We start from the raw sequence: 72,089 nt of genomic DNA, 5'->3' as shown, positions 1-72,089 counted from the left end.
CTTGTCTTCTTTCAGTCCAATTCTTTGAAGATCCCGACCTTCAAAATTCTTCATTCCAATGCTAGCTCGTTTACCGAGACTTGCTATCTTGAGGCTAATCTTGTACAATCGGTTATTGGTCCTTGTCACCTTCATCAAAAGCTTACATGTATAATCTTTAATGGTTAACAAATCATGTTTCATATGAATCTCGCATCCACCTTCCGTTGCTTGACCAAGACTTATGATATTGCGGTAGGCTCTGGATGTAGTAGACATCGGTCAACAGGCGTTGTTCCCACGTTTTCCCTTCAATTAAGACCGACCCTTTTTCCCGAATATCAATGCAAGAATCATCTCCGAACTTCACCGTTCGGGTTTCTTGTTCATTCAATTCATAAAAGTACGCTTTATTACCCTTCATGTGATTCGATGCTCCGTTGTCGAGATACCAAACATCTTTCTCCATCGGCTCGGTTTCGAAACGCTTTGGAATCAAACCGTCTTCATTCAGAAAAACCGTTTTTTGATAACCTTTAATCATAAATAAAGATGGATCAAAATCATCAATTTGTGTAAATTAGATTCTTCCTTTTTCTTCATACACTCCGGGCACATAGATGCAAAGTGACCAAACTCATTACAACGGTAACACTGAACTTGTGATCTATCTTTTATTCCTCTTTGACGATCATTGGTTCTTCTTTGACCCATATATCTTGACCCACGATGTTGATCATCTCGGTTGTCACAACCATCTTGATCCTCATCCTCTCGGTCTTGACCTCCGATTTCACGGCCTCTTCCACGCCCTTGTGAACTCGACCAACCTTTACCTCGGCTACCGGACTGATCGTACAACTTGCCTTTATAACCACTTTCCTATCGATTGAAAAGTAACTGACCTTGTGAATTTGAAGCGCTCTCTCTCCCTCGTATACGTTCCTCAAATGCCTTAAGTCTTCCAATAACATCTTCAGACATCAAACTATTGAGATCAACACTTTGCTCGATTGAGGCTACGAGTTGGAAATATTTATCTGGAAACCGCATCCAATAACTTTTTCACCAAGACATTTTGCTCGAACAGGTGACCTAAACTCGTTGCCTTTGAAACCATACTTGTTATTTTCCCAGCAAACTCGTCAACAATCTCGTTTTCTGCTATCTTGAGTTTCTCAAATTCACTTTTCAGAGTTAGCAGTCGAGCCTTTTGAACTCGCTCGGCCCCAACATACCGTGCTTTCAAAGCCGTCCATATATCCTAGGCATTCTTGTATTGAGAAATCTGAAGAAGAATATCACCATCCACCACTTGAAACAAAAACGATCTTGCCGTTTTATTCTTCTTCGCATCAATAACCGCACCCTCTTCTGGTTGAACAATTTCCCATAGGTCTTGATCATCCAATATCGCTTCCACTACAATCGCCCATGTGATATAACTAGTTCCATCCAACTTTGGAACCCGTAGTGATATCCCCCCACTCGCTTTGGGTTGGATTACCGGTCTTTCTTCGTCACTTGCCATTGACGTCGAACCCCCTTGCTCCACTTCTTTGAAACAAATACAAGCCAATCAATTCCGAACAACTTTTCAGAACTGAACCAACTTGCTCACAAAATAAATTAAACCTTGGTTAAAACCTTACTCGTTTAACCCAACAAAATACGAACTCTGAATTGAACCTGACTCGTTTGTATTATCTTGAAATCTTCGTAACCAAATAAAATTTCCCGATGAAAAGAAACTATACTTAAATAAAAAAACACTTATCGGAATAAACCAAAATTTGCGAACCCAACTTTTTCTTTAGGTAACCTGTGCATGCTTTGGAATTATCCACGAAAATTAATTGCCGTGAAAGATTTGTAACACATGTTGACTTTTATCACCTTTTATAGCTCTTTAATCACAAAAGCCAAAATCCACAAAATTACGAACACGGAGAACGGGAACCGTAATAGTCGATCTACTTACTGAGTTACTGCTGACAGAACCCTATATCGTTGGCTGCTGATTGATCCTACTATCGTAACAGAACTCCTCCGATCGCTATCGTAACAGATCCTGACTAACCTGCTTGTGAAAAGAAAACTCCGATTCGAAACCCTGTGTAACACCCCGACTAAAGCGGAAACGCCTGAGTGTGACGTACAGATTGCTCAAACACACATGACACTATTAGGTTACCATAATAACATTATTTCATTTAAATCATCATGTAACATAAGTTTATCAAATAATACAAGTTGCAACAAATAAATAAACAAAATGATATGTTTTCTTTGAATATCCTATAAGCATGCTATGTGTCTTCTAAATTTCATCCTCGCATCTTTACACCTGTAACATTTGTATAAAATAAAGTCAGCTATGAACATAGCTGGTGAAATTTCCACAGTTTGACATAATACGTAAGAATTATACAATTCATTGACAAGTGATAAACGAGCAAGTAAAGTCATTTCCAGTTGATATCAACCAACGTACTCGGGTAATCGCGCAAGTAAGGTGCTTTCCAGTTGGTAACAACCAACGTACTCGGATAATGTGGACCTTTTCCACTTGATACAAATGGGCCTGAGTGCAAAGGGGGGTGTATGATCATACTTATTGAGGCTACTACGTGCAAGTAAATTCGAGCAAGTAATCAAGTAACACGCAAATCCATATAGTGAATTGTAGTTTGTAAGTGAAATCGTAATACATTGAATTTGTAATAAGATACATATGCTACCCCAAAATATGAACACGTTTAAAAAGGGGTTGTGAAAAACTCATATTGAATGCGAAGATAATATTGTAATAAAAGCCAATAGTACAATAATGAGACCGAAGCAAGCTAAAATGCGTTTAAAGAATCCGAAACGTTTGAACTTCTCGAAGTATAATTGAGAAAAAATACAAAAATTTAAAGACTAACTAACGGGATTGAAAAGGTTATATATATACGGTTAACGGGACAATGCATTAGTTTAGTAGTATTTTGTTGTTTTATAATATTATATTATCTTTAAGTTTTAACGGATTTTAACTCGGAATTTATCTCAAACAATTATAACTAATTTTACGAAGTAAAGTTAAAGGATTAAGATTTAACGAATTATAAATCTAATGTATTGAATGTAAAGTTCACGAACAAATTAATATTTAATGGTCTGACGATTTATTATTATCTTAATGACAAGATTAATACTAACTTTGAAAGTTATAATGTTTACGGAATTTTTTTGGCGCTAAGGATTTACTTTATTTTGAAAGCTAAAGTGTTAACGAATTATAAAGTTTAACAAACAATAAATAAATATTTTTACGAGTTTTAACGAATTAAGTTAACGAGCTAATAAATTAAAGTAACGAAACATAAATTAGTTTTTAATGAGTGTGAAAGTTCGGTTTTTAAGTGAAAATGGATGAAATATATTTTATATATAATTTATATAATTTTTATTTAATTTAAATTATCTTTATGATTTTATTATGATTTAAAAGATTTAAATAATAAATTATATTAAAAAGGTTATATGAAAATAAAGAGTTGACCCGGGTTTGAGTGTTATCAAACCATAGAGTTAACCAGTTGGACTAGATATATTCGTTTAAAGTACGGTTTTTATTAAATATATTAGCTCATTCAAATCATTATCAATATATGAATAATAAAAAACGCAAACCCTGGGTTTTGAACCCGGGTCTGACCACACGTGTGAGCATTAACCATTGGAGCAATATAACATCCAGTGTACACCACGAAAACGATTAATTATAAAGAGACATCCCAGTTCATCTTCAAGGTTAAAACCCTAGGTTTTTGATTCTTTGATTTGGCTCCATGTTCGATTAAATTATGTTAGGGGTTTGATTAATCTTTAATCGCGAATTATAAGCATACAATAATTACCTTGAGGGTTGCCGGAAAGAAGGAGAACAGGGGCGGCCGGAAGTTTTGATCGGATTTTCTTGAATTCGGACAATATTGTGTTAATTGATGTTTGGGGTGAGCGTAATCTTGTTAGAACGTCCTATTTATACTAGAAACTGGGTCAAAAACGAGTTAATTCCGTTGATTAGATCGCGGCATAATATCCGGCGATAGTTACGGATTTTACGATGATTACGGGACATTATAAAGCAATTAACCTTTTTATTATCGTTGAATTAAGTCGTTACAACAACTAATCGAGTTAAAATTGGCGTTTAAATGATGTTTTGGGTCTCGTCGGAAACATATCGTCGCCGGACGGCGACCTCGTCGGAAATACGGGACAAGAAGAAAATGGTGGCTGGGTTTAATATCTTATTTCATATTTTAATCAAGTTACATATAACACCCTTCATGTTTCAAGTTTATTAAATCAGAAAATTAAATTATAATTACAAGTTAGACCTTGAACTTTTTGGAATGTATTAAAGATAAAGTAAAACTTAAAATTCTTGGATCGAATTGTTATATTATAATCGTATCGTTTGAAGATCGTTTAATTAGGAATTAAATCCCGGAGTTTCGTGAATTGGACAAACTAATAGAAAATGAACTATCAATAAACGTAAATCACCGAGATTTGAAATATTAATGATGTACAATAAACATGAATTCAATGAAACGACTAAACGGTTCGGTTTAAAGAATACCAACGCGTATACAATAAAATGACGGTTGTCACATAAAATTACTTCATAAAAATATATATATATATATATATATATATATATATATATATATATATATATAAACAAAAATCGAAAATTCAAAATGGGTCGGGTTTTCGGGTTTAAAAAGTAACGAATTTTACACCCTGCTCGGTTTCGATATGCGCCAATGATAGCTTCTCCTCAAGCCACCTCTCGCCGCCTAACGATTATCGATTTCTTGAACTTGGCTCTGATACCAATTCAAGTCCTAGATCGATAATCAAACACGAATAAACGAATAACTTTCGTTTATATTAATCAGAAAATCTAACTCAAAAAACTGATTACAAACCCTCAAACCCTAACTCAGTTTGACTCTTGATGAACCTTAACTCGGTTACACCAACTTCTTATTCTAATGTCTAACCATAACTCGGCTTATGTAGACTAACTTAACTTGCTAGCCAAGACATTACCAAATATACCCTAATAATTCTTGGGTTAGGCCTTACGTTTGAGCCAAACAACAATTAAGCCAACATCATCTAATAACTTATGGATCTCATACAATTACACACAACACCCATCACAAATATTTCAAAATTTCTCATCTTATAGTCGTCTCTAACCAAAATGGGTCAAGCCAATTTACAGCCTATCTCTAGTGTGGTTTACAAACAAGATGGGCCCAATATTTTAAATTTTGAAATTGATCTTATGCTTTACTTTTAGTTACGTAAAAAAAACAAGTATTAGCTGTTTAGTTTATTAATCCAAAATGATTAACATGTACCAAAGTCCAAGCTCCCAATTCCCAAATGATAAACCAAAATTTCTAAAACAATCATGGCACGGTACGGACAGGCTAATGTAGAGGTGAAAGAAAAAACCGAATTCAAAACCGGACTCGAAAAAAAAACCATAACCAGGTTTTTTATACCCGGGTTTTTAATACCCAAACCGATACTCGATCCTACACGTAGGGTATAGATAGTCAGAGGGTATGCATTTCAGTATCAAAACCTGTACCCGAAACCAGACCCGATTTGTACTCGGTAATACCCGAAAACTGGAACCGATTCCATAATCCATACCTAGAACCAGGTTTTTCCAAGACACGAAACCGGGGTTTTTCCAATACCCGATATATACTCGAAACTACCTGAAAAAAATAACCCTAAAATGTGGAACCCCTTAAAAAACCCAATTTAATTATATACCAGGAACCACCCCCCCCCCCCCCCCCCACAAATAGGGTTTTTTCAATACCTGGAAATAGGGTATTCATATATCCGATTTTAGAATACCAAGTTCTATACCTGACCCGAACCCGATGCATAGGGTATGGTTTTTAGAAACAATACCCGGACCCTAACCCGACTCGGGTATTGTTAATACCCGATTTTCTAATGCCTGGTACCGTAACTCAGTTCCATACTCGGAACCGGGTATTTGGAAAACCTATAGGCTGATGGCCTGATCCTGCTTAAATTTATCAGTTTTGGACCTAAAATTTATGGGCCAACAACTCTCAGCCCAAATGAAACTGGATTTAAAACAGCTTTCTTTTGTCAAAACAAGAAAATAATAATATATATTATATAAAAATTAGACTAAAACTTGAAAGTTGAAACTGACCAAATCACAAGTCGTTCCAAAACCAAAAATATGAGTTTGGTTGGCTTTTTCAAACAATGACGGAAGGTTAAAATATCCATATTTTTATGAAAGGCTCACCAAAAAAAAAGTGTAACGAATATTATATATAATGTGTTTGCTTAATTTAACTATTATTTTTTTTTTGAAAAATAATAATAATTATTTAAATTAAGCTTAAATTTTAATTACATCGAAATAGAAGGCAAGCGGGCAACAAACTGCACCGCTACCCCTTTTTGCATCGCAAAACCCAATCTTTTAAAAACTATATTTGCTGATCTTAAAGTCATAACATTACTATGCATGACCCGCTGAACACGGGTAAGTAGCTCTACAGCTTCAGACGTGAGGAAACCAAAAGTGTCAAAAACAAAAGGAATAAATACATGTTGGTTATCAAGATATGCCTTTTCATGTTTTGCCACATTACCTATTATTTAATCAAGTAGTTACGCTTTGATTTCGTCTAGCTTTATATTTTGGTGAGTGTGGGTAGTTGATAGTTAGGCAATCCGGTTGCATTATGTTTATTCAACAAATATGTTTGGCTTGAATAATTCTTTATATTAGTTTGATAAGAAGAAATAAAGGAGAACAATGGTGGAACTGGAACTATTGATAGAAAGTTTCACCTAATCTTAACTCGTGTGCTTTAAAAAAAACTTGAAAGAGTTTATAAAAAAAAAAAACGAGTTCAGATGACCGAGGATTAGTGAACCATTAGAGTAATAAAAAGTTATTTTATCATTAAGGTACTTTATTTGTTCACGTAGACCTCACCAGGGCGGCTTGGTGTTCCACGCGTGGCTTTTAGTCACACAATCTCCATGCCCACGCTTAATTCCCTCGCAGTATGGTATTGAAGTGGTCCAAAGAGAAAGGAATGAAAACATAAACATGCATTTGTTAGAAATAGGTATTAACACTAACTTGAAAATAAATGAACAAGGCAAATAAAATATAAAAATTCTATGCATATGAAATTAAACGGGTCGTCTTAAAACACAACACGGACACAACTTAATGTTAAGTTTGTTCATCATAAGACTAATCTCTTTAACATGAATAAAAATGAATCATATACGTGTTCATTATTTAATTATATCCGACATAATAAAGACGCCTATAATGTGAATATAGCTTCAAACAAATAAACACTCAATCGTCAAAATTTCATTTATAAACAAATGTTGTATGGCACTTTATAGGTAAGGTATTTTAAGTTTGTCAAAAGAATTTGGTTTATTTATTTAAATGAATACTTTGGAACCAATTGATTGGTTTCCATGTGAGATGATCTTTAATGATATATAAGATGCAAATTATTATGCCCACAACAATCCAAACTAAACCACAAGTCCACAAATGACAGTGAAAATGATAAGAGAAAAGAGAATCAAATCCTTTTAAATTTCCAAATATAATTTAAAATATAAAGATTTTAATAATTAGATATTGATCAACAATATAATAAATTTAAAAAGGAAAATTCACCAATGTAGCATTTTTAAAGCGTGTGATACAGTTTTATATTATAAAAGGGGGCAATTTTAAACAATCATGTATGTATAGTTCACACTGACCGAAATCAGACAATACAACAGAGAAATAATCCCAAAAAATTCGATATAAACTCAAGGTCTAAAGTCTAAACCATTACAAAAAAAAATGCCATTTTATATGGATTTATGATAGGTTTGTAAAATTTTTGAAACTATAATCTTATTAATAACTTTTGAATTTAGACCATACATATACATGTAAATATGTAGATTATGTTAATAAATTATTTATGCGGTTGGACTATATAAGGGAAGTAACAAGCAGTTGACCTTCTGGTCCAACGATATGTGGTAATGACTAAAGCTCGGGATCTTATGGCCTCAGATTTGAAGTCGTCCATAAAATTGTGAGTGTTTTAAAAGTTTTGTCTTTGTCAGTGAAATTACTTTATTTTTATTAGGATGTTTTGCATAGTTAATCAGTAATCAGTTATTATATTAATCGATAATCATATGAAATGCTTACTTCTTTTTGTTCCCGGTTATACTTTACTACTTTAGTATACTTTCACCTTAGGTTATGTGTAATGGTTATTTGGAAAGGTTTGACTACACTATCACGTAGGTAAGCACTTCTATAACTTATAACTCACTTGAATATGTGTAGCCATCGTTTGACAATCGTTATTTTGTATTTAACTATTTTTAGTTTTATGTTTTTATATATTATTTTTTTAACGTACTTTAATTATTTCCATTTCAAATAAAATTAACTAAAGGCAAATTTATAAGTTAAATAAAAAAAACTAATACATTCAAATAAATAAAAATTAATATGGGTTGTTTGAATTCATGAACGGGAGATTTTTAAGAAAGAATTTGTATAGTATGAAGAAAAGGCTACGTAGAGTATTTTGAAAGTTTTAAGTGGGTAAAAGTTTATAAATAAGTTGATAGTTATTAAGTGTTTTTTCCCCTAATCAGTAAATACCTCCAATTAAGTTGCAACAATACACATTTTTTTTAAATTGAGAACGGCTTCAATTTAGTTTGCAACGGTTCCCTTCAATCAATTCAATTTTGAACCTAATGCCCCAAAAGCTATGTGACCACGATCATGATAGAAGGACTTGATAGTGGCGTGACCAAGTGCCATCTTGAATGGTCACATGATGGTCATGCCTAATTACACATGTCTTGTTAACCCAAATTTACACTGTTTTTTTAATTTTAAGTGTCAGTTTTCTTTTGAAAGATAATATGACAGTGAGAAACTCTTATTAAGATGGATGCTAGATTAAAATTTGCAGATTTAAGAGAATAAAGAACATATTTCTTTTAGAAAGGAGAATCTTACATGTGATACCCAACTTGGACATCTTATTGATGTTTACTAACTTGAGAGGAACTTTAGTAATTATAGCTCCAAGATTAAACTAACTTCAACTTATCACTAGATAACTTACAAGATTAAAATCAAACAATTAACACCGGTTTATATTTAGAGATTTGATTGATTCTTTACCCGTTAAAAACTAAACAAATTGATTTCTTCGGGCCTTTCCTTTTTCTTTTTATTTTTCAAATATCAAAACGTTTCTTGTTTTCTAAATGCACCGCACATAATCAAAATGTTTACTTGTGATGATTTCCTTGTGACATCATTTACTCAATTACTATCAAAGATTGAATATACAAAGCAACGAACATTATATTCAGATTTGTATTGGATATATGCAAGGTCTTTCGGTCTTTCCCAAATGCAAGATCCAATACATAACTTAGACTAGTGAAATTTGTGAGTCTTTATTAGTAGCAAAATCAGGGTGTGGTTTTTTCAAGCAATACGAATCCAACATGAAACTTGCAAGTTTCAGTTTAGTTATTTGAGTTTGGGTTTGTTTCGGGTTAGGCATATGAACACATCTAGCTAAGTGAGTTCTCACCGGTGAATTCGTCAGTTGACCTTTTTAAGTTTATAGTAATTATTTTATTATAAAAATGTTTTGCATCATAAGTTAAGTTTATTGGCCATTTTATATTTAAAATTTGAAAGATGTAAAAGAAAAGATAAGCTTCAAAATTTATACTTTTAAGTAATTATTTTATATACATTTGTACTTTTACTTGTAAATGTGTAACATTAAAGTATTAACATGTAAAACAATAAAAAAAAATCAAAATTGCAAATGTAACTAGCTGTGTTCATGTTAACATGCAAAAACTCCTGTTAGATTTAGGTTCATGTGTCTAACACGATTTAAACTTATATATTTTGTATTATATTTTGGAAATTGGGTAGCACCAATCTTTTAGGGTGAGCAAAAAACCAAATTAATCAAACTGAAACTAAAAAAACCGAACCGAAGCATTAACCGACGGTTATTTTTTTCTTTTTCTGAGAAACCAAATTTTTGGTTTCGGTTCAATTTTCCATTTAAAAAAAACGATCCGATTGATGGTGATGAAGATGATGACGAATGAGACTAAACTTTAAAGATGAACAAAATGATGAATAAATATTATGACTAACCTTTTAGTGTTTTAATTATGAACTTTTTTGAATGTAGCACACACCTATTTTTTTTTTTTGTATTCAATATATCTGTGGTACTCTAGTACGCTCTTACAAGCTTAAAATCATAATCTTCATTTTTAAAATTTTTTTTGCAACTACACATAATTGAAAAAAAAAACTCGACTATAACCGAACCGAAACCGAAAATAACCAAAAACCCAAATGATTAGTGTATCAGAAACCAAAACTTTGATTTTGATTTTGGTCCGAAGCATGCTCAACCCTGCCAATCTCACAAGCACATTCCATTAAAGAGTGAACGACCGTTAGTTTAGATAAGTCTCACAATTTTATTGTACTTTTTAGTAAACTCCATTTGTATATGCTTTATTTTCTTTGATATTTAATTCACGCCGTCTCCCATAAGTTGAATTCCAAACATACGTTTATCATAACTATACCACAAATATTAAAAAAAAAAATCATTATAGCAATCATGGATACACGGAATTATTTGATTAAGAGAATGTGTAAACAAATGAACAAAATAGCAAAAACGGAAAACCATCTCTCTTTGCATTTGTTTTATTTCCTTTAATACTTTAATAATTAACGCCGTTTCCTATCATTTGGTACATTGAATTCCAAATATACGTTAAAGTATCTCCTTTCATAATTATACTTCAAATTAATATTCAAATTAATTATAATAATTACACTTCAAGTTAAAGTTAAGCCCATGTGTTGTAGTTAAAACTCATCACTAGATTCGTCATATCATATTGCGTCGCATTACACTGACTGAACTTAACCCTTCATCATTACCTACTCGCGCCCATGTTCACTTGAGTTTGTTGTGGTAAGTTATCTTGAGTGCCCCCTATCCATTCACTTTATATCCATTCGCGACTGCTAGCCCACTCACGCTTGCTTGTTAGCCTCCCTCCACCCCCAACAATATCTGGACCCCTGTTGTGGTGTTAGTGCAACCAGAAGGGGCTATCGCCCACGTTGAAGTGATCATAACGTATAGTTTAATGATGAGATAAATTTTTTTTTGGTAAGCTTAGAAGTAATCCATCCTTTTTACTTCTCTTACGGAACCTTTATTAAAATCACATCAAAACTTGTCATATTTCAGCATTTGAAAAATTACCTTTTATAAAATGGTCTCTTTTTAGAATAAATGAAAGTTTCAAAAACACTTTATAACTAAATAGAATAAAAATGTTTTAAATAAAAAAGCTTAAAAAGAACTTTAACACCAAAATAAACAAAATACTTGAATCATATCAGCATAAAATTTGAGTTAGAATATACGTCTAATAAAAATAAAAGGAGAGAAACCACATTAAGCAACACTTAAAACAATTTTCTTTAAAATCATAAACCTTTTTTTTCTTTTCAAATAAAGCTATATTTTATTAAAAAGTAGTAATTACGTCACAACAAGTTACATTCTCTCAAAAATCAAAATAAAATCTAACAAAAAAACAAAAACAACTATCATAATCATGAATAAACGGAATTCTTTTAACAAACAAACTTATAAAAACAAATAAAAAGAGCAAAAAAGGAAAAAGAAAAAAAAAGACCCCATTAACGGCATCTTTTTGAATTCTATTTGAACTGCTATGAGAATAATAATAATAATAATAATAATAACCCACCTGTTAAAGCTTCCTTTCATAACCCCACCACACGCACACACTTTGTTTCTCTCTCAACATCTCAACCATCAAACCGCGTCCGTGGGGTTCATACAGTTTCCCAATATTCATTCCACTTCGTTTTTCAAACTGCCTTCAACTCTTTTCTTTTTCATGATCAAAGCTAATTATATTACCGTTAGCGTCTCCTAAATAAATCCACCCTATTTCTTTTATTCATTTTCATTCTCCAAAAAACCAAACATGAAGCGAACCAAGCTAGACTGGTTCATCTCGTTAAGGCAAAAACGGTCCATTCAGTTCCTATTCATTTCACTTGTTCTGTATCTACTCATTGTCGGCTTAGAACTCCCATTCGTCTCAAATATAGCTACCGACAAAGTCTTGTTCGCTGACAACATTAATACAAGACCTTATGCTTTGGTTTTAGATAGTGAAGAAGAGTTGCAACAGAAAGAAGCCCCGGTTCGGCCAATCGAAGACCCCGTTGCGAAAACGCCATCGAATTCAGTCCGAAAGTTTAATACTTTATCGACCGTTAGTTTTTATTTGAATAATTTAAGTGGTGAGTCTTTCGGGTTCGGGTTCGGGTTTGGGGATATTCAGAAATCAGCTAGTGAGGCTTTTGTAATTGGGAAGAAGGTTTGGGAAGAACTCGAATCGGGTCGATTTAAAGGGTTTCAAATTAAGTTACCCGAGAATCGGACATTAAACGAGAGTTGTCCGAATTCGATTGCGTTATCGGGGTCCGTGTTTAGGGCAAAAGGGAGTATTATTGTGCTTCCTTGTGGGATGACATTGGGATCACATGTGACGCTTGTGGGCAGGCCGCGGGAGGCTCATGCGGTGCAGGACCCGAAGATTTCGTTGTTGAAATCGGGGCAGTATTTGATGGTGTCACAGTTTATGATGGAGTTGCAAGGTTTGAAGACGGTTGATGGCGAGGACCCTCCGAGGATTTTGCATTTTAACCCGAGGTTGAAGGGGGATTGGAGTGATTGAACAGAATACGTGTTATCGGATGCAGTGGGGATCCGCTCATCGGTGTGAAGGGTGGAAATCTCGGCCCGATGAAGAGACCGGTAAGTAGTTATTATTATTATTATTATTATTATTAGGATTAGTATGCATAATTTGACGATGGTTAGTTAAGTATTAGTGTTTTTGTAGTTGATGGTGAGGTGAAATGTGAAAAATGGATCCGTGATGATGATGACCACAAGGAGGAGAAAAAATCGAGCTGGTGGTTAAACCGGCTCATAGGTAGAACGAATAAGACGGTGACGGTTGACTGGCCTTACCCTTTTGCAGAAGGGAAGCTGTTTGTTTTAACGCTTAGTGCCGGATTAGAGGGTTATCATGTTAATGTCGATGGAAGGCATATTACTTCGTTTCCTTATCGAACGGTTAGTAAGCATTTTGAATAACTTTACTTATGTTTTAAAAAACATTATTAATTGAAAACAATTGAGTTTGTTTTAGGGTTTTGCGTTAGAGGATGCTACGGGTTTGGCTTTGAACGGGGACATTGATGTGAATGCCGTTTTTGCTGCTTCGTTACCGTCGACACATCCTAGTTTTGCTCCTCAACGACACCTGGAAATGTCGGATAAATGGCGGGCCCCGCCTATTCCAGACGGGCCTGTTGATATGTTTATTGGTGTGCTATCAGCTGGGAATCATTTTGCTGAACGGATGGCGGTTAGGAAGTCTTGGATGCAGCATAGTCTTATTAAATCTTCACGTGTTATTGCTCATTTTTTTGTTGCATTGGTATGTGAAGACACTAATAACACGTTTATAATATTATTATTATTAATAATAATATTATTCTTCTAACCTTAAACGAGTTGCGTTTCCAGCATGCGAGAAAGGAAGTGAACATTGAGTTAAAGAAAGAGGCAGAATTCTTTGGGGACATAGTGATTGTGCCTTACATGGATAACTATGATCTTGTTGTGTTGAAGACCATCGCAATATGTGAATACGGGGTAAGCTAAGAAAAAAAATGGTCTCGTTTTATATGCTAACAGGGTACTTAATCTTTAATTTTTAAACTTTTTTCTTTGAATATATTCAGGTTCGTACGGCATCTGCCAAATATGTTATGAAGTGTGACGATGACACATTTGTTAGAGTCGACGCTTCTTTAAACGAAGCAAATAAAATAGGCGATGGCAAGAGCTTGTATATTGGAAATATGAATTATTATCATAAACCCCTACGAAGTGGTAAATGGTCCGTCACATATGAGGTATTAATACTTTAATCTAATTTTTTTCTCTTCATAAGAGATGGTAATCTTTTTAAGATGATTTAAATTTTGTTAATGCTATCAGGAATGGCCAGAAGAAGATTATCCACCGTATGCAAACGGGCCTGGCTACATTATATCATCCGACATTGCTGAGTTCATTGCAACCGAATTTGAGGAACATAAACTGAACCTATTCAAGATGGAAGATGTGAGTATGGGAATGTGGGTAGGACAATTTAACAGCACGAAGCGTGAGGAATATGTGCACAATTCGAGGTTTTGTCAATTTGGTTGCATAGAAGATTATTACACAGCACACTATCAATCTCCAAGACAAATGTTATGCATGTGGAACAAGTTACAGATTTATGGCCGCCCTCAATGCTGCAACATGAGATGACACCCACCGTGACAAAGTGTGGGCCGATCAAGAAAAAATGTGCTCGGTTCGGGATTCTTTGATTATTTTTTTTAAGTTCCCTTCTTTCTTAGATGGGTGTTTACTGTTTTGATTATACATACTGTGTATGGGGAAGTTTTGGTACGGGCTCGTTGTAATTTAATGTAGAAGTTGTTGGATCTTAAATTAAGAAGTACATCTTTCCCCTTTATGATCAACATGGCTAGTTTTAGTTAAGGGTCGGTCAAAATGTGTCGGGTGTTGATTTAAAGCGTCCTCAATGGGATGGATTCACCCGGTTTAGGATTGCTTAGGTGGCGGTTTTAGGCGATTTTCCATCAAAAAAGTAGTAATGATCTGGTAATGTTTTTGGGTTTTGTTTCACTTTGTTAACTAGGTTTTTGGTGTTTTTGAAGAATACGTGTTTTTTCAGATGTAGTAGTTAATTAGACGTTTTAAAGTGAGTGTTTTTAGGTCTCTTTATTGTGAATGGTCTTAAAACACTGCTTGCTTAATATTTTATGTTTTTGTTATTAAGGGGTTAGGACTAAAGGATTACATGGATAGCTCATAGCTTACAAAATATATTTTTTCTTGTCGTTCTTTTTTTTAATAAAAAAAAGACTATTAAAACTAATCGAAAAGACTTCGAATTAGGAATTGGTACTCGCTATAAGAAGTTCTCTAGTCTGTCACTGATAAGATTTATAACATTCACATGTTTGGTCAGTGATGAATTTTACAATTTTTTAGAAAGTATATAGTTTTTTTTATGAGAAAGTTAAGTTATACTTTCTTTCAAACATCAATATTTCAACGGTAAATATGAGACATCAGTTGAGGTCATAAACAAAAAATTACATAAAAATACTCAGAAAATTTACTTGATAATAATACATTAATACATGAGTGTAAGATGTTACCATAGTCTTTAGTAGCTCAACCCAATGAAAAACAAGAGAAGCAACAACAGACTTGTGCATGAACCCTTCAACACGTTTGCACCCGAACCACGAGGTGAAGTTGGAGCCGGGCTAGTTTCATATGCACACGTGTAACCACAACGGCTCGGAGGAACAATTCTATACACGCCACTAGAAGTTAACAAATATACATCCTTGTTATTATCTTGACCGAACGAAAAAAGATAACCCAATGCAGGAATCTCACTCCCTGGCACAAGATCACATGGCACCGGTGAGTCCTTAGCACAACCGAAAGTAATCCCACTCGTTGTAAAATTCCCGCTATTCACCGGTGTTTCAGCCCCGGCCCACATATTATGCGCGTATAGATCTCCAAACAAGTAACTGAAAAGTGAAACACCAACATTCAACATTTGTTACATTTGACTTTGAAAGTCAAAACATTTAATCAAAAGTCAAACTTTAGTTTACCTTCCCTGTAGACACGGATCAGTTGTGGACCGATAAAAGAACCCGCCTATTATTGAAGCCGAGCCTTCGTTCTTGTTTACGTCTGAATGTTTGTATTCCATTACCGAAAAAATAGGATTTATGGAGCTTGCAGATGTGTTTCCACCAGGAGTTTTTTCAGGAGTATAAATAGTTGTTCCTTCATAAACACGCCACCCGTAGTTCCCGTTTTTAGTTATCGTATTCACTTCTTCGTATTCGTTCTTTGACAAATGAAACAATATTAATCGGTTTATTAAGAAATGTAGTGTTGTTTGAATGAGAGTGGTTTGAAAATTAAATACCTGGCCAACATCTCCACACATGAAATAAGATGGTCTTTCTGAGTCAAAGCTGCAACGCCACGGGTTTTGTAATCCTAAGGCCCAGATTTCGGGCAGTAAATCATTGTCTTCGGTGTACGGATTGTCTCTCGGGATAGAATAGTTTCCCCATAACCCGAGGCTCGTGACTTCTGATTCACCTGGATTTACAGTTCAAGTTCTGATGATCTGCATTATGCAAATTGTATTGTTTGACTTTTGAGGTCAAACTGTTACTTTTGTTGACTCTAATTTGATGCTTTTTCATTATGACATTTAATAAAAATCTGTTTATTTTTGCTTCATTTTAACTTATGTTTTATATTCCTTTTGAAAATTTACAAAATTGTAAAGTTTAAGAATTCAATTTGAAGTTTAAATGTTGGTCTGTTTGACTTTAAAAGTCAACTGTGCAGTTTCCTTAACTGTTCAGACTCATATTTGACTTACTGGGTATGTTATCAACATCAAATCTCATAATCTTGCCAAGCAATGACTTTTTGTTCTGTGCAAAATTGTACGGATCACCCGCACCACCATCCCCCATCATGAAATACAAGTACCCGTCCGGTCCAAACAGAATCTGTCCGGCGTGATGAGACGTGAACGGAAGTCCCATCGTAAATATCCTCCTCACTTCCACGGGCGAAGCCGTTGTAATCTTAAAAAAAAAAAAACGTACCCAGTAAAATCCCACTGAAAGACGGACCATTTATCAACAAAAGAATGCATAAAAAGTAACACTACTTACTACAGAAGCGTGTGAGGATGACGTCACATTAGCCGAGTATTCCGCCACCACACTCTGATACTGGCACGGCTGAGCTGGAGTATCCGAACCCAGCTTCGATGGATCACAATTCACGTCGGAGTTGCACGCACACCGACCCGCACAACTTGGCGTTTGCGTTTTATCACAATTAAACGAAGCGAAAAAACGCCCGTTTTACGCAAAATTCGGGTGCAAAGCGATCGACATCAACCCGAACTGAGTATCAAAATGAACCTCATCAGTCAAGTCAAGAAACGGGTTGGACTCGTCGAGATCCATCCCGCGTCCAGAGCCGACATCTGGAATTGTAGCTAACCAAATTTGTCCTTTCTGGTTCGAGAAAAACGCGCGGCTCGAACCATCTGTATGAGCCACCATATCCAAATAAGAACCATTGGCTATCTTTTCCAAACACATACCGGCTGGAGGCGATTTCATGCTATTTGTAGTAATATTTAAGCTCACTTTTTAGCCATCAAAACAAACCGAATCACTGGCCCGAGGCCCGCCAATTACGCTACAAAATTCGGATCCCGATGACCAGATATCACTAAGTTTATTACTCGAATTCGACGACGAAAAAGGCGAATATTTTACAGATACATTTTGACATGCATCCCATACTTTTTCACAAAAACTGTTACTACTTGTAACAGTAGAATTGCATAGGACAGGAACTTGTGGTGCAACGGGTCGGGTCGAAAATAATTCTGCTGAAAACGGGTCACATCGCTGAAATTTAACACATGAACACGTTTAAATCTAGTTTAATGTTATGTTATAAAAAACTGTCTAGTAAGAAACTAGATAGAATGATACTGCGATATATCAATACAAACTGACCCATAAAAAACCGTAAAACTTTGGAATAAAATATAAGTTTATACCAATTAATGTTATATTATAAAAAACTGCCTAGTAAGAAACTAGATAGAACGATACTGCGATATATCAATACAAACTGACCCATAAAAAACCGTAAAAAACTTTGGAATAAAATATGTGTTTATACCAAACAAAGGATGGATTTAAGGACAGAAGCACAGGCAGGTTGAGATATGTTCAAGGAATCAAACTGCTTCTTTATATTCGAGTCATCGGTCGAATCGCAGCAGGAACTGCCATTGTAATTACAAAAAACCAGTGGTGTCTTGGGTGTTAAGGGTGCTTCTGTTACAATATACAAACAGTTCAAGATATGTTAAGCATGAAAGTATATATAGTCATCAAAATTTAATAAAAAAACTTACTTGAATTTGTGCATAACGGAAGTGAAAGAGCAGGGTTGATGATTAGCAGAAACAATGTTATAGAGAAGCAGATGTTTGTACTCATCATCATCATGTTGAACATCATATGATCCTAATGAGACATTTGACTAGTGTATATTTTTCAAAGAAAACAGAAAGATAAAGATGGGATGGGATGGGATGGGATGGGATGGGATGGGATGGGATGGTGATGGCATCAAAAGTTGAATCATGTAAGAGAGTTCATAGTTGACTTTTGCCTTAATTCTTGGTTGAATTTGATATTTGGTAGTTGGTATGGTTGCAACATTTCTTACTCTGTCTTCTTAACCATGGTACTTCATTTATTTATTTTAGGTATATTCTTTTTTATTAATCTCAACTATTATTTTGGCTACTTTCGGTCTAAATTAACGAATTAGTTGTTAACGGTCTATTTTTTAACGTATTTTTCTCAACAATTCGTGACTAATAGAATCATAACGTCATTACTTGCATGTAGCTGGAAAAACGTTCTTGGCCGGACAAGTCACATTTTTTACCAGAAAACTCAACATAAACAATTGAACATCACCAGAACATTTTCCCGACGACCTACAACTAACGACGTTAGAATTCTGTTAGTCACGGACCGTTGAAAACAAATATGATAAAAGGTGGATCGTTATCAACCAATTCTTTAGTTAGGATTAATAAAAACAATCCACCTTTAATTTATTTGGTCATAAATGTTAGTTTTTTTTCTTTTAACGAAACTAAATTTGTCTGCTGTACGATTTGAATCTCTCAACTTTCAAAGAGGGAATACTGTTACACCCCAACACATGTTGAGTTGTTTTTATAAAAGACATGCTAAGTGATTGAAATTTTGTCGTAATATGTCACATTTGGTTATGGATATTATCGGACCAAAAAGTTGAAACAATGGGAAGTGTGAAAACACAATGGATTAAGGGGATCTTGGTTGGCTTATTGAGTCCTGTGACAGCATTCATTCTGTACTTGCATATGGATGACATTACACCCAACTTGCAATTTTTTTATGCTATAATAATTGATTAAATAAAAAATGAATAAAAAGTATTAAATATTAAAAACACCGGCGATATTCAACTCATTGAAGGAGACATCAAACATAAAGAAAAAAAGTGAGATGAATTATGATGGTGCAATAATTTATACAAATCTTTCTTTGTAAAATTCAACCTTCTGTTTTTGTTTTGATAATTTGGATCATTTTGTATTATATTTCTGTTGTGAAGTTAAATATATTTTGCATCTATAGTCATATATACGTCAGATAACACGGAGTCGGATAACACGGGATATTTATATAATCTCGCTTATCTTATTTTTTTTTCTTAATTTTTAAATTAAATATATATATATTCTTATGTTGATAACATCATTTGTATCTATCTATCTATCTATAATGAAATCCTTAAAATCCTACGTGTCGCGATGTGGTCGCTTCTCTCTTTCATGGAAGCCACCAGATTGCTTGATTTTTAAATAGAGGCCTCTCATTAATTTAACTCAAATTCATGGGTATGGGTCGTACCAAAACCAAATAACTCTTAAACGGGTTATAACATCTTATTAAATTAAAAATTAATCTTACCAATTATTTGATATGAAAATCCTATAAAATAGGGATATACTAAAATTTAATATCCAATTTATAAAGAAAAAGATATTATTTATAATTATTAACAATTTTATAGTAAAAAAAAACACAAGTGGGCCATGGGTCACCAAATCCAGATAGCTTTTAAACGGGTTATAACATATCATTTATTTATGAAACCCTTTCATCATCAAACCCTAAGTATATTATTAACTTTCTTACAATAAAGAAAATTAAAATCCAAAAAATAAATATTAAAAAACGAAAAATGTAAAACAACCATTCTCTCAACCCATCAGATTGCTTTATTTGTAAATAAAGGTTTATCATGCATTTGACCCGAATTCACGGGTAAATGTCTCACCAAACCCAGATAGCTTTTAAACGGGTTATAAAATCTCATTATATTAAAAATTAATCTCATAAAATATTTGATGTGAAAATCGTATAAAATAGGGATATACTAAAAATAAAAAAAAAAGATATTATTTATAATTAAGAAACAATTTTATAATAAAGAAAATAAACGGGTAATGGGTATCACCAAACCCAGATAACTTTTAAACCGGATTATAACATATCATTTATTTGTGAAACCATTTTATCATCAAACCTCAAGTATATTAATTATTAACTTTCTTACAATAAATAATATTAAAATCCAAATATAGATATATAAATATTAAAAACGAATAATATAAAACAACCCCCGTAATATAGGGGGATAAAATCTAATGTCTCATAAATCTAACTTGTGCATACTTTTCATTTTAATTTTAAGGTTTATTTATCAGATTTCACGCAGCTCATATTTGTTTTGATTTGATACAACTTTTGTTCTACATTTATGCTTGAACAAAATTGTAGGATAAATCAACCCAAAAAGGAAATTTAAACTTTCGTTGATTATATAAAATAAATTGATGAGTGATTTGATAATTGCATTATATAACACATTTTTCCGTCATAAGCTATATTTGTTACAAGATTAACTATAACTTTTTAACTAAACAATTCAGCATTTACACTGAACATCCTTTTGTTAACTTGATAAAGTATTGAACTTGTTCTACCCTAAACCATTGTTTTTAACAACATAACATACATAGAACTAGACGTGCACAAAAAAACCGGTACTGGTGGAACCGAACCGGAACCGGTTCCAGTTCCAACCCGGTTGGTACAATACCCGATTTGGGTATTTTTGTACCCGAAAATCGTACCCGGTTCTCCTATTTGTATGTCAGTATCAGTTCCAACCTGGTTCCTACCCGGTTCTTAATTGGAACCGGTTCGGTTCGTACCTGGAAAAACCGGTTCCGACGGGTTTTTTTTGAAGGGTCAAACAAAAGTCAAACTAGCCGTTGGAACCGATTCCAACGGTAATATAGCCATTGGAACCGGTTTTTTAGACACCGATTAGCCGTTGGAACCGGTTCCAACGGTAATATAGCCGTTGGAACCGGTTTTTGAGACAATAGATCCGTTGGAACCGGTTCCAACGGTAATATAGCCGTTGGAACCGGTTTTTGATGCCCAAACCTATATATAACTTGTTTCCACCACTTGTTTCTCTACCAAACTCAAAAACAAACTAAAATACTACTCCTTTAGCAAACCCGTTCCTTTACCCGACCATCCAACTAAATATTATTATGGCACCCATCAAAAAAACTAACAAGAAGGCTAAGAAGAGTGCTTTTGTTGCCCCCGTTCCTGTTACGGAGGACCCAAGGGTTGTTACGGTAGTCAACCATAACCGCAACGAAGACATATGGAAGAATTGGGATTTGATTGTGGATGACGAAGGTTATCAAAAGGCTCGTTGCAAACTATGTGGTTCAATATTAAAGCACGATTCCAACTCTACTTTGAGAAAGCACATCGAGAAGCCATATTGCAAGGCGTTGAAAGGGATTGGCACGACCGATCAAATTGACTTGGGTAAAGATGGTACACTATTTCGTTACAACACGACTCAAGTTCAAGATAGAATGGCAAAGTTCGTTATTCAACGAGGTTTGCCGTTTAACCACTTTGATGACCCGGAGTTGACGTCGTTGATTCGCGAAACTCTACAACCGAGATACACACATGTAAGTCGTACTACCTTAAGACGTCATTGTATCAGGTTGTGGGAGTGTGCTAAAAAAGAGTTAATCGAGTCTTTTCATTCTTTAGAAGCCATGGTTAGTTTAACTACCGATGTTTGGTCGGCACCACACGGGTTGCCCGAATTATACATATGTGTCACCGCTCATTGGGTTGATCCGGTGACATGGCAATTGATGAAACGCACCATCGCTTTTGAAAACTTCCCGTTCCCACATACCGCCGAAAAAATGTTTGAATTACTTGATGAAGTTATAACGACTTACAACTTGAGAAATAAAATATTTTCGATTTCGTTTGACAACGCTTCAAACAATACTAAGGCGGCTGAAAAATTTATTATTAAATATTCACCACCTTGTTTCGGGGATTTTTTTCATGTCCGATGTGTTGCACATATCATCAACTTGGTTGTTCAAATAGGTCTTGACAATGAAAACATTTGTGATGATTTAAAATACTTTAGACTTATGTTACAAGATGTCTTCAAAAGTGGTAAAAGAAGACATCTTGAATATAAGAACTATTGCAAGTCGGTTGAAAGAAAGTATTTGGGGCCGAATTGAGACGTTCCAACCCGTTGGAACTCAACTTGTCATATCTTAATGTGTGCTTTTGCCCAACGCCAAACTTTACAAGCTTTTCATAACAATCTTGTTGAAGAACGCGAGGCCGATATGTTTTCGGAAAGTGTTTGGGTCCAAGTCGGTTATTTGTTGGAGTATCTTGACGTGTTCGAAAAGTCAACAACAAAATTATCGGGAGTCTATTACCCTACTAGTTGTTGGGTTTTGCAAGAATTGTACTATATGTCTTGTGTTTTTAAAAGCTTTGCGGAGAAGACCAAACTCTTCGAAAATATTGTTGCGGTGATGAAATAAAAGTTCATAAAATATTTTGAAAACATACCGCCGGTCTTTACTTGTGCCGCCGCATTAAACCCCTATTGGAATGTTAATGGGGTTGAAACAACGATTGAGGAAATATTCGACAACTTAGGTATGCACGAGATTGACCCGAAGTTGTCGACGGAAGCGAAGGACAAGTTCAACAAAAACCTTCAAGACCTTTATGACCATTATTTTCAAATGTATGGTCCAAGCACGAGATCGTCTTTTGTGAAAAAAACAACAACTAGTAGGCCGTGCAATGACCCACTTATAAACTTGATGAATGGGATTCGTGAATCGGCATCTAAGAGGCAAAGAGGAAACACACCAAGTAGCGAACTTGGTCGATATAGTGGAGCAAACTATGTTGAGGGCGCAACGGTCGACGAAATTCGTAATATTGATTTGTTGGCTTGGTGGAAAGGTAAACAAAACGAATTTCCCATTCTATCCGCCATGGCTCGTGATTTGCTTGCCGTACAAGCCTCAACGGTTGCTTCCGAATCGGTTTTTTCTCTTAGTGGGAGGGTGTTATCTATGCGAAGAACAAAACAAACTCTCGAGTCTCTAGAGGTTTGCATTTGCCTAAAGGACCATTTGGATGCGGTGGATCGTGTACAACACAAGGCGAACTTTGAAGACGAAATACCAATAGAGCGTCATATTCATGATGAGGAGGCGGAGGACGGGGTTTCTTCCGATAACGAAGACGAGGGTGAAGACGATAATGAAGACGAAGAAGAGTTGTAATTATTTGTTTTGGTAAAATTATTTGTAACTTGTTCAACTAATATTTAGTTTTGATTTGTTTTATTATAATTACTTTTGTTACTCATGATTAATTTTTGTTACTTTTTTAATAACGACGAACATTTTATTTATTTAAAAAATAACTATTACAAACATTATTAAAACATAAACGATACTAAACATAATAACTAAAACATAAAAAACAAAGTCCGTCGTTTTAATCCGGGAATACTTATTTTTGGGTTGTAGAGCCGGACGACTCTCCCACTTCCGTTTTTTTAGCTTCCAACCTTCTTTTCTCTCGACAATACTTATTCGTATGTTTTCGTAATGTCGAGTTGGACCCTGCTTTAAGAAACTTCGAGCAATATTTGCAACGTGCCAACTCATGTGAGTCGGTCATGAGACACAAATCGTAATGAACCCAAACATCGGGGCATCTTGTTGTTTCGATCACCATAACAACGTCATCATTAGTTGCCATTTGTTGTCGGTTTAAGGTTAATTGTGGTTTGGAGTGTGTTTTATAGTTTTGGAAGTGGTTTAACAAGTACACAAACAAACCTTGCTATTTATAGTAAGAAAATAACCTATTTGTAGTTAAAAAACCGGTTCCAACGGTCATAAACGGCTATATAGCCGTTGGAACCGGTTCCTAAAGGCTATAATATTTAAATTTAAAAAAAAAACGGTGGAACCGTTTTTACGTAAAAACCGGTTCCGGTTCATACCCTACCCGGTTCTTAAAAGTTAGCATATCTGGGCATCGGTTCGGGTCGGGAACCGAACCGGTTCTTGATTGGAACCGGTTCCATTTTACAACCCGGTGTGAAAAAACCGGTTTCGAACCGGTTCGGGTTTTCCAGTTGAACCCGATTTGTGCACCTTTACATAGAACTAGAGATGTTCAAAACGGTTTGGGACTAGGAACCGGAACCGGTTCCTAACCGGTTCCTATATTCAAAACCAACCGGTTCCTAACCGGTTCCTATATTCAAAACCCCCTTTGAAACCGGTTCGAGGCTCGAACCGGTTAGGGAACCGAACCGGTTCTCCCACCCTCGGACCCCTAACCTATGGAACCGGTTCTTACCGGTTCCTAAACCGGTTCCTGCACTAACCGGTTACAGTGTAAAAAAATTTTTTTTTTTTCGTTTTTCGTTTGCGATTTGGATTCTAAACTACGATTCGTATTTGTATAGCATGAAAAATAAACAAAACAATTAACATAAAATTCATTTTATTTACTTTAAGAAGTTAAAAAAAAAAAGGTTACATGTTTTAAAATCTTCAAAAACAAACTAACAAAACATTAAACTTATAAATATAAAGTTGTGACATATTGTTTCTAGAAAAGCCTTCTTGTTCGTCGTAATTATTGAGCGGCGACTTCTTCCTCGGAATTACTTGTAGAAATGCCTTCTTGTTCGTCGTGCACTCGAACATCAAGTGGTGTTTCATCTTCGAGAGTGGTTAAGTGTTGAATACGATCGATTGAGTCCAAGTGATCCTTTAAGCAAATGCACATCTCCACCGACTCCGAATTTAGTCTTGTTCTTCTCACCGATATTACCCTGCCACTAAGAGAAAAAGCGAATTCCGAAGCTACCGTAGAAGCTTGGACGGTTAGTAAATCACGGGCCATGGTGGCAAGAATCGGAAACTCCGTTTCCTTTACCTTCCACCAAGCCAAAACATCAAAAGTGCCATATTCCTCTTCGGATAAACCGGTAGAGTAATCATTTGCACTATACCTTCCTAGTTCGCTTGAAGGGGTGTTACCCCTTTGTTTTTTAGCCGTTACGTTGCGAACGGTGTTCATAAGGCTAATCATGGGATCTCGTACTTTAGTAGCACTTGAACTTGATGAATACCCCCCCCCCCCCCCGGCATAGGCATGTGTATGTTTGACCCATATTTATTTAAATAAAAGTCATACATAAATTTAAAATTCAAGTTAAAATAATTTTTTGCCTCTGTTGAAAAGTTTGGGTCAACTTCATGCATATCTAAGGCTGAAAAAATTTCGTCTATCACACATTCAACCCCCGTAACATTTAACATTGGGTTTAAAGCGGCGGCGCAAGTAAAAACTGGTGGCAATTCAAGAAAGTATTTTTTTAATTTAAACTTCATTGGTAATATGATGTTTGAAAACATTGGACTTTTATTTTCAAATTCTTTAAGATTGTTAACCATTAAAAATAACTCCGAAAGAACCAAGGGACTTGTCGGATAATACGTTCCCGATAATTTCGTAGTTGATGTTTTAAAAACTTCAAGAAAAGTCGATAAGTCATTGATAATTTCCCATTTCTCATTTGAAAAGGGGATTGGCAAATCATTCTCGACAAGACTAGAATGAAACATTTGTAAAGTTTCTCTTTGTTCCAAAGCACTTTGAAACATTATGCAAGTGGAATTCCATCGATGAGGTACATCCCAATTAGCCCCAAAGCTTTTCTTCCCGTATCTTTACAAAATTTTCTATAATCCATTTGTCTTTTTTTACTTTTCTTAAAAACTTCATGTATCATTAGTCTAAAATCGTTTATAACCGATGTAACCTCATCCGAAGCAAGTCCGTCTTGCACGATTAAATTAATGATATGTGCAACACACATTGAGTGAAAAAATACACCATTGCAAATCGGCGTATATTTTAATTTTAATTTATCAACCGCCGATGTATTATTCGACGCGTTATCAAATGCCATTGAAAATATTTTATTTTCTAGTTTATAAGTTTTTATAACATAATCTAAAATTTCAAACAAATTATCTCCCGTATGTGGATACTCAAAGAGTTCGAAAGCAATGGTGCGTTTCATCATTTCCCACGATGACGGGTCTACCCAATGAGCGGTGACACAAAGATAAGATTCGGGTAGACCATGTGGAGCCGACCAAACATCACTAGTTAAGTTTATTCCCGTATTTATATTTTCAAAATATGCAATTAGTATCTCTTTGGCCTTCTTCCACAATTTTAAACAATAACGTTTAAGAGTATGACGACTTACGTGAGTGTATTGTGGTTGAAGCGTATCTCGAATCATGGCGGTTAAGCGAGGGTTGTCGAAGTGGCTAAACGGCAAAGCTTCTTGAATCACAAACTTCGCCATACGATCTTGAACTCGATCAATTTGGTATGTAAATATTCCGCCTTCACTATCCATTTGCGTTTGTTGCGAATCGACGTTCTTTTTCAACGCCTTGCAATACGGTTTTTCGATGTGTTTCTTCAAATTTGAATTCGAAAGTGGGTTTAAATAAACCCCACAAAACTTGCACCGAGCCTTCAATGAATGGTCACTCAATTCAACCAAATCCCAATTGCACCAAATCTTTTGATTACGATTATGAGGTACAATACGAACGAAACTTGGTTCGGCGTTGGAACCTTGACCAACCGATGATTGTGAGGCAGCCATAACAACAAATATGAATATAGAAGAAGAGAAAACAAGAGATTAGAGAACTCAAAACGTTGTAATAGCGTTTTTTTGTATTTTTTTGCGTTCGGGTTTGCGTTTTGAGTGTTGTGATGAACCCATGACACCAAATACCTATTTATACTAGTAGTGGGGTGCTTGGGGGAGCCAAAAAACGGCTATTTTGTGACCCCAACGGTCAAAAAACGGCCAAAAAACGGCTATATCGATCCAACGGCTAGAACCGGTTCCTAACCGGTTCCGGTTCCTACCCGCCCCCACTCAGAAATGCAAGAACCGGTCACGGATCATCGGGGTGAATCAGATAGGGTCCGGTTCCTACAAAAATCGGGTAGGAACCGGTTCGGGTCCGGTTCGGTTCCACCGGTTCCGGAACCGGAACCGGTTTTTTTGATCATCTCTACATAGAACAATAGAGCATGGATATGTTGAATGTTCTACCCAAAGAAAGAGGCATGTATGGAAGAGAACCCAACGCAAACACTTCACTAGGGGTTTTGACTGACGATCATGACTTTGTGTAACTAGAACACTAAAACTAGACATACCCCGACTATGGAGTCTATTTCTGTTAAGGGACGTGGTCAGTCGCCCTCTTAAATATCATAATTGTAAATATGCATGTTATGATTAAAATTAAATCACCAGTATCAATTATCAATAAATAAAATGCATTATGAGTTACTGATAGTCACCTAAACTTCACGATAGTCACCTAAACTTCACGCATTAGACATCAAATTTGGCGAAGGAAAAAAAAACATGCGCATGAATAGTTACTTGCCAGTTGACATTTTATGACATTTTTTAACAAGCTAGATGCATTTATGAAAACCAAATGGCAAATACAAAGATATGTGGATTATCTATTTGTTTCTGAACAACAACAATCTCCAGCTATGAAAACTTAGACGTGAAACCTACCATGTATTAGTCATTAATCAACTGAGTATTCATAAAAATGCCTAACAAACATATCTAGTTTATATAAAAGCATTTATAAACTTCGCTGCATATTTAGTCCAGAATTATAAAATTTCATTCAGATTCTTTTAATTTAATAACACAAACAAAAATCCTAATCAACAGTTCAGCACATTTAGTGTTCGGTTCTTAGGGGTCAATCACGGTTAAACATAAAAACATCTATGTGACGAAACAGATGATTAAACCATAGTATAATGTTTTAAAAGCATAATGATAAGTCAAAATTTCAGAAAAAGAAAATAGCTAACATTTGCAAATTTTCAACATAAACCAACTCAAAACCAAAGGCTACCAGCTATAGCAGTTAACACTCCTTAAGCTTCTGTAATAGGGTACTCAAACACAACATCTTTACCCGAAAGCTTCCTGTAGACTCCGCTGAACGTCTCCAGCTTGTACTCGGTGTCATTCCTAGCCTTTGGGTCCAAGAAAACCTGCACATCGTATAACCACCGTCAATACAAAAACATGACAAAATCACAAGCAAATACACACAGAAATAGAATAGAATAGCATATCACATCCACCTTAATGATTTTGGAACCATCGAGTCTGTAGCGAATGCGTTTTCCCACAATCTCAGCAGGATGCACCACATCCTCCAGCATGGCATCATGGACCGCAGTGAGAGTCCGGGACCTGGGTCTTTGAACTGCAGAGCCTTTCTTTGGGGGCTTCACAATCCTTCTGGTGGCAATGAAAACCACATCCTGTCACAAAAAAAATATATTATTTAACAAAATAAATTGTATGCACTTGAGAAAAATAAAAACTACAATCACAAAGTTCGATGAGTACCTTGCCGCTGAACTTCTTCTCGAGCTCTCTAACAAGCTTAGTGTGGATCTTGCGGAAAGGTTTTCTCAATCTGTACGGAACGTGGACCACAACAGCCTTGCGGTTTCCAGAGACATCAATCTGACTGCAACAAAATCACAAAATGAACATTAACACAAAGAAGAAAAAGAATAATAAATAATAAGATTCACATGATAAGATCAAATGGGTACTTTGCAGAGTTGATGTACAAGTCCTTCAAGTCACTCTTGAGCTCTTGGTGCGTGTTCTCCAAATCGAACAACGCCTGCAGTAACATCATAATTTATATATAAAAATAAACAAAAGCCAACACAAAAGGCAGATGATAAAAACAATAAACAGAAAGTGACCTGAGCAACACTCTGCTCAAACTCGGTCGGTTCGACATCCTTATCCTTTTGGATCTTCTTCATTGAGGTATACATCTTGAAGATCTGATACAAAAGATAAATGCATTATCATCACTAACATAATTACATTATTAATTTCATAAACTTAAAATATAGAATATCAAAATAAATAATACACAATGCAAATAATAAACCACTAAAAATACACAATTCATGTTCCTATATAAAAATTAAAATATAGAATATCAAAATAAATAATACACAATGCAAATAATAAGCCACTAAAAATACACAATACATGTTCCTATATTACCTAAACTAACGATATATGCCTTTGAACAAATAAATGAAAATAAAAACTTCATTTTCAGTAAAAATTAGGCAATAATTAATGTACGGAACACTATGAGAAGAACAAAGCTAAAGGCTCAACCGTCCTTCACTCGAGGCTCCACAACTAAATAACTAACAGCATTTCTATTTCTAATTCTATAGGTAAAACAATAACTAAAATCAACAGTAGTACCAGACACATAACATAATCAGTACAATCGCTAATCAAATGCTACAGCTTACATTGAATCGAAGGGTGAATCTTCACCCTAAGCAGCTTCGAGTTGTTGATTTCAAGCGGCTGTTGCTGCTGCTAATCGTCGTTGGAGGCACAACACAAAGGGGTTGTGTAAATGTATTGCCCTAGTACATTTTTAGGGTTATAGACTTGGGCTGAAGCTATGAACTATGCCCAATGGTGTTTTAAGAAGCCCAAACTATATTATTATACTTTTCACTTTTTTATATTCATGTTTTCGTCTCATCTATCAATAATAATAATAATAATAATAATAATAATTATTATTAGTAGCAGCAGTAGCTGCTGCTATCCAGTCGATAACGCCGATATGTCACCGATATATCGGTGAGATATCGGTTATCGGTCCTTTAGTAGAATGCCGGTCAAAATATCGGTTAGAATATCAGTACCGATAATATCGGCGATATTGACTGATATTTGACCAATATATCAACGATATTCCCGATATCAGTGTTTTAAGTCTTAATAATCAATTTTTTGTGTTCAATGTTAGTGTTTTAAGTCTTAATCAGTTCCTACTTGCTATGATTGTTAGTGTTTCGCAAGTTGCAAAAGGTTAATTTGTTAGTGGTAAGAGAGTTTCCTGAATTATTAGTGTTAAATTGATATATATAATTTTACATGATATTAAAATTACCGATATCTCATCGCAATAACAGATATCTCAGGTATCGGCCGTTAACCAATATCCGATATTTTTTCGCATTAATTGCTTAGAGTAATAGTAGTAGTAGTTAGAACCCTTCTATTGAAAGCCTGTTTCAAGTCCATTATGATGAAACTATGTAAGAGATTTTTAACTCTCAAAAGAGGTCGTTTTGGAAGATATCAGGATCGATTTGTTCGGGTGGATCAAATCGAGATCCTCGCGGAAACAGATTTCTTGGGAGACTTGGAGTGTTGATCCTATTTCTAGTGTTATGGGTTGACTGTTAATATGCTTCTCTTTGTTTTCCTTGGTTGTGAACTCTAATGTGCCATCTAGCTTCTAACTGAAGGCTCCTTGTTCCATTTCTTTTTTATATATATGCATTGCTGTTCAAAAAAAAAAAAGATTGGTTCCTTCATAGTAGTGCCTTAGTGGATATTTCTTCATGTTGAGTGTGGTGCAATTACCCAACAGTTATAATTATGCAACCAGGGCCGGTTTGGAGAAAGAAAAAAATTTTGATCGAATATGAAAAATTTTTTGGACCTTAACTAAAAGAAGTATTTTGTTAGGTTTAAACTTAAAACAATTTAGTTTTGATTTGAGCTTACTTGTTTATAATTTAGGCTGTGTAAAAAAGTTTTGTCTAAATATAGGATTAAACATGTCTCAAATGACATAACCTTTTGGTTGGGAATAAGACCAAACTAGTGGTTATGTAATTAAGTTTAAACCGTAACTATACATATTGTTTTAATAAAATTACATATTTTTTAAAAAATAAATAAAATTCAAGTCTAGCGGGATGTCGGACCTGTGGCCATTGACCACTCGGCCAAACCATGTGGCCGGCCCTGTATGCAACATATGTATAATAGTAACAACATATGTATAATAGTAACGCATAGTTATATTATATAAGTTTTAGCATAGTTATTGTTTTATCTTGATAAAGGGTAATAGCTTCTCACCAGTTTTTCGGTCACTTCAGATATACACAAGATCATTATAGCATTCACTTTTCATCCCACATCTGTATCTTCATTTTCAAAAATTAAGAAAATCATATAAAAACGCAATCTTCATCCCATTACTCATCTTTATACTCCAACCCCATTAGAGGAAAAAAAACATCTTAATCCCTAAATTTGGGGTTCACTATTCATATTATTATTTAAATTACAAGAAAAGAAATAATATTATCTTATCTTACTGTACCAATAAAAGAAAACGTTAAAGCTTAGGTGTAAGCATATATTTCTTTTAATTCCTAATATCTTATCTCTTTCATTCTAGCTATTTATGGGTCATGGGTCAAAACCATTTTCAATCGGGTTATTACATAGTGTGAATTTTATTAATTATTGAGTTAAGTACAATTTTCATACACAAGATTTGACCAACTACGCAACTTTAGTACCTGTTTAAAATTTCTTGCAAATCAACACCTGACGTTTCCATTCATGTTATTTTAGTACTTTTTGTTAACTCCGTTTGTTTTTTTTCCCATTAGCCAGGGATAAAATAGTAATTTTTTTTATTTCTCATTTACTTAACCCAATGGTAAAAAATGAATAAGCCGAACTACTTTTTTTTTAACAAAACTAAATGACTCGAACTATTTTTTAACAAAAATAAATGAACCGAACTATTTTTTTAACAAAAGTAAAAGATCTGAACCATCTTTTTTAACAACAATAAACGAACCGAACTACTTTTTATACAAAGATAAACAAACTGAACCACAAATTTTTAACAAAAATAAATGAGCCGAACTACTTAAAAAAAAACCTAACCACCTTTCCTAACAAAAATAAATGAACCAAGCCACTTTTATTTAGCAAAAATAAACAAACCGAACCACTTTTTTTTAACAAAAAATTAAACGGACCAAACTACTTTGTTAAAAAAATTGGTTTTCGGTTTGTTATTTTTGTTTAAAAAGTTGGAAAATATCATAATTTTGGAAACGTCAGGTGCTGATTTGCAAGACAAGGTATTAAAGTTGCGTAGTTGGTCAAACCTCGTATATGAAAATGGCACTTAACTCATCATTATTTAAAGGTGTGTAATGTTATATTCATAATCACCTTTCAAAAAAAAGTTTATGCTAATTAGAATCAATTATTGGTTGGTGGTTGTTTTCAGCATTGTAGAAAATATGCATTTAGGTCTCCACCTATATTGTTTAATGGCATTATGCTCTAGGTTATTGTCTATGTACGTATTAATCTTCACCTCTTAAATAGTTACACGAGAAATTGCATTAAGTTCATGTTTTCCATCATGTGTAGCAATGGCGAAGGTTCCTTAGGGCCTGGGTGGCCCTGCCCCCCCCCCCCCCCTTGTTTTTTTTACGCAACAGTGTAAATTTACCCGCTTTCTTCTGAAATTTTGTATACATAGTGTAAATTTAGCCGTTTTCGACCAAAAATTTTCATACATAGTGTAAAATTTAGCCTTTTCGGCCAAAATTTTTTATGTGTAGTATAAAATTTAGCCATTTTCGGCTGAAATTTTATATACGCGGTGTAAATTTAGCCGTTTTCGGCCGAAATTTTGAGCACGGCCTCCTTCGTTTGTGAAATTTGGTATACATTTTGATTCCGCCCCCCCCCCCCCCCCGGTGTCTTATTCCAAGCTTCGCCACTGATGTGTAGTACATGGGGTGAAACATGGAAAATATATATTTCATAAGTCGTGAACTAAAAAACAATATAATTCATAAGTTTTACTTTATACGTTAAATTAACTCATAAGTATTTTGAGAATCGCAATTAAAATAACGGACCATATTTATTTTTATTGTTTGACAAATCTCGTGTAATACTCAGGTTCAAAAGCTATTTAATAGAATAAGACAGGAATGGAGATGAGAAATAAGATGTGGGAGGTTATAAGAAAAGGTATATAAATTTAGAAAATGAAGACTTTCAGCTAGATTATAAGGATAGAGGTAGGGTATGGGATGCGAATCCTCTTAGCCCAGACATTCAATAACAGTGAGTATAGCTGACTTATTTCCTAAGAAAAGACCAAACCAAATATGTTGCGTCCATTAAAATCGCAAAAGTTGTTTGGACCTTGCCGACGTGCTTTTAATCTAACCCGCATCAGAAAAGACTGAAAATTCATTAAAAAAATAAAATAAATCCTTTTGACAGTAAGTTATTCTAGCTTAAAGTTTAGCCATGGTGTCTTGACATTTGATATAATTCCATACAAATCAAGGGACCAGTTAAAAGCCTTTGGCTCAGCATATTCCACAACTAACAGAACCAAATATGTTGCGTCCGTCTATCAGTTGTCAAGTGCACCAAGAGCTTTCATATCCTCCAAGAATGCCATGTAAGAATCATCTACACTTGGTGGTTTGGCCACTGATGAGGACGGTGGTTTCACAGTTGGCGCTTTCAAAACAGTTGGAGTTGGTGCAGGCTGGGAAGCCACTGTTGCCGATGAAACAGATGGCTTTGGTTTTGGCTTTGGTGCGGCTGACTCTCTCCTCACCCGTACTGATGCTGGCACCTGCAATACGTTTTTAATCAACTATTAACAAAAACAAAAGAAAAGAAACAATAATTAAAAAAACTATCAACTTACCATGGCTGTTAGTTGTGGGGTATGTTGAGCCAAAGGCCTCTTAACAACAGTGGATGCAGCAGATTTGACATATGAAGGTTTTTGAGGTACAGTTGGTCTATAAAACTCTTCCACTAGATGAGGTGGTGGTGGCCCGGGAGGAAGTGGCGGTCTCATCATTGGTGGCGGTCCAAACGGTGGCCTTGGCATCATTGGCGGCATCATTCCCATAGGAGGTGGCTGTTGGCCAGAAATTCCTAGCGGTGGCGGCCCTGGAGGAGGTGGCGGGAAACGAGCAATCCCTGGCGGCAGCACCTCTGTTGGCATAACCTGGACCATTCCCGGTCCTGGAACTGGTGGCGGTTGCCTCGGAGGAGGTGGTGGTGGAATTATATTAGAAAAGTCCTTGGGTTCCGAACCACCTTCATTTCCGGTCAACTTTGGCGGTAGACCTGGCGGTGGAGGAGGCGGAGGAAGCTTAGCAGATGCTGGGTCATCTGACTGGCTTTTCTCCCTGTCGGCTCCTGCCGTTCCAGGTGGCAGTGGAGGTTGTGGCATGGGAAGAGGGGGTGGCAACATGACATCCAAATCTGATGTGGCAGGCTTAGCTGGCATGGGAGGAGGCGGGGGTAAAGGAGGAGCATCTTCTATAAACTCTGATTCGCCGCCAGTTTGTGGCAGTGGTGGTGGTGGAGGTGGTGGCGGAACTGATGAGCCGGCATCATCTGAGTCAGCAAGCGCTCCAGCACCGCTTGATGAACCTTCCACTAATGGGATTATTGGTCCTAATGATGACTTGTACATAGGTGGCTTTCCGGGTGGAGGTGCACCCGTCGGGTTCCATTGAGGATGATAATAAACAGAATCCTGCAAATTAAATAATTTAACTGATAACAACATCAGCATATTTTTACCAATTAGAATCAAGTTAAAGTTTACCTCCGGTTGTGGATGCTTAGCTCTTTCTTCTTCCTCTGCAGTCCGTCTTCGAGGAGGGCCGAGGTGACTGCAAGAACAAATTATAGACTTCAATTTAAAACTAAAATATGTATAAGTTCTATATCATTATATTTAACTCTTGTAATAGAAATGAGACAACGTATGACTAAATTAACCTGAACATAACAGGAGCTTCGCCTTTTTCCTTCATTTTCTCTTCATATTCCTGTTGACAAATATAAAACAGATCATTTAGAACTTACAATTCGCTAAATTATGTAATAAAAAGTAGTTACTGTAATGTTTTCAAATAATTATAATTTTGAACCTTTACCTTTCTTTTCTTGAGAACGAGATTCAATGTATCCTCAAGTTGTCTCTTTTTATGTTTTCTGGCTTTGTCCAAAGCACCATCTGCCTCTGCACCAATTAATAAGAAGCAAATATGAGTCTTCAACTAGTGACCAAGAATTTATACCAAAAAGTAACAGAAACATGAAAAGGAAATAGTAAAGTTCTTTTCATCCGTATGACTCTGGCATTGTTGTTTTAATTGCAAAATAAAGATAATTGTAGATATCTTAAAGTCAAAGACCCCAATTTTAAATGGGAGAATAAGAAGAAGAAAATGAAAATATTAACAAGCGCCTCATTAACTACTTTTTTATAGCAAGAAACTACTGGCATGCCAAGATCCTGGTCAGAATGATTCAACCTGTTACTAAGTACAACTACTTACATTACCCCATGAAACACTTCAAATCCAACTTTAAGCCAAACATTTTTTAGTAAGACCCTGATGTTATTATCCAATGTTAAACCAGTAACTCGCTAATATCGTTTTAAATATTCTGCCACTTTACTGATACTTCAAATGTACATCCAATAATAACTAATAAATGTGCATCACTTAATATATAAGCAACATTCAAATATTTAACCAAAAACATGAGTTGAATTTGGAACTTACTCATTGCTTCCAACTTGTCAATTTGCTCCTTGAGCGTTTCAGGATCCTTCTTCAGTATCCCCACCTCTCTTACCTTCTTCCTTTCCTTCTTGTTCTGTAATCGCAATCCACAAAATCATAACAATGTAACATGCATAAACCAAAATCCACAAAATCCTAAATATAAAATAATAATAATAATAATAACAACAACAACAACAACAATAATAAACTGCTGCTTCTAATCCTAACTTCTGTGGCCTACAAAATTTCAACAATTTTATCACCAAAAGAAAATATAACTAAAGCAATCAATAAGCACTTACTTTAACCCTAGTTACCTCTTTCTATAAAGGAATAAAATTGATAAATAAACTAAGGGAAAAAAAAAGCAAATTAGGGCACAGTAATATTATGATGTTGTAAATAGAATTAGAGCAGTAAGAGGGCAGGACGATTCGATTACAATAGAAGCATAAAGAAAGACTTACTCGTTTCAATTCTTTCTTACGAAGCTCCTTGCGATAAGCGTCGGTAGGGTTCATAACTTTACCTCCTTTTGTCGTCTTCATTTTATTGATTTACAATCAAATTATTATTATATATCCGGTTGAATGTAGAAGACTTCGATTGTTGTCCGCCAATCAAATGATCTGAACCCCTTTATCGATCTATATCTATACGTTCCGTCTTGTGTTTTCTGGGTTCTGTTCTCTTATTATATAAAGCCCCGTTGTGGACTTCAACTCAGGTCTTGGGCCGGTTCAATCATTTCAAACCGGTTTTATGATATGGCACTTAAATGACGGTAAAAAACAAGCCGTCGATTAATCGCTAGTCGTTACCCTATAGACTAGTCTTCATTTGGTCAAAATCCATCAAAATTGAATATTTAAAATATAAAATTTGGTATAGATATGTATTTTTGAAACATATAAATTTAAATCTGATCAATCACCAATTCGTCAGTCCTTATCTTACCGTCCGATTAGTGCCTAATGATTTCTACAACACCGCTTAAAAACATTCTAATCTCTCAAAACTCTAAAACGCTATCTAGTAATAGAATTTAAATGTAATCAAAATCAAACTAGTTCGGATTATTCTCGTTCAAAAGATTTGGATCCGACCTGGTTTGAGTTTAATCAGGCTTCGTTGACCAAATTTGAACTGATTTTGGCACCTATACGGTTGAATATAATCAGTTTGTGCACCTCTACTTGGATATACGGCGTGACTCGAAGCTAATGATCAATATTTCAGTGGTCAAATAAAACATAATTGGTTAGTTATAAATTAAAGTTTGAATTTCAAAAATCAGGTTTATATTGGTTATTTAAATGTTATGTTAAGGTTTTACGATTCAAAATTGTATTCAAAATTGTATTGTAGTGTGTATAAAGATGCATTTTTGGGGTTTGCGCCAACATATCAGTTTTAACATTATTAGATACAAACAACATCAATGTGTTTATGGAGTTTGTTATTTCGTTGCATATGAGAACTACAGGTTATAAGTACAAATCCGACACAAATCCGCTATCAAAGTGGCCAAGAAAGTTCCATATAACTTTAATGTTACACTAAGTTTTTCATTAAATGATAAAGAGGGCAATAGAGTAAATGTACTCTTCTAGTTTTCAATACATTCGTTTTGTTTTTTCTGGGTTCCGTTATCTTATTATATAAAGCCCGGTTGTGGATTTGAACTCAGGTTTTGGACCCGTTCATGATTTGAAACCGGTTTTTTAATCTGACATTTAAATGCTTGTAAAAAACAAGCTGCTAATTAATCGTTAGTCGTTGCCGACCAATCTTTATTTGATCAAAATCGATCAAAATTGATTAAAATTCAAAATTTGGTATAGATATGTATTTTTGAAAAATAACATATTAATTTAAAAGCTAAAATTTGGTATAGATATGTATTTTAAAAAAAATAACATATTAATTTAAATATGATTAATCGCCAATTCGCCAGTCCTTATCCCATTGTCCGATTAGTGCCTAATGATTTCTACATCACTATTTAAAAGCATTCTAAACTCTCAAAACTCTAACACGCTATCTAGTAATAGAATTTAAATGTAATCAAATTCGAACTAGTTTGGATTATTCTCATTTAAAAGATTTGGATCCTAACTGGATTGGGTTTAATCAGGCTTTGACTTTGTAGACCAAATTTGAGCTGAATTTGGCACCTATACGGTTGAATATAACCGGTTTGTGCACCTCTACTTGTATGTACAGCGTGAGTTGAAGCTAATGATCGATATTTCAGTGGTTAAATAAAACATAATTGGTTAGTTATAAATTAAAGTTTGATTTTCAATAATCAGGTTTATATTGGTTATTTAAATGTTATGTTAAGGTTTTACGATTCAAAAGTGGATTATAGTATGTATTAAAATTAAAGATGCGTTTTTTTGGGGTTTGTGCCAACATACCAATTTTAATATTATTAGATACAAAACAACAATAAGATGTTGATGGAGTCTCTTATTTCGTTGCATATGAGAATTATGGGTTATGAGTACAATGTTGGAAAATTATAAAAAAAAATGAATGAAAATTAATTTATTAGGTTATTAATACTATAACTCTTCATATGTTAAAACTCTTGAGTAGAGTTTTCTTTATGGCACTTAATGGATTTTATTAGAGAATTAAGTCTCTAATTAAGTGAAGTTTTTCACTCATCCTTAACTCTTGTATAATATAGTAGGTTATATGCCTCATTTGAAAGTGCTAGAAAAATAAGAAGATAGGAACTTTAAGGAGAAAATATGAAGAAGCGTGTATCGACTTACTTGTATACGATCAACGTTCCTCGGGTACGAGTGTGCTATATCACCGATGGTTTTCCGAGATACAAGTTCTTCCACCTACAAAATGAAACAGCACCATGAGCTTACCCCTCAGAAAGGGACAGAGGGGTCCTCTTTGGGGTAACCCTCCGGTGTGAGAATCAGATATTGTAGGAGAGGATAATCAGAATCTGAAAATGAGTAAAGGACTTAGAATATATTTTCTTGCCTGCCTCCAACTATGGAGGTGGTGTGGTATTTATAGTATTAGGGTTTCCAATGATTGGGCTCAGACCCAATTAGGGCCTTTTTGGCCTCCTCCTATTGCTTCACGCCACGTGTACTTAGGACACCTGGTGCTTTTTCATTGATTATTCTCTGACCAAGGTATTTTACCTGACCCATGTGCCATCACGCGGTGGCACATGGGCTTTGCTGAGTTGTCCACCCTTCATTGACAGCTGTCAACATCAGCACATTCTTTATTCCTTAAAAGATACCTTCTGAAGGTTGTCTGATGAGTACAATCATGGTTGTCCTTATCCTGATTTGGACTAGACTATTGTCTCATTTGTTGTGTGTCGCTTACGCGTGGCCTTTATGCGCCTATCCCGGGGATGCGCAAGGTCTTCTCTTTATTCTCACACTAAATGTGTGTGTTGTGTGCATATGTGATATGCGCCACGCGCAGATGTTTCATGCGCTTGCGCATAGGTTTTGGATTTGTGTCTTCATGACATCCTGATTTCAAGCCTCTTGTCTATATCTTGTGGGTTGACCCGCCCCGCTCGATGTTAAGGCGGGTACATACCCCTTCAAGCCCCCCTAGTCTAATGTGTGTCTTGTCTCGCGCGAGCGAGGTAAGATAGATATTAGACTTAATAGTTTGCTTTTTCAATAGAGCGAGGTAAGATGATGCCTCTGTTGCCCAGAATCTTCCTCCTACTCAAGTGAAGGAACCTGAGAAAACCAAGGGTTTTACTTCCAAGTTTTCCTTTTCTTCTTTGCCTCAAGGTGTGGGCAATCCTTCAGTCCACACGAGGTATGGTGCTGCTACCTCATCTCTGCGCGCGGCGGACAAGGGAAGCGGTGCTGCGCCTACTGTTTCGTCTTCTCCAACAGGTATACTTTGTTTATATTTTGTGGTTTTATGAGTGTGATTCCGATAGAGTTATTAATGAAGCTTTGTTCACTCAAATGTTTGTAAAGCCGGCAACGTTGGTGGCTCAACCTCAGGCGCAGCAAGGTGCCCAGGCTATGCCGAAAATTGTTTTGAAGTCCTCTGTTTTTCCCTCAAAAAGGGGAAAAATGGACTTCATGGCGATGCTTAATTCGCGGACTGCGGTGCGCCAAGGTATATATTGCGCTTTGATTGTCTGATTTTTTCCTTTAGTTCAAGTCATGAATCATTTTTCCTTGTTGGTTTTTTCATAGGAATTATAGCTGGTGGCACTGCTAGCGCTGGCGCCGTTAGTTCTGCTCCTGCTCCAACAAGTACTGAATCTCCCCTCATTGGGATCACTAAGGAGCAGGAGACTATTTTTCGCGCTGCTCTAACAGCGTCAAGACCTCCCTCACCTCCTCTTGAGCGCAGCCCTCCTCGTGAGACTATTTTTGATTCTTCCAAGTCGCAGGAGAAGAGACCTGTTATAGAGGATGAGGAGGAGGTTAATTTTGAAAATTCTGATGGTGGCCGCGTAAGCCCTATAGCGCCACGAGATTTCGTGGCGCAGCCTTTTTCTCATGGGGCCGGCAGGAGCTCATCAGCTGGCGCTAATCTTTCTGCCGGTTATCCTCAGGTATAAGTTTATTTTGCTCCGCTGTGCAGACTTCCAAATTAGTGTTTAGATAACTAAAACGTTTCTTTGCGTTGCTTTGTGTTTGTAGGGAGCCGATCACATATACCGCCCGAGCTGGAGTATCACTGAAGAGAGCTCATTCCAATCCTTGGGCGTATGTGAAGACTTTTGGGCTCACTCTGTTCCTCCAGCTGAAAGGAGGTTTCAAGAGGACCGCGCTCGCGTGGATTTGCTTAATGACCACCTTTTTGCTGGGTCTGCGTTTTTTGCTGCCTCCCAAGAGCTTCGCAATGATTATATAAAGGTACGCGATGCCCTTGCGGAGGCCAAGCAAGAGGCTAAGATTTCTGCTTGGAATCTTTCTGATGCCCGAGAGAAAGCTGAGAAACTCCAAGCAGAACTTAGCGAGAACCGGGCAAGTTCCAACGTTGCTTTTATGAAGCGCGGGCTTGAGCTGCAAGCTGCGCGGGAAAAACTGCAAGTGGCAGAGGCAGATGCGGCCAAGTACGCGCGTCGAGCGCGTGACCTGGAGTTGGCAGTGGAGGCGCATGACCAAACTATCGCGCAGGTTAATACTGAAAAATCTTTATTGGAGAGTGAGGTTGCGCGCCTGAAGAAAGAGCTCGATGCTGCGCGAGCGGAAAAGAATGAAGCCTTGGCGGCAGCAGCGTCTGACAAAGAAGAGCTAAAATAAGCCAAGGAAACTGTTAAGTTGTTAAACTCTCAAATCCCTGCTCTTGAGACGCCTATTTCTTCCCTCGCGCAGGACCGTCAATGGCTGATTTCACAGGGTGTGACTCGTTGCGCTTATGCCATAAAATACTCAGACGAGTTTCAGACCCTTGTGATGGACTGTAATGCGGCGTCGCGCTTGGTGGGTCGGGCTGAGGGGTTTAATGATGGTTATGAATATGGCATGCTAAAGAAGAATCCATCCGACTACCCTTATCAACTCGACGCTGTCTGCGCTAACATGGCTGAGGTGGGGGAGAAGTACTTGAATACTCCAATTCCCATCCTTGAGCAGGTATTTTAACCTTAATGAGTTTACCTGACTTATTTTCATAATCTTTTGTACTTATACTGTTCCTTGTGACTTGCAGATAGCCGCGCTTGCTGACCAGCCCGATCTTGGCGTTTTAAAGAAATTACTTGATGAATGTGAAGGGACTGGTGGCAATGATGATGGCGCGGGCAACGCTACCTCTGCCAGCGGCTCTGGCGTGGCCAAAGGACCTACTCCTGACGCTATCATGACAGAAGACGACTATATTCAAGACGAACAACTTGATTATGGTAAGTTTGGAGATGACGAGGAGCGGGCTGCGCCAGATGCTGAGGGAGGAAATAATGACGAGGAAGATGAAAAGGCTGATATTAACACAGAGACTTGAAAAGCCCTTCTTGTTTTTTTTTTTTTTGTGTTTGTAGTTTTTACCTCATCATTTGTAAATTTGTAAACTTCTATGTTTCGGAATGAAATTTTGTTTTTCCCTTATTCGCATCTTGCGCATTCCCAATTCATCTCTTTATATTGCATGTGTGTGCTTGTTGAATATAAGGTATGCTTACACATTGAAACTTGAACAAGGTTGTAAGGAAATTATTTTTATTTAATCCTTAACAGTTGTCATATTTCAAGTTATTTTTCGATATTCTGAATATGCTGACACGTGCATTGGCATTTTATTATTCCTCTTTTGCGCGACGTTATCGTGCATTTATTATAGGGAATTATGAATGAGTTTTTTAGCCTTTACGTGTCAGTATGTGTTACTCTGCCTATATCCATTATAATCCCATGCACGGCCCCGACCTGAGACCTTAACAACTATGCTTTGGCATGTGCTTTGCCTTAGTTGTGCTTAGGTATTTTTATGGTCCAGCTGCGCAATACGTAGGATGGATGCTATGAGTAATTTGAGCTAAGGCTCATATTATTGGGCTAAGGCCATGACGTTTTAGAGTTAAGACTCGTTAACGCGTCTGAGCTTGAAGCTCGCGTATGTATGTTTTACTTCGTTTTTTTTTTAGTTTTATGTCAATACAATGTTGTCGTATTGCTCAAAATTAATAAAGGAAAGTGTGAAACATGTATGCAAAAGGTAATAGAACGCATATTAAGAAAAAATAGAGCGTATCATTATTCATAATGGCTTAAAAAGCCTTGATTACAAACTTGAAAACTTTTACATGAAACATTTTCTAAGTTGTGCTGCGTTCCATGTGCGCGGGATCTTCTTTCCATTTAAATCTTTTAAAGCGTATACGCCTTTTCCCAATTCTTCCGAGACTTGATAAGGTCCCTCCCAGTTGGGAGACATCTTTCCCGGGGGTATTGCGCGACTAGCTTCATTGTTCCGAAGGACAAAATCATTCTTCTTGAAGTGGCATTCTTTCACGCGCTGATTGTAGTATTTTTCTAGCTTTTTCTTGTATTTGGCTTCACTGATGATAGCCGCCTCTCTGCGTCCCTCAAGTAAATTGAGATCCAACCTCCTTTCTTGCTCGTTATCCGTCTTACTCATCATGAGCACTCTATAGGATGGGCATCCAATCTCTGCTGGAATCATAGCCTCCGTTCCATAGGTTAGGCTGAACGGGGACTCGCCATTGCTGGTTTTGCTTAATGTCCTGTGCGCCCACAGGACATTAGGTAACTCCTCGACCCATGCATGGGACTCTCCCTCCAACCTTTTCTTTAGTCCATTCAGCAAGCTTTGGTTCGCGTGTTCCACTTGGCCATTCCCTTGAGGGTGGTATACTGAAGTGAAGACCTGATTGATGTGCAATTCCTTAAACCAACTGGATATTTTCCTGTCAGTGAATTGTTTGGCATTGTCGCTCACGATTTCCATGGGCAGGCCAAAACGGCATACGATGTGACTCCGTATAAATTGCTTCATTGCCTCAGCTGTGATTTTTGCCAGTGGCTTGGCTTCAACCCATTTTGTGAAATAGTCTACTGCAACTACCAAAAACTTTACTCGCCCTAGCGCTTGTGGTAAGGGACCCACAATATCGATTGCCCACTTGTGGAAAGACCATGCAGAGGTCACCGGAATCAAGTTGTTCTTTGGCCGCATGGTATTTGGCGCATAGCTCTGACACGCTTTGCATTTTTGGATCTCTTTCAACGCGTCCAAGTACATGCCTGGCCAATAGTAACCTGCGTTCATTGCCTTGGCGATCACCATGCGCGGGCCAGCATGTATTCCACAGATTCCTTCGTGTATCTCTCTGATCACATAGCTTGCTTCCTCAGCGTCTAGGCATTTCATGAGTGGTCCAAGATAAGAGCGTCGATATAACGTACCATCGAGCATTTCGTAGTTCTGCGACTTGTGTCTTATCTTCCTCGCCTGTGCGCGATCGTCTGGTACCTTACCCTCCTTCAAGAATTCCATTATTGGAGTTATCCATGATGAAGGTGTTGTATGAATTACAAGAACAGACTTCGCTCCCACTGACGGATTGCTCATTACTTCCACCCTGACATCTTTGCCAAAATGATCGAAGCTGGTTGATGCCATCTTGCTTAGCGCGTCGGCAGACTTATTTTCACTGCACGGAATGTGTATGATTCTGAAAAAGTCAAATTTTTCGGTGAGTTTCTTCGCCTGCTCTAGATACAGAGGCATGGTGTTCTCCTTGGCATCATAAAGGCCATTGACTTGTGCTGCTACCAGGTATGAATCTACATGAGCCTCTAGCTTTTTAACTCCGAATTTGTGCGCGATGCGCAAACCAGCCAGCAGGGCTTCATACTCAGCTTCATTGTTGGTGCTCTTTAAATCCAACCTGATTGCGTAAGTATACTCATGATTTTCTGGATCCACCAGTTTGAGGCCTGCGCCAGACCCTTTGTTGTTTGAAGCTCCATCAGTGAATAATCTCCAAATGTTTTCTTCATTATTGGCTTGCGGAGGGTCTACTTCGCGCTGAGCCTCTTCGACTTTTCCTTCAGGATTTCTGCGATGAAATCAGCTAAGACTTGTCCCTTGATTGCTGGACGAGGCTTATAGGTGATCGTGTGCTCCCCTAATTCCAGCGCCCATTTTTTCAGCCTTCTTGAGAGCGCGGGACGTCGCAAGACTTGCTAGATGTTGTAATCAGTCAGGACTTCAATAAGATGACCATTGAAATATCTGTGAAGCTTGCGCGACGCATGCGTTAGTGATAAAACTAATTTTTCTATGATGGTGTAGCGCGTCTCAGGATCTGTCAGCACCCGACTTACATAATAAATTGGTGTTTGGATTCCCTTGCGATCCACCAATAATACTGCGCCAATGGCGCGCTCTCCTGCTGACAGGTACAACGTTAAAGTTTCACCAGGTAGTGGAGCTGTGAGCGCGGACAGATTTATCAGACATTCTTTTATCTCACTGAAAGCTTGCTCGGCCTCAGGCGTCCACTTGAATTGGCTTTTCTTTAAGCAATTTCTCAATGTGTTAATGAATGGGGTAGATTTGCTTGCATGGTTTGCTAGGAACTTGTTAATTGATACCAATCTACCATTCAACTTTTGAACTTCCTTCATGGTGGATGGTGAGGGCATGTCGAGGATAGCCTCCACCTTCTCTGGGTTCACCTTGAAACCATCCTTGGTGACCATTACGCCGAGAAATTTCCCTTCTTCCACGCCGAATGTGCATTTGCTCGGGTTGAGCTTCATGTTTACTTCCTTTAGGCGCCGAAGGGTTTCTTCGATGTCTTTGAGCATTTGTTTTTCCTCCCTGCTTTTAATCACCAAATCATCCACGTAGACTTCTAAGTTTTTTCCAATCTGCTCGTTGAAAATTGCATCCATGAGTCTTTGGTAAGTGGCTCCTGCATTCTTCAAACCAAAGGGCATTTTTGTGTAACAGAAAACACCCTTGTCAGTTCTGAAAGCAGTCTTGTCTTCATCCTGTGGTGCCATTTGAATTTGGTGATAGCCCTTATAGGCATCCAGGAAACATTTGAGCTTAAATGGCACCACAGAGTCCACCTTCATGTCAATGTTTGGGAGGGGGTAACAATCCTTTGGACACGCCTTGTTGAGGTCCTTGAAATCAATGCACATTCTCCATGACCCATTGCTCTTCTTTACCATCACAGGATTGGCTACCCATGTTTGATATCGTATTGGGCGAATGATATTCGCGCGCAGTAAATCTTCTACTTGCTCATTCATGGCCTTTGTCTTCTCGTCTCCCATGACTCTTTTCTTTTGAGCAATTGGCTCCACGGACTTGAATGTGTTGAGAGAGTGCTGCGCCAGGTCTCGCGGAACCCCAGTCATATCAGAATGTTGCCACGCGAAGACTGACATATACGTTGTGAGCAATCATTTCATTCTCACTCTTGTGTCATCTGATATCGTAGCTCCGATTGTGATTGTTTGTTCTGGGAATTTTGGGTTGAGAATCCATTCCTCTGGCGCGTTGTTTGCCACTGGAAGCTTCATTCTCCCCTCTCGAGGTATACTTATTACTGCGCATAAATGATCTCGGTACACAAATGTTACTCCTGTTGGTGTTGGGAACCCCAACGCGCCATGCGCTGGTGACGGTATGGCGTTGAATTGGGCAATCGTTCCTCTACCCAAGATCATACTATGGCATGAAGTGGTGGGCAGGACCAGGAAGTTGACAATTTCAGCTCGCTTGTGCTTCTCATCCCCCATAGTTAGTTCGAATTGTATCTGACCTAGGGGGTGAATAATTTCGTTTGAGACACTCGAGATTGGTGCACTCACAACTTCGAGCCTTGCTTGGTCTGCTGGATCCAACTTCCTGAAACATTGCTCATACATGATGTCTGACTCACTACCGGTGTCCACCAGGACTCTTGACACCTCATAATGAGCGATGTGTGCAGTGATGACTAGAGGACTGCTGATAGACGGGCCTCCTCTGATTCTTGGAAAGATTACTTGTTGCTCGCGCCAATCCCCTTGGATTTGCGCGCTTCTCTTCCTCGATCCTTGCCCTTGCCTTCTTCTTCAGCTACACAGATTCTTTGAATTTTTTACTGGCTGAGGCTCCGTCTGGTTGTTCGTTCTCTGGTCTTGGATTTTTTACCAGGTGAGCCAACTTGCCTGATTTCACATCTTTTTCGATCGCATCCTTCAAATGATGGCATGCATCGGTGTTGTGCCCTGTGGATTTGTGAAACTCACAATATTTGCCACTGTTCGGTGGTCCCTTATGGAGTAATGGCCTGGGGTTTTTAAACTGGACATTCTCTGTGCTTAACACTTGCGAAGGCATTTTGGTGAGGGGAGTCCATATTCTTGGTAGAGGTCTGTTAGGCTCTCTGCCGCCTTCCTTCTTGTCACCTTCTCCGCGATTAAGAATGTCTTTTTGGGGTTGGGGTGAACTTTGTTGCGCTTGCTTTTCTACAGGAGAATAATTGGTTTGTTGCAACCTGGACCATATGGAGTTTTGTTTGCCCCTCCTTTCATTGTTGCGTGGTGCTTCTGTTTGATGCCCTTTATCTCTTGCTCTGTCTTGGGCAATTTGTTTTTCATTTCGCGCGAAGATTCGCGATGCTTCCATAAGCTTAGCCCAAGTGGTTGGCATGCCTTCTCTGCTCACGAGAGCTCTGCGGAGTTGATCACTGCGCGCACCTTGTATAAAGGCCACGCGCAAGAGTTGTTCAGTGATTGAAACGAGTTATGTAGTCTTCAATGGTTTCATCATTCCTGCGTACGCAGTGCATGATGTCATCGGGGTCGTGCGTGTGTCTGCGCTGCTGTACAAAGTGAGCCTGGAACTTTTCCAATAGCTCTTCAAACCCATCGATTTGTTTTGTCGGCAAGCTTTCGAACCAGACACGCGCTGCACCTATGAGGCAGCGAGCAAACATGTGACACCATGTTGGCATCATCCAGCTTTCTAAGTTTCCAGTGTTATAAAAACCTTGTAAGAAATCATCTGGATCTGTTGTACCATCGTACTTTCCTAAACCACTTGGCATCTTGGTTTTGTGTTGAATGGGAGCCTTCACAATGCGCTCAGCGAATTTTGAATGTTTTACCAAGATGGCTGGCCTATATGGTATGGTTACGTCCACTTGCCCTTTCGCTTGTGGGTTGTATGGTGTGTATAAATCCATATCAGCTTTGGTCCAGGTGCTATGTGCATGTGTGCGCGAAGCTGTGAACTTCCTGCATGAGTATCTCGCGTCTTCTTCATGCTGTGCACCTCTTCCTCATCACTAATATCAGCTTGTTCGGTGTGAACAGAATGACCGTCTTCCAGCACGCGCTTCTTTTTTGTTGTTCCCTAAATGGTTTGTTTATCAAATACGAGCCTTTGTGTTAAATCGGCTAACTTTTTGTGTTTTACCAACTCATTGTATTTGTCCATTAAACGTCGTTGTTCGTTTATGAGCCATTCTTTAGGGTCATTGGTTTCAACTTCCGGGCCCATTGGTTCTTTTTGTTTTGTACCAGTCAGATTTTGGAACGTGAGATCGTCTGGGGGAGTTTCAGTTTGATTATGAGGTTTTGTGTTGAAGGGATGGTTACTGGTGGTGCGCGCAGTGTCACGCGGCGCCCTCAGAACCTGATGTCCCTCATTAACATCCTCAAGCTCATTATCCTCCAGAACTTGATCGTTGTTTCGAACACCGGAAACCATGGTGAAGATTTTCAGAGAGAAAATTGATGAAATAGTGGTTTTGTTGCCGTTGTAACAGGTGATGGCGCCAATGAAGAAGCGTGTATCGACTTACTTGTATACGATCAACGTTCCTCGGGTACGAGTGTGCTATATCACCGATGGTTTTCCGAGATACAAGTTCTTCCACCTACAAAACGAAACAGCACCGTGAGCTTACCCCTCAGAAAGGGACAGATGGGTCCTCTTTGGGGTAACCCTCCGGTGTGAGAATCAGATATTGTAGGAGAGGATAATCAGAATCTGAAAATGAGTAAAGGACTTAGAATATATTTTCTTACCTGCCTCCAACTGTGGAGGTGGTGTGGTATTTATAGTATTAGGGTTTCCAATGATTGGGCTCAGACCCAGTTAGGGCCTTTTTGGCCTCCTCCTATTGCTTCGCGCCACGTGTACTTAGGACACCTGGTGCTTTTTCATTGATTATTCTCTGACCAAGGTATTTTACCTGACCCATGTGCCATCACGCGGTGGCACATGGGCTTTGCTGAGTTGTCCACCCTTCATTGGCAGCTGTCAACATCAGCACATTCTTTATTCCTTAAAAGATACATTCTGGAAGGTTGTCTGATGAGTACAATCATGGTTGTCCTTATCCTGATTTGGACTAGACTATTGTCTCATTTGTTGTGTGTCGCTTACGCGCGGCCTTTATGCGCCTATCCCGGGGATGCGCAAGGTCTTCTCTTTATTCTCACACTAAATGTGTGTGTTGTGTGCATATGTGATATGCGCCACATGTAGATGTTTCATGCGCTTGCGCATAGGTTTTGGCTTTGTGTCTTCATGACATCCTGATTTCAAGCCTCTTGTCTATATCTTGTGGGTTGACCCGCCCCGCTCGATGTTAAGGCGGGTACATACCCCTTCAAAATACATGCATGCATGAAGAGTTATGGTGAAGAAGAAAGCTTTAAAGACCCATATGTTGAGAATATATAGAGATGAGTTTCTCCGTTCAATTGCTCTACCGTTTCATTCTTTTTATTTTTCCCACAAGTCCTAACACTACACTCTAACTAATGTAACCTTGGGCGTGTGGACATCTCCGGCAGTACAAACTGCTTCGGCTGTTGTACCTTGGGAGACAGACGCGTTGTCTTATGTAGAGGCGCGAAATCTGTTTTAACGGAAGCGTACTGAACACGTGCCTCAGCTTAACCGGCAACATTCGTTTGTTCGTTTTTGTAGTTAAAGGATCATACAAGAAGATACGCATCAAGTTCTCGTTGAAGACTACACAAAAGACCGTTCGAGAATACGCGATTCAAGGAGCTTAGTCGATGACCAATATGATGAAGACACAAGACAAAGCTATTACATGAAGTACCTGATGAAGGCGTATTATCTTATCTACTTTGAATATAAAAAAAATATTGTATATTATATTCATTTTATTCGTTTTTGTAAACGGTATTGTACTACTATATTTCCCATTACTAACGAGAGTATCGTTAGCCTTTATTTTATTTTAATAAAAAGTGGCACATGTCCTACAATCTTAAAACAGATTTCGTGAGATTGTTGCTACAATCTTAAAACCTTATTTATAAAGATTTTGGGTTTACGAAATGGTTTAAAATAAAAATATTTTAGAGATTATAGTCTTATGAATATTTTCTTTTTTGGGAAATTACGTGCGTAGTACAACTTGTTGTGTTTGGATTTTTAGAGATCATGGTGCAATCTTAAATCCTATACGGTGTTACAAAACGTAATATTTGATTCATCCGTTTGGTCTTAGAAACGATTTTTGTAATCGTTTATATTCTAACTATGGTGTTAGAAACGGTATTGGAAAACCACTAATTGAGATTTTATTGGTTTTATTTTAACGATTTTTGCAATCGTTTATGACTAACAATTATGTTAGAAATGGTGTTTAGTAAACCAGTCGTTTCTTGTAAACATTAATAATCTGACGTACGCGTTAGATCGGGTTTTTCGGTTTTTGTAAACATGTGTGTTAGAAATGATTATTTTTATAAAATAATATGTTTAAGAAGCTTGTCTAAACACCTCGTTTCCACATGTTTAAGTATCTAACATGCGTGTAAGATACGATTCATTATATACATAAACATATGTGTTTAAAACGTTTTGTGCAAACATTAATTTTCTGATGGGCGTTTTAGAAAATACTGTAGTGAGACGTACATGTGTATTTTTGTGAAACAGTGCACAAAAGATTCTATGTGTCTGTTCATATATCTCCCATTAAGTTACTAATAATTCAAGCATTAACTCGGTGTTAATGACGCAAATTTTGGGCTGTACACTAGAAAAACCAACAATTTAAAAGGTTTTGTCTTAACGTTTAATGTTTCGTGCATGTGTTGTCTTTCGTTTAACGTGTGCGTTAGAATCGTTTAAGTTATAAAATGTTTGTTAGAAATTGTTTATTTTATAAACCGTACTGGCTGGAAATGTTTTTGTGAACACTGAATTTTCTAACGTGTGCGTTAGAAACAATTAGAAATGGTTTATTTTATAAACTCTATCCTTGGAAAATGTTAAGTTTTGTAATGTGCACGTTATAACATGTGTGCTATAAACTGTTTAGTACATGAATATTTTATAAAGCCTTATTGATATTAATAATATAATATATTGCAAAACTAAGAAAATGATTTAGCATGATTTTTAAACAAAGTTTTGCATTTTTTAAAATTTTACAAAATGGTTTGCTACTCTTGCTAAAAGTGGTGTATGTCAAACTAAGATAATATTCTCAAGGGTACTTTATTGTGGAAAACAACTTCGTGTTGTGTGAACAAGATAGATTGTTCAAACTTTGCCACTTAAGTGTAGTAATGGTAACAACTTGATGTTAATTTGAACATATTTGTTCAAGAATATGGTTTCAAAATGGAAACGAGGATATGAGGATATGTGTGCACGGAGTTCTATTTGAGGGAGTACCTCAATACAAAGCATAAAATGATATCTTTGAGATGATTCCTGTCGGATGATGAGCGTGTTGAAGATAATAAAACTTTGAGATTTGATGTCTAGATGTCGTCTGCTTATCCATTTAAATTATTATTAAAGTGCTTTACACTTTATGTTGTATTTCGGTTGTATTATTATTTTGTGTTCAATATCTCCGGATATTACATGCAATTTTATAAACAAATATAACAATATTTATTGTAACATACAAATTTATTTAATATGAAATATTTATGTTTAAAAAGAAAAGGAGGAATAATTTAAAATGAATAGTGCGAATAGAATTTTGCATAAGAAACAACTTATGAGTTGTTGCGTTGACTAAAGTCTAAGACGACACATCAAATGTATAACCACATCATGAGGGAGTAATGGAATAACGTGGTAAGTGTATTAAGATGAAATACAGAAGAATGCGATATTTACCTCTCTGGAAATCAGTAAATGTGAATTAAAATATAATGACGTATTTAACTCCTTGGAGATTCACTAAGTGTGAATTGTAACATAATATACGTTAATGAGATAATTACGTCATTGGATATTCATCTTTGAAAATTCATCGAGTATGAATCATAAGAGATTTATTATGTTATTAGTGTAATTGAATTTAAATAAATCTTAAGAGATTTATCATAATAAGATTACAATAGCAAAGAACATATAGATGTTTCTACTCCTATCTATTTTGTTTGAACTATGTGAAAGTTTGTCTTTTCTTTTGGGAGGGTATCTTAAAAAAATAGTTTCAACAGAGAACTATGAAATATATAAATCACTTTATGCAAATGTAAATTCCAAGAGTTTGAGGGTCAATCAAGTTGACTTTATCTCAACATAATAGTGATTATAGATGAGTAACGTTCATCTTGTTGGTGATGAATGTATTCATCAAAATGATTTGGATTAAAACTTCTGTTCAAAGTCCATATAAGTTAATGGTGAAGCCTTGAAGATTAAAGGCAAAAGAGTTATGTTCCTTAAATGAATAAAAAATTATGTATGTTCTATATACAATAACTTGTGAGACTTTTCTGAATATTATGATTGTGAATAAGTCTCATAATTTTGTCTAATTTAAAGGTTAAGTGTTTCAAAGTGATATTGTGATGGCTGTGAAGAATCAGAATGATGCATCTTCTGTTCACATGCTAAGTATTGTAGTCTAAAGCATGCTAGACTAGTACTAGTTAATTATGATGTTTTACGAAGACTAATTAAAGCGAAACATTCAAAACATACACAACACAAAAATGAATTTGTGGTATAGACAAATTTAAAAAGGGTTTTTTCATTCAATCTAAGGAAATGATATAACTTATGAAAATCGTAAGAAGACTTCAACTTTCTAGGTATGACCTAGATGGTGACTTGTAATCCTTCTAAATTTGGGATGGTTTGATAACAACCTTATGACAAGTTTATCTTAAAAGCTAACTAGTGGTGAAAGCTTACACTAGGGAATGTGTTGCTCCATGAGTAAGCATCGATTAACTCACTGATACAAAGATGTGATCTTGTTCAAATCATGAGCGTCGATTTGTGGTCATAAGTAAAGTTAAGCAAAATATATCAAAATGCAAGAAATGTGGGGGAAGCCATTTAAGAAACAACCCTTTTGGAGTGTATAGTTGATGTTATCCAATAACACTTAAATGTGGAGGTGTCTTGCATTTAAACTTGAAAGGTTTAGCAATGAGGATTATTGTAATCCAATCTAACATTTCAAACACACGACTAAGTGGAGGACAAAAAGGTCGTAGTGCATAATGGAGATGTGTTTGCCTTAATCATAAGTGTATTTAAAAAGACAAATATTATAACCAGATTCAGGTGGCCACTGAGGTTATAGTCTTAGAAAGTTAACAATAGGTAAAATTAACTTATAAGTGAAGAACACATCATGACAACTGATCTCAACTATGCAAGTTATCTGTAGTGACTAGATAAAGTCAACGATAATGTAATGGATCCAACAACCTGAGGGTTTAATAGAGATCATGTTGTGGAATGAGACTAAAGCCCATGAAAAAGGGTATATAAAGGAAACCTAACTTAGTTGACTGGAGATCCCAAGATCTAAGTTTAATAGAAAAACCTAATTATATATCCAAGGGTGGTCACTGTGGGGGCATAACTTATGTATAAGTTGACACATGAGCTAATATATATATCCTCCTAAATTATAAATGGAGTCTAATTACTTCCTAGTTCATTCCTATAACGACAGTGACATGTTGTGAGGTTAAGCATAATATATGGTTAATGATTTGTGTAAATAATTATAACCTTAATGCTTTTAATGATTTCTGGATAATCACCTATGTGAAAGAGAAGTGGGGTCGCTTCGAATGAAATTGTGGGGTGCGCAATTCCTAGAGCTTTCACAGAACCAGGCTAGTGTTCCAGGACCATAATGGACACGACAATGAGGAAATGTGCCCGGCTAAGGAGAGTATTGTGTGAAGTGTATTGTCGTCTACACCAATAGGGGTTTGTTCAAGGACATCGCGTCTACTAACCGCTAGGAGACTAAGTATGCTACACAAAGGAAGGTTCAAAGCTAACGCCTACCTATCCTGCAATACTCAACTGTCGAGGTTATATGGGATATTTTGTGTGTTTTGGTTAATCTCCATTCATGTGGGGGATTGTTGGAAAATTATAAAAAAAAATGAATGGAAATTAATTTATTAGGTTATTAATACTATAACTCTTCATATGTTAAAACTCTTGAGTAGAGTTTTCTTTATGGCACTTAGGGGGTGTTTGGTAGAGGGAATTGAGGGGTGAGAAATGGAATTGGAAAGAATTCTCTTGTTTGTTTATGAAAGAAAGAGGTGAGAAATGGAAATAAACCATTTCCATTTCTCTGATTTTGTTTCTCTAAAAAAAGCGGAGAAATGGATTTCTAGGGTTTCATTTCTCCCATTTTCCTCCTTTTCCTTTCAAACTCTTTCTTTTCTCTCCGTGTATAGAACTCAGGAACACAGCGGTTGTTTTTTCATCTGCGTTTCGACATGGGAGAATCGACATGTCTTATGCATTCTGTATCCTTTCCTTCAGGCATGCCCAATGAATCTAATAACCATGTAATAGCGTGTGGTGAGAATCGAAAGCAAATTTCAATAAGGCGAATACATGGAGACTACCATTTCGGGTCGACTCCGTCCTTCACCTAATCGGACTCTTCTTCATTCCAAATCATCAGGTAGTATTATTATTATTATTAATTCATCGATCAAGTTTCCTCCGATCTAATTGTCATTAGGTTTTGTGATTAGAATAATGAGGCTTTTTTGTTTAAAATGCTAATTTATTAATGAAATTGGCAAATTAGGGTTTGTAGGCTTGTAATTGGGGTTAATTAGTCAAAATAAACACAAGGTACTGATGCAAATTAAGTGTAGACAAATTATGGGTTTTTATTATTGCCCACTAACTGTTTGTTGAAATGCTCCAATGGGTTGTTTCTGTTTGAGTATTTGTGTGTTTCTGAGTTAATTGTTGCATTTTCTGGTGTTATTTGGGTCTAATTTTGCAGGGAAACCATGTGCATGATCTTGGGGATTCCGTGTCCTTTGGGAGGTTCGCATCTGAGTCATTAGCTTGGGATAAATGGTCAGCTTTTCCGCATAAGCGATACGTTGAAGAAGCCAAGAGCTATGCCCAACCTGGATCTGTTGCCCAGAAGAAGGCTTTCTTTGAAGCTCATTACAAGAAAGTTGCTGCTCAAAAGGCGGCTGCAGAAGCAGCGGCTGCTGCTGCTGCTGAACAAGAGAAAGCCAAATTCCAGATTGAAGAAAGAGTTTGTGATTCAAATCATGATGCCCATGATTCACAAGCAATTGAGGAACAGCAGATCATAACTCAACATGCTGCTGATTATAGTTCAACTGTCAATTTGGTTGAACCCCTAATCGAGAAGACTGTAGTCGCTGCTGATGTGAAGAACAAGGAATTGTTAAATAATACTCAGAATCTTGAAGATGATGTTTCTCCTTCGGTTTCTGTTTCAGAGGATAGTAGAACATCTCAAATGGGAAGACCATTGTTGAAGGTTATACTCATTTTCATAACACACATAATCATAACACACATAATTTGATTCTTTATGAAACAATTAGTAAACTCATGTGTTTGATTCTGCTGCAGTCAAAATTAAACACAGACCAAGAAGTTTTGCAGCCGAAGATCAGAAAGAAACCCGCCGTGCCTTCATTTAGGTCAACATCAGTTGGCAAAAAACAGTCACCAGCAAAATATGCAGCTTCTATGCATTCCAGGAAGGAAAACATGGTCACTCCAAGAACCAAAAACTCAAACACAATCGAGTCCATTGATCAAAAGAAATCAGTCCCAAGATCTTTGTACACGTTGATGAAATCCGGTTCAGTTAAAGAACCTTGCAAGTTAAACACCCCAGTGGTTCGAAAGACTGAAAGCACGAAACTTGGTCCAAGTGCTCATTCCACGCCCAAACGCTCTGCAACGCCTATGAAAACGCCATCTAAGGTATTAGTATTAATCCTGAATAATATTGTTATGATTTCTTTATTTAGCTAAAAACTTATGTTAATTAATCTTGGGTTGCAGGTTACAAATGTTGTGAATAAGCAACAATTAGCAACACCTTCTGTAAAACAAAGGTAAATGATTCAAATCATATTGTGAAATTCATTGTTTTTATAAAAGTTAACCTTTTTGGTTTTTATACGTTTTGAATGATGGAAACACCTGTTCATCCATCAGCTGCTGGAAGCAAAACACCTGGTCAAAAATGGCCCTTTTTATCAGCTGTGTAAGTTGTTATATTATTCAATAATCATCCTTCAGTTCTTGCCTCATATGGGCTATCAAAGTATCTAATTTTTGTAATTTTTTTGCTTATTTGTGTACCTATAGTTCAAAGTCCTTGAGTGCGTATAGAAACAAGCTACAGTCTCCAACTGTGTCATCCCCGTTCACCTTGCGAACAGAGGAACGAGCCGCACGAAGAAAGAAGGTATGGAGGCTCGTGAAATCTATGAAAAGGTTAGTGATGAGTTGAAAGCTTTACCAGGTATCACTACGAAAAAACGGTTCAAAGCAGCTCATTTGATTGGTAAAAGATGTGGATCTAGGACGTTCTTTTCTTGCGTTGACAATAGAAGAGAAAATTGAGATGGTCGAGTTGTATACCGATGGTTCAATGGGATAGTTGTGTATGGTTGAAGTATGTTTTGTATGTGAATTGGTTTGATCAATGCATATTTTGGTTGGAATTTATGCATCTTTTTATATGTTTTTTATTTTTTAATAAATATTTGTTACGAAAAAAATACTTGTGCTAATGATAAAGTTGATATAATTCTCTGTTTATTTTCTATGTACCAAACAAGAGAAATGATTCTCAGCTATATTTCTCTACTGAAATCTCTGTACTACCAAACTGAACAGTCAATTCTCATTCTCCAGACCAATTCCCTTTCTCTGCAATTCCATTTCTCTATTCCATTTCTCTACAATTCTATTCTCTGTACAAAACACCCCCTTAATGGATTTTATTAGAGAATTAAGTCTCTAATTAAGCGAAGCTCTTCACTCACCCTTAACTCTTGTATAATATAGTAGGTTATGTGCCTCATTTGAAAGTGCTAGAAAAATAAGAAGATAGGAACTTCAAGGAGAAAATACATGCATGCATGAAGAGTTATGGTGAAGAAGAAAGCTTTAAAGACCCATATGTTGAGAATATATAGAGATGAGTTTCTCCATTCAATTGCTCTACCGTTTCATTCTTTTTATTTTTCCCACAAGTCCTAACACTACACTCTAACTAATGTAACCTCGGGCGTGTGGACATCTCCGGCAGTACAAACTGCTTCGGCTGTTGTACCCTGGGAGACAGACGCGTTGTCTTATGTAGAGGCGCGAAATCTGCTTTAAAGGAAGCGTACTGAACACGTGCCTCAGCCTAACCGTCAACATTAGTTTGTTCGTTTTTGTAGTTAAAGGATCATACAAGAAGATACGCATCAAGCTCTCGTTGAAGACTACACAAAAGATCGTTCGAGAATACGCGATTCAAGGAGCTTAGTCGATGACCAATATGATGAAGACACAAGACGAAGCTATTACATGAAGTACCTGATGAAGGCGTATTATCTTATCTACTTTGAATATAAAAAAAATATTGTATATTATATTCATTTTATTCGTTTTTGTAAACGGTATTGTACTACCATATTTCCTATTACTAACGAGAGTATCGTTAGAATTTATTTTATTTTAATAAAAAGTGGCCCATGCCCTACCTACAAATCCAGCATAAATTCGCCACCAAAGTGGCCAGGAAAGTTCTATCTAATTTTAATATTACACTAAGTTTCCATTAAATGAAAAGGAAGGCAATAGAGTGCATGCACTCTTCTAGTTTTCAATAATGTAGATAGAAATAGTAATAATTGTACAACCAAAACTAAACACGATAAGGCTGAGGGGTGTGGGGGGCGCGAGAGGGGGCGCGAGTGGGGGCGCTAGCCAATAATATTATGACGTGTGGCAGAGAGAGAAACTTGATAAGATGGGTGTTGGTTGTGGTGCTCGCGCCCCGAGACATGGTGTGGAGGGGCGCGAGAGGGGGCGCGAGCGGTTTTTTTTTTTAATTTTTTTATAAATGTATTAAAAAAACGTATTATTAAAAAAACAAGAAATTATTTAAAAAAACACACATTTTTTTGAAATTTCATAATAAAAAAAAACCATACTAAAAATTAAACAAACAATAATATTTAATAATAAAACTAATCTAATACAAGATCGAGGTTGATGGGCTTGATTTTGCAAGAGATTGACCACGGTTGCGGTCAAAACTCCCCCTACATGAAGAAGCAAATCATCCTCTTCGGAGGAGTCGGAATCAGACGAGTACGACGACATTATTTTTAAAAAAAAAATGGGACGATGGGTTGTTTGGAGATTGAAGTTGTGTTTGATATGGTAAAAATGTTGTGTTAAGAAATGGGTAAGTTTGGTTTTTTTTGAAGTTGTGTTAAGTGTTGTATAAAATGGGTAATATATAGGAGTAAAAAAAAAAATTTTTTTTTTTTTTTAAAAATAAAGAGCCAACGGCTCATTTAAGGTCTCCAACGGCTCTTTTCACCATTCCCCAAGCCCTAAACGCCACACAGGTCCCGCGAACCCCCTTGCGCCAGCCTCTTTTTCCGCGCTCGCGCCCCTCTCGCGCCTCGGTGGTGTGGTGCTCGCGCCCCGGGGCGCGAGCGGCTGGCCTCTTGCGCCCTTTCTAGCGCTCCACACCCCTCAGCCTAAGACTGGCTGTGGGCTAACGCCCCTCTACAAGTAGGAGTTTAACGTCTTGAAACACCATGTCGCAGGCATTAAAAGGGGCGCCTTTAGTGGCGGTGCCAGCCCATTATCTAGCGATGATAAGTGGGTGATCCTCAACCAATTACTAGTTTTCTCCTTCTCTCTTTTATCTAAATTTTTAATTAGACCACAACGTGATAGCTAAAGCCTAAAGGGTGAGTTATTTAAAGACAACTGACTACATGGCATGGCGCTATTGCGATATTAATACATAGAACTATAGAAGTCCAAAAGACGTAAAACTTGAAAATACACAAAGCTCGTTAAGGCTCGACGAGCCTAAACGAGCTTCCCATACAAGGCTCGAGTTCAGGCTCCATAACCAAATGAGCTTTGTTTGACGCTTGGGCTCAGCTAGATCTCGAGTAGCTTGTGAGCTGTTCGACTCGTTTGGTACCCCTGGCTACAAGGATTATCATTGCTGGTATAAAATTAAATTCTTTAACCAAAAAGTTCTCTGAGACGACTAATCGAACACTTGGTGTGCATTAAAACGGGTTCCAAGAATTTAAAGAATCAAACCTTCATAATGCCAACAATGGTGCCACTATGAGTAGGAAAATTAATAACCCCAGTAACCACATTCGCAGTATTCAAAAACGTCACTCCATGAGCAGTCACCAACATAAACAAACACATAACCAGCACCGGCGGCCTATTAATCACACCAACAACCGAACCCCACATCAGAAAGTAACCCACAAAGCACTGAACCGCACCGATCAGCAGAACCACCCACGGGCCACCAAAAGCAATGGAGCTTGATGGGTGTGCAACGGCTGTGTAGGTTAGACCCGAAAGAACACCAAAGTTTGCACCCAAGTCTTTGAATACTGAGACTGTGTCGAGAGTTGACTGGTCGTAGCGTTGACTGAGTTTAAGGGCTGGTGAGTAGAAGGAGAAGGTGTAGAGTGAGCCGCTGGTGCATTGGATCCAGATGCTGGCCACCGTTGACATCCATTTGTTCTTCACCGTCATTGCAGAAGAAAAGTGTTCATATCATGATTCATTTCTTTGCTTATTGAAAACCAGGCATTTGTTTTGATTCGATTCGGTTAATAGCATGAATCAGATTAACCATTCCGTTTTTCATTAACTTTTTAGTTTTCGATTTGATTCGGTTAATAACTAAATTCAAATTTTGATTAAAATTTTTACTTAGAAATACGTGAAACGAAGATGTAAATAAATTAAACGGTGGTATAAATACACAAAAATGGTGGTATGAAACACTAAATACAACACAATCATAGAAATACATGAAGATATGAATTATCTGGTTTGGTTTGGTTCATTTCGGTTAACTGATGGAACAAAAAAAAGTGATAATTACTTTTTGGTTCATTCAACTGATTTCATATTGGTTTCGTCGGTTTTCAGTTAGGTTAACGGTTCAGTTATTGTTCACTCCTATAATGTGCAGCGAGTTCCTTCTCTTTAGGAAGCATTGAAATTTATGGAGCTTAACCAAATCCTTAACACAAAAAGCATAGATCGAAAACACCTTGTACCATTGAGATATCAAACTTTAAACCACAAACCGGACAAACCATTGAAAAAGAAGAAAACCATCTGCTTGTTCGGGATAAAAGATTAAAAGAATTAATAAAATACTAAAAAATGGAAAGATTGTTTTGGTTTGAGCTAACGATTAAAGTTAACGAGGTTAACCATTTGGATGTAATTGGCAAAAAGAAGAAAATCTCGATGGTCTAGATGCAAACAAAACTTTTTAAACGAAGACCGTGTTATTGACCAAATCTCATGGACGATTTTGACGCTTTGCTTTTTTTTTTGTTTTTTATAAAACTTGTCTTCCAAAAGAAAAGAAAAACAAAATAAAAAAAGAATAGTTATTAAAGAAGTTAGTTAATAACAAGTACTTGTAGGTAGGAAGGTAAAGGAAGTCATGAGTAGGATGCAAAAGAGATGCCTCCTTTCTATGATTGATGCTACAAGCCTACAATTCATCTTAGGCTGAGGGGTGTGGGGCTTCAGCGGGGGCGCGAGAGCCCCTCCGCTCGCGCCCCCAGGCGCGAGCACCACACCACCGGGGCGCGAGAGGGGCGTGAGAGGGGCGCGAGCGCGGAATTCAAAGCTGGCGCAAGGTGGGTCGCGGGAGAAAGGTGGCGTAAAGGAGCATTGGGGTGCGTGACATAGCCGTTGGAGTGTACATAAATGAGCCGTTGGGCTCTTTAATTTAATAAAAAAAAATTATTCTTCCTATATATAAACCCAATATCACCTAAAACAATTACCACACCCAAAATCACATAAAACAATTACCACAACTTCAAAAAAAAACCCAAAATCAACCCATCTTCCAAACTTTTTTTTAAAAACATGTCTGGAAATTGGTACCCAAACCTAGATTCAGGTTATAGTTACGACGATTTATGGTCGTCACTAGACCAATCGATGTTTTTTTCGGGGTCGCAAGAAACATCCGGCTTTCAACAATCCAACATACAACCGTCTCCTAACTTTGTTGTTCCGGAGACACAAGAATCACACGGTGATGCTACGGGAGCAAGAAGACGCGTCCACCGAAAAAAACAACTTGCAACGGACGGGCCGGGACCGGCTTCGACTCCGAGGATGAAACGGAAAACCACTCCGTGGTCATCGGATGAGAAGGAAGCCTTGTGTCGGGCTTGGATAGTCATATCTGAGGATCGGCGTTGCGGTAATTGTTTTAACGTTTTTAATAATGATTTTAAAAAAAAAAGTTAATTAAAAAAGTTAACTGGAAATCTAATTTAATTATTCATTTTGCAGCCGACTACCAAAAAAGCAAGGTTTTTTGGACAAAGGTTAGGGAGACGTTCTATACGCTCGTTGGGAGTACAGAGCGAAACGCCGATATGATTTCGGGTCGGTGGTCCGAAATCAGAAAATTTGTCGGCTTGTTTACTAATCTTTTCAACAGGAACGCCGGTCGTATGAGACCAAGTGGCAGTGATGATTTGGCGGTTTACAATTTCACTGTCGAATGGTGGAGGCAGGAGTGTTTGCGGAGGTATGGGACGGTGAAGACGTGAGACGATGTAAAGTTGTGGGAGAGGTTGAAAAGGTGTTCCAAGTGGGTTGAGCTGGTGGCGCCGGACACTGATGCGGAAGTAGGGCCGAAACGGTCTAAAACTAGTTCGTCTGGAGCGTATAGCACTACTGCCGGGTCGGATTGCCGCGTTGGATTCGACCTAAACATTGCGGGGGAGGAAACGTCTTCACCGCCGAGGAGGCGGCCATTGGGACGGGACGCCAAGGGGAAAAAACCGGCTGAGGGGGGAGCCGTAAACATCGTCGATCTTGTTGAATCCCTCAATAAATTCAACAAAACCATGGAGGTGGTCTCTAATGACAAAAAGGAAAAAAGTCGAATGAGAGATTTGGACTTCCTTACAAGAGACTTCAGTAACCTAAATCCGGTCGATCAAATGCTGATGGAAAAGCAAAAGGAACGTATCCGAAAGAGGTTGATCGAAGAAGACCAAGCCGAAGAATAAGAATAATGTTTTTTTTAGTACTTTAATTTTTTTTTTATTTTTAGATATTAATGTGTTTTTTTTTTAATGTGTGTTTTTTTTAATAATTTATGAGTTTTTTTAATAATACGTTTTTTGAATATATTTATAAAAAAATAAAAAAAAATCCGCTGGAGCCCCTGCTGGAGCCCCTCCACACCAGGGCCAGGGGCTCCAGCGGGGGCTCCATCACCCATCTTATCCAGTTTCTCTCTCTGCCACACGTCACAATATTATTGGCTGGAGCCCCCACTCGCGCCTCCGTTAGAGCCCCCCACACCCCTCAGCCTTAGGTGGTGTTTGGGGTTCCTAACCTTACTTTTGAGTCTTTGACTTTATTAAATTTTGAAAAAGATGAATAGGTTAAAAGGTGTTTCGTAAAAGGAAGGATTTTTAAAAGTTAAGAAATCAACTTTATTAGCTTATGGTTTGGTGAGAAAGAGTAATACCCATCATCTAACTATCAATTGAACCCCTGCACTTCTCAACAACACCTATACCACCATCAATTTTGCACAGCTCTCTATACCCACCCTGCCTACCCTTTCTTATATTATAAAACACATGGTGTAGGTGTAGTCCATTCCAGCCACAAGTGGCTCCTCTTCTCAATTCGTTCCTCCACAAGGTTTGCTCCTCTTCTCAAACATTTTTTTCTAACAAGTTTTTTGAACTTTTCTTGTAAGTTAATCCAAACACTTTTGTTACAAACGTCGTTTCAAAATGTCATGTGTTATAATTGGACTTAGAAAAGCAATCCCAAACACACCCTAAAGTTTTGGTAGATTTTTGATTTTAAAACGCCAATGGATTCTCCAAATTATATGAGAAGGTTCTCTATTTTTTTTTTGAGATGGTTAAAAGTGGTTTTGAGAGGAGAGAGAAAATGTTACTGTTTATGGTTAAATTTGGAGATTTATATTGTTTATCTCTATAATTTTTTAATATTTTTGAAAGTGATTGTGAGTCAATAAGAAAGAAAAGGTAATGATAAAAGTATAAAAAAATATTATATAATTAAAATAAGAGAGAAAAAATAATGTTTTTAGTATAATTATAGAGACGAAGATGGAGAAATCATTATTAATGCTTTAAAAACCAAAAATTTGTTACTTCATTTTCACTCATCATTCTCTCCATCTTCATCTTCTTCCAACTCGCCGCCACTCGTCGACTGCAACAACACTCTCCGGCGACTCACGACTTCCGGATCTGTTCCATTTAGTGACGAGGTAACCAAATATGCTGCATCTGGTCTGTCTTATACATATATATATGCTTATCTTGTTACGTTTTGTAACATTTTTCCGGCGTGTTCGGTTGTTGAAAGTTAAAACACTAAAATGAAGAAAACTCATTAAACACAAGATAAAGATACAACATATGTTAAGATGTCTTGGAAGTTAGAAACATTAAATAAAATATTATTTTTATTTTTAATAAAACATTGAAACTATAGTGGTTGCTGCCAGGTGCCTTTATTTTAAAACTTTTATGCAAGGTTAGAGTTTGATCATGTGATTTTGTACATTGCAGGTTTAGGCATTGTGACTACAATTTGTGAGGACAATGGCGACCTCCCTATGCTACTATTGTTTTGGGCGCGGTACTTTGTGGAAAAAGTTGATACATTTGTTGGAGGGTTCGCTGGAATAGGTGGTCTCGGAAATTAGAAATTTACAGGTATGCACAAAATTTCTATTAATTTTGTTATGTTAATATTCCTCTACTGTGTTTGTTTAGAATTCTAAGGGTAACTTATTTGATCGCCTCACATTCTAATTATTTATTAATTAATAATAATAGTATAATGTGTGGAAATTATCATTTTCTTGTCACATTCATAACAAATGCTCCTAAAAGGGAAAATCCTTAAAATTTTTATGTTAACCAACTCATTTTTATGATTGCCCTTAAAGAGTAAGAATTCTCTAAATGTCCCCAAGAAACCCTTTGGACCCAACCGGATTATTATGTCAGCCAATGTGTTTTAACAACCTATAAAATCATGCGACGTGTAACCATCTCATATGTTATGACCATTTTTTTTAAAGAAATCGACCGTTTTCAAAGAAAAACGTCAAATTTAGGTACCAACATAAAATCATCGGAAGCAACCGGTTTTATGCACTTGCAATAAGTCAAGTCGGTTAGCCTTTTAAAAAAACTCGTCAAAGGCAGCCAATTTGCTATAGGCAATAAATGGCCAACAACCGGTTTTATCCACCTATTTGTATTTTTTATTTTTTTAAAAGATTTTGTGTTTTAGCATATTAGTTTTTGTTGGTTTGATCTATGAGTGTGCTTAATTTATTTTACAGGCAATAAATGACCAACAACCGAAACAAAATATCCCAAAGCTGAATGAAGCGAACTAGAAGACGATAGGAAAAAAAATTAGCATTTGATACTCCAAGAACAACCCTCTATAATCCCCAACAAGACTTGCTCTTGGTTGGAGAAAGAAACTTCAGATTCGGGAACAGCTTGGGATACAAGCTCGAAGATGCGCCGAAGATTATAGCTACCGGTTACAATTCCCATAGTAAGTTTTTAAAACTCTCTTCATATTAAGGGTTTTAATATTAACAAATTTAGATACGTATGTTTCTCTTTTCAACAGGTGAGGTGTTGGAAATATATGAGGATGCAGAAAAGAACATCAAGGGTTTGTTGGAACGTGAAGAACAGTGTTGTATGAGGTTGACGCAACTGCCTTGAACTTGTGTGATGAGATTAAGGGGAAGCTGTTTGACTGCATCGTTTTGAATGTGTCTCACTGTGAGGTATTTGGAAAAAGTGGAATCCCTCAGTTATCAAGTAAGAGATTTTGTTAATATATATTTGATGTATAATAAATAGATGGGTTAACAAAAATGTGTTCACTTAGAAATTAGGATGGCATGATTCTTTTATGATATTAATCATGAACTTTTAATATACGGAAAATGGAATATTATTTGTTAAAATGTATCTTCCCGTACCTTATCTTTTTACTAATATGACACATAAAGAAGCATATTTAAGACATATTTTTAAAGTTATATGTGCTGAACTCTGTGACTGTCCACTCTGGTGAATTAATATATAATCTATATATGTAAACTGCTAAAATTAACCAAGATGATCGGTTTGAGCGGTACGTTTTGCGGTTTCAAACTGAACCGTGAACACCTGTAGTTAACAATGTTAATTTTTAAACTAAATATATATGACCACTATAATTGTTATTATTATTACAATAACTATAACAATTGTTGTTATTATTATATTATGTAAATGTGTGTCCAGGTTGATAATTCAGGTAATAATTTGCAGCAAGGTTGCAAAAGTCCCTAGGCGGACCCTAGGCGGTCGACTGGGGAGTTGGGTGTACTCAGAGAGTACTCGGACATGGTAAATATAAAAAAGATTAATTTTTGGATATTATATATATATGTCAAATATCATTATTTTACTAATATTTATAACAAAATATGTAAATATCAATATAAATAGAAGAAATACACAACAAATTATTCTAAGAACTACTAATCATTAGTAAAAAAATGATATTTGTTTTACAATATTATAGAAATAAGAATTATGTTTTATTTTTTAAGTCAAAATCGGCTCAAGTCTACCAACTAAATGTGATCTGGCTAAGGTTGACTATTTTTGATCGATTCTTAGTAAGTAGGCGGAGTTAAAGAAACTCCCCTTGACGACGTACCTTGTAGCGAGTACTCGGGGAGTACTCAGCCTTAGAAACCTACTTTTACAATATTGATTTGTAGTTTGATAATTAAATTAACTAGGGATGTGCACGGTTTGATTTATTAGCCTCAACCGAATTAATCAATTGGTTTTCGGTTAGTCGGTTCGGTTTATTCGGCTGGTTTTTCGGTTTCGGTTAGTAACCAAAATCTAAGTTGGGCTAAATTTTTTACTTAGAAATACATGAGTGCATAAATACATGAAGTTGGAAGGTATAATTAATACATGAAAAGTATATATAAGGAATATTGGTTTTAAATAATCCCAACTATGGTCTATTGTTAAATATCAGTCTCAACTTTACACTTGCCTGCTGACCGTCTCAACTATTGATGTATTTGTTTTTAACAGGTCGCGACTAACGGATGTTAACTCCGTTAGTGATTTGCTGATGTGAACCTTCTTCTCCGGCCGCATCACGCCGGAAACTTGCCGGAAACCTGCAACTCGCCTCCATTCTCCCTAATATCGTCACACCGTCTCCCTCCCTCTTCAAAAGACTTCGGAAATTAGAAAATGAAGTAGATTTCATCTTCTTTCATGGCCAATCCCTATATACCAAACCCGATTTTATTTTCAAAAATTTGAAATCAATGTTACACAATTTACAAAATAAGCATAGGGCTTTTGTTAAGAGGATAAAAACGAGTCGAATGATGTGTCAATTACCTCGAATGGTGCACGATTGACGAGGGTGGACTTCGCCGGAGACAACAACGGCGGCACGTTGGTTAGGTTTCGAATGAGGGGAAAGATAGAGAGAGATGGTGTAACGATATTAGGGAGAATGGAGGCGAGTTGCAGGTTTCCGGCAAGTTTCCGGCGTGATGTGGCCAGAGAAGAAGGTCCACGTCAGCAAATCACTAACGGAGTTAAAATCCGTTAGTCGCGGCCCGTTAAAAACAAATACATCAATAGTTGGGACGGTCAGCAGGCAAGTGTAAAATTGGGACGGTCAGCAGGCAAGTGTAAAGTTGGGACTGATATTTACCAATAAGTCATAGTTAAGGTTATTTAAAATTAATATTCCTATATATAAATACATAACATGGAGGTATATATACAAAAAATGGTGGTATAAAAATGGAGGTGCCAAAAACTATAAATATATGAAAATATAAATGGTTTGGTTAATTTCAGCTACTCGAGGGTAAAAAAATAACCGATAACTACCTTTTGGTTATCGGTTAATTTCGGTTCGGTTTCGTTGGTTTTAAGTTCGGTACGATTAACGGTTTGGTTATTGCTCACCCCTAGAATTAACTAATTGCGGTTAGCTAGTTAGTTAATGGTAATGCTAATACATATTTGGTGTTGGTTTTTGCGGATCACACCAAAAGTTGATAAGCACTTTCATGAGTTGCTGTTTGGGTTACTTGAAGGAAAATGGGGAAATACACAAAGTTGATAAACACTTTCATGAGTTGTTTGAGTTGTTCAAGTGTTTTATCTCTATTATATGTGGAATCTGAGAAAATTGGCAAAGGAAAATGGCCTTAGAATTAAGGAGGTGGTGAGGTTTCCCTCATGGGAATACCCCTTTTTTGAAAACAAAAAGGGAGCGGGAAAACATCTTGATGACACGTTCATAAACAAAGCCACTTTTACTTTGAGCATTTTCATCTTATCCCCTAAAATTATGTGAGGGGGTTTTGCGAATTATAGGGTTGAGTTATGAGTGATTGTGAGTGTAAATTATAGAGCGGAGAGAGAAAATATGTTATTTTCTGTAATTTTGGGGAAATGTTGTTTGCCCTATTTATTTTTTAATATTTGTTGAAATTTGCAGTGAGTAGAGGAAAGAGAAACTATAATGATAAAGATATAAAAAAGTATTATTTAATTAAACAGGAGAGATAAATGTAGTATTTTTTTATTATAATTATAGAGATAGAGATAGAGATAGAGGACTGGATGTGAATTCTCTTACGCGTTTACATAAAAGGTCAAGTAGCTTGCAGGATTGTTAATGTGTTTGTTATTTAAGCCTTTTGAAAACTGGGAATGTGAAAATATGGGTCTAGCTACGTTTTTGAGAATTTGAAAATGATGAACTATTTGGAGTTTTTTTTCTTAAAATAGTAGGTTGAATATTAAAAAATTGGTTTTTAGGTATCTAGCAATGAAGCAAATGGTATTTAGGTGTTTGGCCATCTGAGATGGCCGGATTGGAGTTCTCTTTTTAAGTGGCAATCCATGTAAGCAACAACGTATAAGTAGATGATTGATCCAGTCCGTATAAGTAGTTGGCTGATTCAGATGACTGGATTAGCCATCTAAAATGGTTAGATCCAACTTTATTCCCTTTGTCGTATGACAACACAAGATGAGATCAACCATTTGAGATAGTTGGTTTAAACTTACATTTCCAATCATAGCAAGACATGGGTGTACTATTTTTTAAGATGACAACATGAATTGCATGGACTATTGTTCAACCCCGAACACACCCGAATTGATGAGCAAATAAGTTTTTAAAACCAAACAAACCAACATTCAAAACAACAAAGTGAAATGTAACAAAAGAAAATATCTTAACATCATAACAAACCAATCAAACATGTTTCCACATTTACCTAAACAAACATTTCATATCCACATGCCTTTTAAATGTCATTGCTAACGATTCTTTTGAATGATCAACTTTTGAAACCAACAAAGTACCTTCATTGCGGTAGTATTCAAACCTGCATTCATCACCATTCTCTAATGCGTTTGCTTCCATGAATTTGTCTCATTTTAACAAATTATCTATATACAAGTAAAACAGACAATCGGTGCCACAAGAAGAATTTTTAATTTCTTTTATTGTTTTTTGTAATTAGACTTTGTTATTTTTTATTTTTTGCTTTTCGTGTATGGATATTGAGTAAATGAGACATTCAGTGCAATAAGATCAATTTTAAGTTTTTTTTATTGTTTTATTTAATTTTTGCAATTTTGGTATTTTTTTTCTTTTACAAACTGATTTCGCGTATACTGACCGTCATAACGTCTCGGTCTGAAAATACTCAGGTTTCACCAACACCTTTTTTTTCTTTTTTTTTCTGGAGCTGCAACTAATATAACGGCAACCAACCGATGTTGCATAGCCTCATCGCTCAATGGTCGAGCCCGACAATGCTCAGCTTTTACCAACACCCGAGTTTCATCGACTGATGTCACCCCATTGGGTCACCTCAATTTTTTTTTGTTTTTTTCCGCTGTTTTATTTCCGAACTGCAACGAACGTGATCGAAATCAACCGAATTCACATCAACTCACCAGGTCACCACCCAAGAAGGCAAGAACTACAAAGCTTTGTTTTTACCAACGTGGCAACACCGCACCTGGATTTTACCGTTCGAATAATCATCTATTTAAAAGTTTTATTTTTTATAACTTCATTTGACGAATTTATTTGGGTTTTCACGTTCGGTTTAACCAACATTGTTTATACCATAACGAACGTAACTGATACCGATCAAATTCCCGTCACCTAGCCGTTGTAACGCTTGGGTTTTACCAACGACGGTGTTTTACTAATGCCCTGGTTTCAATGCTCGGGTTTTATCGACGGCAATGATTAGGCTTTAACGACGATTTCGCCGCGCAACGCGCGAGTAAACAACTAGTTTTATCTAAACACTAAGTTGGACCCGTTCATCATAAAGTTTCATCTTTGTTTGGTGACCTAGAGGATTAACCAAAGAGGCAAAGACAACAACATTTTATCAAAAGCATCGATCTTATTAGCAACCTAAGATGGAAGAGGCTTCAAAAAAATAAATTTAAACAAAATTAAAATTGAAGTTAGACTATTACGACAATATGAGTTTTACCCCTAAACAAATATTTGACCGGTTAAAATGTGCACTTTGAAATTATTATTACTTTGCAATTGTGACCAAAACGCCCCTGAAAAATTCTGATAAAACAACAGTCAAACCAACACCAATGTTGTTGGCTTCAATTGAATTAAAAAAATAAAATAAATCTTCCTTTGTTACCCCTTTGCTCTGATCTGGTTTTGTTTTTTACAATTTAATCAACCTAGTCTCGTGTTAGGAAAATGATCCGTAACCATCCTTTCTATTCAAAATATGCAAATGCCAATTTTAACCGGATTCTGTAAATTTAGTAAATTGTCCTTTTAAGTCAGTTTTAGTGAGACCTTCTGTTTTTATCTCTTTGCTTTTGTTGGAATAAGAAAATACCCCAAATGATTGCGGCACATAATACAAATGAGTAAAATGATTTTATTAAAATCATTTTAATACGAATGAGTAAGATGATTTTAAACTACTTGATTATCATAATTAACACGTTAATTTAATTTGTACGTTAACTTTCGCCTTACGATCATACCACACTTAATAGATTAACAAAAAATTATAAGCAGATTGTTTTAAATGCTTAAATCTATTAATCTATTAAGTCCTACTATTATGCTTTATATAAACAGGAAAGTAAGCAAAATAGCAAAATTATGTCCAAACATTCTAAATCCATTTAGACAAACGGTCAACAATTGACACAAACACGTCTATACTCTATAAGCATTAACATAACGTGTAAAGCAACACTATTCTAACTTGCAATTCTATTATAAACAGCTAAATAGATCATCAAAGTAGCCAAACATTAATCAAGGACTCCAACTAAATCACAGCTTCTTAGAAAACTAAATCGTAATATAATTTTAGTTCATATGGTAAATATTCAAAAATTGCAAAACAAAATATTTCTCAAACACAAACGGTAAAGTTATAAAGAAAACCAAATGCCAAACCCCAATTTAGTGAAAGGGTAAAACCCTAACCTAAACAACAGAAAGAGATAAAGAGAACCGATACCAAATCAAAACTTGGGTAAAACCCTAACCTAAAATCTTGTTTAAATTAATGACTTGCCGAGCATAAGCTCCTTGAACCTGATTAGAGACAAAACGTCAAAAAGACCGTTAAAAACAGGGAAATAAAAATCCCCAAAAACAATCCAAATTAGAGGACAACCAAGGTCGAAAAAAAAGCGAAAGAAACTGGATATCATGAATAACGTAGCTCCGGAGGTCGTAGTTAGGGTCGTGATTCCGGTTGAGTTTGAATGACAGATCTTAGGGATGAGCATTTGGTTCTTGGTACGGTACGGTACCGGTATTTCTCTAATTTTTACCTTTGATACCGGTACCGTACCGGTACTGGATCCAATATTTCGAAACTGGTACCAAGATTTAGTGATTTTCGAGATCAGTATTTTCGGTACCGGTACGATACCGTGCTTCCCTAACAGATCTAGCCCTTGCACTCTCTTTAGTTTTTTTTTTTGTCGGTTAGTGAGGAATCAAAAGCCTTCGGTGGAAGATTGAGTTGAGGGAAGCTTTCAGAGAACGCTTTTGTAATAATGGGTCACGTGGACAGTATAGTTGATTGCCACATCAGTACATAGCTTATCTGGTTGGCACGCCAGCACAACTCATAGTAGGAGGAAAAATACCCCAAACTTCTTCTTTTATTACATAAGGAGATCCGCGTAGAGTTAAGTTTAAATAGGAAGCATGGTTAAAAAGGAATCTGCTTCTTACACGTGGCACAATTACTGACCATCGCCTCCACCTCAGTTTTCCGGCGTTTGGTGCAACAGCAGAAAATTTATTATTAAATCTAAATCGTCATTCTAGCTCCGAATCTCTCCGCCGCGTTCCGATCTCCTACGATTAATTGATTGAATTTGCGTTCACACACCATAGAAGCTTCTGGAGATCGAAATTGTGTAATTGCTTCAGATTGTTAAAAACACAATTTTATGTTATTTAAAACGCAATTGCGTTTCAATTGTTTTTTTATATACTTTTTATATTGCGTTTTCTGGTTATTTGCATAGCGTTTTTTATTCTACTTGGTAGGGGTGTTTGAACAGTTAATGTAAATGGGTATGTGGGACAGCGGGAGGTCAGAGGTGCACAAATCGGTTTTTTTAAAAAAACCGGTTCGGTTAATAACCGGACCGGTTTTTCTTGGCCTGGAAAAAAACCGGTTTTTAAATAACCGGACTGGTTTATTAACCGGTTTTTTTGGTGCAAAACTCGGACCGGTCTAACCGGTTAGGACCGGTTTAGAAACCGGTTAGAACCGGTTAATAACCGGTTT

At 36.6% G+C, this 72,089-nt stretch overlaps 3 protein-coding genes and 2 pseudogenes across 5 annotated transcripts; 2 read left to right on the top strand and 3 right to left on the bottom strand.

Annotated features, from left to right (window-relative positions):
• Positions 1-12,207: 12,207 nt before the first annotated feature.
• LOC143608710 (hydroxyproline O-galactosyltransferase GALT6-like) lies at positions 12,208-14,736 on the top strand (annotated as a pseudogene). Its single transcript, XR_013149313.1, has 6 exons — positions 12,208-13,046; positions 13,135-13,370; positions 13,447-13,737; positions 13,827-13,955; positions 14,045-14,218; positions 14,304-14,736. The product of XR_013149313.1 is annotated as a hydroxyproline O-galactosyltransferase GALT6-like (transcript).
• An 816-nt stretch (positions 14,737-15,552) lies between these two features.
• LOC143608709 (HIPL1 protein-like) lies at positions 15,553-18,554 on the bottom strand (annotated as a pseudogene). Its single transcript, XR_013149312.1, has 7 exons — positions 18,382-18,554; positions 18,144-18,301; positions 17,111-17,863; positions 16,810-17,020; positions 16,342-16,520; positions 16,019-16,260; positions 15,553-15,931 (listed from the first exon to the last, which is right to left on the bottom strand). The product of XR_013149312.1 is annotated as an HIPL1 protein-like (transcript).
• Positions 18,555-28,375: 9,821 nt separating this feature from the next.
• Positions 28,376-29,449, bottom strand: LOC143608697 (small ribosomal subunit protein eS7). Its single transcript, XM_077083663.1, has 5 exons — positions 29,372-29,449; positions 29,213-29,286; positions 29,001-29,124; positions 28,730-28,912; positions 28,376-28,636 (listed from the first exon to the last, which is right to left on the bottom strand). Exons 1-5 carry the CDS (start codon positions 29,444-29,446, stop codon positions 28,517-28,519), a joined length of 576 nt encoding a protein of 191 aa, XP_076939778.1. The 5' UTR covers positions 29,447-29,449; the 3' UTR covers positions 28,376-28,516.
• Positions 29,450-33,893: 4,444 nt separating this feature from the next.
• On the bottom strand, positions 33,894-36,661 carry LOC143608693 (protein EARLY FLOWERING 5-like). The gene is made up of 7 exons (XM_077083659.1): positions 36,577-36,661; positions 36,107-36,200; positions 35,471-35,556; positions 35,313-35,362; positions 35,137-35,203; positions 34,219-35,064; positions 33,894-34,143 (listed from the first exon to the last, which is right to left on the bottom strand). Exons 1-7 carry the CDS (start codon positions 36,655-36,657, stop codon positions 33,916-33,918), a joined length of 1,452 nt encoding a protein of 483 aa, XP_076939774.1. The 5' UTR covers positions 36,658-36,661; the 3' UTR covers positions 33,894-33,915.
• Positions 36,662-54,333: 17,672 nt separating this feature from the next.
• Positions 54,334-55,966, top strand: LOC143608703 (uncharacterized). The gene is made up of 4 exons (XM_077083669.1): positions 54,334-54,405; positions 54,858-55,373; positions 55,469-55,828; positions 55,910-55,966. Exons 1-4 carry the CDS (start codon positions 54,334-54,336, stop codon positions 55,964-55,966), a joined length of 1,005 nt encoding a protein of 334 aa, XP_076939784.1.
• The last annotated feature ends 16,123 nt before the right edge of the window (positions 55,967-72,089 follow it).

The sequence above is a fragment of the Bidens hawaiensis genome, unplaced genomic scaffold (genome assembly GCF_021521415.1).
Source record: "Bidens hawaiensis isolate Kalapana, Puna unplaced genomic scaffold, B.hawaiensis_p1.1 tig00419406_1, whole genome shotgun sequence".
In the NCBI taxonomy this organism is placed as follows: Eukaryota; Viridiplantae; Streptophyta; class Magnoliopsida; order Asterales; family Asteraceae; genus Bidens; species Bidens hawaiensis.
The sequence above is the reverse complement of the archived record's forward strand: the minus strand, read 5'-3'. Positions and strand labels throughout refer to the sequence as shown.

Excerpts from the sequence above, each read along its gene's own strand:
- LOC143608697 (XM_077083663.1), bottom strand. The coding sequence starts at position 29,446 with ATGTATACCTCAATGAAGAAGATCCAAAAGGATAAGGATGTCGAACCG. Across the intron at positions 29,125-29,212 it reads TTGTACATCAACTCTGCAAA|TCAGATTGATGTCTCTGGAA; the intron begins GTACCCATTTGA and ends ATTTTGTTGCAG. Across the intron at positions 28,913-29,000 it reads AGAAGAAGTTCAGCGGCAAG|GATGTGGTTTTCATTGCCAC; the intron begins GTACTCATCGAA and ends TTTTTGTGACAG.
- LOC143608693 (XM_077083659.1), bottom strand. The coding sequence starts at position 36,657 with ATGAAGACGACAAAAGGAGGTAAAGTTATGAACCCTACCGACGCTTAT. Across the intron at positions 35,204-35,312 it reads GAAGCTCCTGTTATGTTCAG|TCACCTCGGCCCTCCTCGAA; the intron begins GTTAATTTAGTC and ends TTGTTCTTGCAG. Across the intron at positions 35,065-35,136 it reads CTAAGCATCCACAACCGGAG|GATTCTGTTTATTATCATCC; the intron begins GTAAACTTTAAC and ends TTTAATTTGCAG.
- LOC143608703 (XM_077083669.1), top strand. The coding sequence starts at position 54,334 with ATGGGAGAATCGACATGTCTTATGCATTCTGTATCCTTTCCTTCAGGC. Across the intron at positions 54,406-54,857 it reads CCAATGAATCTAATAACCAT|GGAAACCATGTGCATGATCT; the intron begins GTAATAGCGTGT and ends CTAATTTTGCAG. Across the intron at positions 55,374-55,468 it reads TGGGAAGACCATTGTTGAAG|TCAAAATTAAACACAGACCA; the intron begins GTTATACTCATT and ends ATTCTGCTGCAG.